Here is a 69830-nt window from a genome sequence, read left to right as displayed (position 1 = left end):
TACTCTATTCCTTAGCGCATCAAGCGTCAACTTTTCGAAAACCCAAAATTTTTGCAAAACAAAGTTTACTTAACATAGTTAAGTACACCAGTAATCACCCCCCTAGTGCAATTAGCTCTGATGCCAGCTGTCACAGGACAGCCCAAATAATACCGATCAAGTGCAATAATTAACGCTTAAACTCAAACTAGAATTACTGCACTCAACCAGTACACTCGGACTGCCTGCTGTAACCAGGATCGATTACACAGGAACTCTCGCCCAAAAGACGAGCACAGATGATTACTGGCAACAAAAACGTTCAAAACCATTCACAAACTGAGTTTAACAGAAGCACCAACTTAAACTACAACAAGCGTTTAAAAGACAGAATTACAAATCAAACCTCAGAGTTCAAACGCAGCGGAAAACAATTTAGAGTTGAAAACAAGCTTTAAAACAATACGATAGATAACGTCGATGTCACAGAAGACGAACTTCACATCTTGCCCACTGATGTGAGGCTCACCTGCCCATACTTCACGGCGAAGACGGGACCCACTCAACCGACCAACCCGGAGGAAGTGGTTGACCGATCCACGAGGCGCAGATCTCTTCGGAGTCCTCCGGAACGCAACCTGCTAAAAGATATGGCAACAACAAGCCTGAGTATTCTAATACTCAGCAAGACTTACCCGTCCATGGGTATACTTAGCCCATTAGCTAGACATGAAAGGCTTTTTGGCTCTGGAGTTATTTTGCTGAAAAGCAGCTAGCACTGAATTCTTACTTTCAATATTTTAGTGCCAATTGAGTTGACCCTTATAACTTAGGTTTGCCTAGTACTCTAGAGCATACATGGTTGATCACATTATCTTTTCAGCTTACCACAACCAACATTCTCAGTTCAGACTCATTCCACTTCTTTACTACGATGTGACAGAGAGATCAAGGTTCTCATATCCGCGAGTCACGGTGAATCGATTCGATTTAACCTTGCAAGGTGGACCTAACCAACACGGCACGTATATGCCCCGTCGGGCTATACACACCAACCCTTCACATATGCACACCGAATAGGCGAACTGCCCTGCGACCCGGGACTGCTAGCCCCACCGATACCAACGAAGGGTCAGCCATGAGTTTGGATACTAGCTCCACTGGTGAAGACAGTATCAAGTCCGCCTACCGGGGCACATATGGTACTGAGCTTACCGGTTTCGACTACCTCCTACTCCCGGCATGCGGTTAGTACTGTTCAATCCTCGATCAGTAGTGCCAACAACGGTACGGTCCTCAATCGACACAGGCGGAGGCTCACTTCCCATAACTTCCATATCCATAACCAATCCATCTCCGCCCGGTCTCCATTTTTCCTTTCTTTTTCTCAAGATTCACACTCCAGAACTTTTTCATAAGTAACAAGACCTATATCTCGCGAGTGACAGGAATCACTCGTCTTCTACCGAACCCTAATTAAGCATTGCAGTACTAACGACCTGTATACTAGTAGAGTGACTGAGGAAACCTAGGGATCATGCATCTAAGGTTCCAATCAACTCCTAGAAACTGAAATGCACAATAATTATATAACAATTATTGAATACTGAAATTAAGGGTTATGCACCGGGGCTTGCCTTGCCAGTCAGCGGGGTTAGCGACTTCTGGATCTGGCTCGACGGCTGCTTCGGCGTGCGGTTCTCCTGCGAAAGGCTTCTGGACCGGCTCGGCAATCAGCTCGTAGACGACTTCGGTTTCTGCGTCTACACAAATAAAATATGCCATGCACGAAACTCATGAAATGATGCAACGCAATACAATGCAAAACTCACAAAAGGCTGCATGGACAAAAATTTACCAACAACCGCTACAACTAGGGTTTAACGGGATGGTGGAAAGCGGCGACAGGGTTTGGTTCTAAGTTTCTTTTTAGCCTGAAGTGTCTCCATCAAAGAAGACGAGAGGGTGCATTGATCAGATCCAGTTCAACTTTAGGTCCGGAAGGAGGTGCTCTCGGTCTCAATTACCATTAAACAAGTGCAATCGAAACCATCTATCAAAAGTGATGAAACTACCCATTTCATGGTTCTATCAAATAGAGCATGAAATTACGAAGCTAAAGCAACTAGTTTTGCCTTTTTAGGATTTTTCTAGGAATTTCTATGAATATTGGAAGATTTCAGCCAACATCAACAAAAAGAATAAATCTACCCACTTGTCATTGGAATAAAGAGAGCAAAGGGGGGGGGGGGTTCTCCCCTGTTCTGCTCTGCCGCCTGCCCCGGCCACGCGCGGCGGCGCGCCCGCGCGAGCGCGGCGGCCATGGGCCGGCCGGCCGGCGGGGCAGCGCGAGCGGCCCACGCGCAGGGCCAGCGCACCCGCAGCCGTGCAGGGACGCGTGTGGGGCAGGGCAGCGGCGCACGCAGTCAGGGCGGCGGTGCACGCGGGGCAGGGCGGCGGCGCGTGTTGGCGGCGGTGTTCCGGCCGCCTGGCCCCGCGGCGAGGGATGCTCGGCGGTCTCGGGGCGCGCAACGGCGGTGAGCAGGCTCGCGCGGGGACGGCGCGCGGCGTGCGCCGGCGGCGAGCAGGGCCTCCGCGGCGGCGCTCCGACGACGGCAAGGCCGGAATCGAAAGGGGAACGGCTCGGGGAGCATGAGTGAGTCGCAAAGAAGCGCACCGGGGGCTCGATTGGAGCGTAGGGAGGCCGGAAGGTGGAGCTCGACGGGAGGGCAGAGCTTCGGCGCGGCAACGATGGCGGGCGCGGTGGTCGTGAGGCCGATTTGGCCGGGGAGCGGGTCGGTCGGCTCGGGGAAGGGGGCGGTGGAGCTTCAGGGCGAGGCTAGGGAGGTCGGGGCGCGGGGAATCGAAGCGGAGCGGCAAGGGGGTGGTCGGAGCGGCGACGGCGACGATCACTGCTCGCTCGGGCTCGGCTTGACGAGGACACGAGGAAGGAGAAAGAGATGAGGACCAGAAGCCTCCAGAGCTCGCGAGCGGATAAGACACGCGCGGAGAGCGAGGTTCGCCGCGACGGCCGACGCTTGGCAGCGCCAACGTCGAGGGCCGGCGGTGCACTGAGCAAAACAGGGGAGTCACCGTTGACCGAGATTGAGTGGTTTTCCGCTGACTTTGACCATCCAAAACTCCAAATTTTACATTGGAACATGAAATTTGGCCAAAATAAAAGTTGTAGAGAACGATAAGAGCTACAACTTTTGTTTTGGGCGAAAGTTGATTTGAAGCTCGGATCAAGGACAAAAACGTGCTCGAACTCGGCTAAAAACAAATTCACTTCACAACTTGATTAGCGCTAATGACCTTGGTTAATCCTGATTAGCGATTTAACCCATGATTAGCACCAGCAATTAACACCGGGGTGTTACAGCCGGTCCCGGCTAACGCCGTTCCAAGAATGACGCCGCCGGGGAACGTATGTTCGGAGGTTCCTGAGGTGAAGTCCAGAGGTAAGGCTAAGGTGGAGGAGGCGGGGAGCTCCGGGGCTACCGGTACTCGGGGGCGCGGTCGTGGTCGGAAACCCTCGAGCACGAAGGTTTCAGTTGCGCGGGCTGAGAGCGCCAAGAGAAAGGCGCAAGATAAGGAGGTTTCTTCGGGCGACAGCGGTACGCCCTCATTTATGGAAGGGCTCATGAGCACGAAGGTTTCCCGAAGGGAGGCTTTTTTAGATCCCGTTATGATCTTAGCGATGAGTACGGGACCATGCTTTTCGGTTTCGGCCGTCGGGTTGAGGTGGTGAAAGCGTTGATTAATCTTCATTGTTCATCCGAAGGTACGACGAAATGCCGGAGGATTCAGAGCCTCATCAAGACTGGGGCCAAGCCTGCGGAGCTTCCGAAGCCGCCCGTGCCGAAGGTTGCTGCCTCGACGGCCGATGTCCTGAAGGACTCGGCTCCGGCGCCGAAGGACGCGCAGCCTGTTCTTGCGGTGAACATCGAGGAGGGGGAGATCTTGGTAGGTGAGACGCTGATGGCGCTCAGAGGTGGAGAGGCTCGTGGAGGTTCCTTTGCTCCACCTTCGGACAAAGAGGTGGAGGTTTTGGAGGGGATGACCTTCGACGAGTCTGGTAAGTTTCACCTACTTGGCTTTTCCTGATTTCCTAGCTCGTTCGCCGCTTCCGAGGGGGTTTTTACTTATGTTACTTTCTGCAGCTGTATCGGCGTCGATGCAGCAGCTCTTGGCCGTGATGCACGGGCCTGGCGCGACTGGGGTTCTCCCTCCCGAGAAAGGTGTGGGGTCTTATTTTATTTTTGTCTCTTGATCAATTTTTAGTGTTCCCGAAAGTGGTTTTGTTTTTGATTCAGGATTTATTGCAGCCGTGGTAGAGGCGTCTACCTCCGACGCTGCTTTCATTGTTGCTGAGCTGAGCAAGAAGCTTGCCCACGCTAGCCGAGCTTTGATGCAGAAGGCCAAAGCGGACGCGGACCTTCGGGTGGCGAGTGCCACCGAGAGACTGGGTTTGGCTGACAAGCTCCGGCAGGCTGAGGCTGAAATTCTCGTTTTGAAGGACGAGAACCAGCAACTGAAAGCCAGGTGTTCAAGGCTAGAGTCTGTTGCTTCAGATAACGAGAAGGTTCTGGAGAGCCTTCGGAGGACCGTGGAGGGGGACGCGAATGAGAAGGCTGACCTTAAGAATAGGATCACCGAGCTGGAGTGGGTTCAGGCTAAAATGACTGAACTCGAGCGGGTCTTACCCGAGGTTGCCAGACGAGCCGAAGGGGTTTACGAAGAGTACAAGAAGGCTCTTTCTGCCCTTGGAGCGGAGCCTTTGCCCTTGCCTGAGCTGGTCGAAGGTCCCCAAGTTTTCTTCCTGCTTTTGGACTGGTTGATGTCCGAGTTTGAAGGCCTCGGAGAGGTGATGAGTATTGCGAATGACAACGCGGCCTCTGTCTCCTTCGAGGGGCTTGTTGGAAATCTTCTTCGTGCCGGCGCAGTTGACCTTGCCCGACTCGATGATTTTCAGTATGTACCCTACGAAGGCTTGGCAGCGGAGGTGGGAAGAATTCAGGATGTGAAGGCTGCATTTTTTTAGCATTTCTGGGAAACTTCTGGCAGAGTTGCCGTTCGGACTCTGGCGGCCGCAGCTGCTGAGGTGGGTTTGGTTCCAGCAACTTTTCATTTTTTTCTTTTGTTTGTTTTTAATTGATTTCGTCTATTTGGTGCAGGAGGCGGCTCCTGATCAACCTTCGGGGATCGACGGGACGCCTGGGGATAGCAGGACTCCTTCGGGACGCGATGGGAACGTTTCGCCGAGGGCTCAGGTCTAAAGATTAGCTTGTGGGGATTTGTTTTGAGGACTTGGAATTTTTTGTAAATATTCCCATACTGCAGGATGCAAACAGTGCTAGGGTATTGATGAGCTGGGAGGCTTTCAGCCTTGCTCATCCTGGATGCAGCTTTGCAGAGTACTTATGCTGGTCCGGTCGTGATTCGTTGTAACTTTTGTTTTGTTGTCCGAACGCTACCTTCGCGAAACTTTTCAAAGTGTATAATATTCTTTCTAGGTATGGGTTGCCTTTCTGTGTGTATCCTTCGATTTTTCCTTCTGGATGCATCCCTCGAGATGCTTTGTTCTCATCCTTCGAGGTGCTCTGATATGTGCATCCTTCGAGATGCTTCGATGTGTGCATCCTTCGAGATGCTTTGATGTGTGCAACCTTTGATGTGTGCATCCTTCGAGATGCTTTGATGTGTGCAACCTTCGAGATACTTTGTTTTACTTGGTAAAAGCGTTTCCTGTATTCTTCGGACCCGAGGAGTTAAGTGCGAGAGGAATTTTAAGAAAAACGTCTCCCCCCTTTCTCGCACTTGGCTCGTTGGTGTCCCTATTTCGAAGGATGCGGGTTTGTGCTTTTTTTGCGTTAGTGCTTTGCTGGTCGTGTCCTTCGGGTAACAAGTTGTTTCCGTAAGAGGCAATGCGCGCAAATTTTGTTCTTGGAAAAACGACTCCCCCCTTACTTGCGCGGCGTTGTCTCATGGGATTGTCGGATGATGGATGCCGAGGGTTCGGAAAGAAAAAACGTCTCCCCCTTTCTAGCATCCGTCTTTCGATTCTTTCGAGTTGCTTTTTTGCCGTAGGTTTTTTTTGGTTCGGACCACTTGTAAGGTCGAAGCCCCTTGGCGTTTCTGCACTTATTGTGCGTTTGTTTTTTTGCCGAAGGTTTTTTGGTTCGGACCATTTGTATGGTCGAAGCCTCTTGGCGTTTCTGCACTTATTGTGCGTTTGCTTTTTTGCAGAAGGTTTTTTGGTTCGGACCATTTGTATGGTCGAAGCCCCTTGGCGTTTCTGCACTTATTGTGCGTTTGCTTTTTTGCCGAAAGTTTTTTAGTTCGGACCAATTGTAAGGTCGAAACCCCTTTGCGTTTCTGCACTTAGTGCGTTTGCTTTTTTGCCGAAGGTTTTTTGGTTCGGACCATTTGTATGGTCGAAGCCCCTTGGCGTTTCTGCACTTATTGTGCGTTTGATTTTTTGCCGAAGGTTTTTTGGTTCGGACCATTTGTAAAGTCGAAGCCCCTTGGCGTTTCTGCACTTATTGTGCGTTTGCTTTTTTGCCGAAGGTTTTTTGGTTCGGACCAATTGAAAGGTCGAAGCCCCTTGGCGCTTTTGCACATATTGTGTGTTTTGATAAGTATGCAAAGTTTGCGGCTTCTGCGTACTTTGCTAACTTACTATTTTTGCGCAGTATGTAGATGCTTGCCGAAGCTTGCCTTTCGGGCTGCTTCGGCGAAAGTGACACTTTGTTTGGGGAAATTCATTGTATTGAGATTGTTTACACTGGGTCCACCTCGTCAAAAACCTCACCTCCTGTGCGGAGTTTCCCCTTGTGAGGAAAAGAGTACGGCCCGTTTGCGATGTAAAAAATAACTGAAAATAAATACGAAGGTTCGCGATCGCTTATAACTTCGCGATGCGTCCTTTTTGCAAGCTTATATGTAGTACTTTTTGAGGCTGTCTGCATTCCAAGGATGTTGCAGCTCATTTCCTTCGGCGTCGGACAGGTGGTATGACCCTGGCCTGTTGCTCTTGATTAAACGGGCCTTCCCACTTGGGTTGAAGTTTGCCGGAGGTTTCAGCATTTGGTTTCCTTTTTAGGACCCAGTCTCCGACTGCTATGTTCTTTTTTACAATCTTCTTGTCTCTCCACTTCGTGGTTTCTTCTTGGTATTTTTCTAGGTTCTACGAAGCTTGTAGAATGTCTAGTTCCATGAGGTCTTTGTCATCCGATGGGATGGCCTCAACTTGGTGAGTCACTCTTAGGCTTCTGTTTTTAAGTTCCTCCGGTGTCATTGCTTCGGCACTATAAAGTAGCCTGAACGGGGTAAACTTGGTGGTTCTTGATTCTGATGTGTTGTGGGACCATATAACCTTCGGTAGTTCATCGGCCCATTTGCCCTTTTTCTGGTCAAATAGGCACTTTTTGATGCTGTCGAAGATGATGCCATTGGCTCTTTCGATGGCCCCGTTGGATTGCGGGTGGTACACTGAGGCAAAGATCACCTTCGTGCCCACACTGTAACAGAATTCTCTGAAGAGCTGTGAGTCGAACTGTTTTCCGTTGTCGACGGTGATTTCCCTTGGGACCCCGAACCTGCAGACGATGTTCTGCCAAAAGAATTTTCTGATTGTTTCCGATGTGATGTTGATGAGTGGCTTGGCTTCGATCCATTTTGTAAAGTACTCAACAGCAACTGCTGCGTACTTGTAATTGCCCTGAGCTGTGGGCAGGGGGCCCACTAGATCAATTCCCCATCTTTGAAGAGGCCAGGTGGGGGGTATCAGCTGAATTGGCTCTGAAGGTTTTGTGGACTTTGGGCCCATCATTTGGCATGCTTGGCATGTTTTCACTATGTGTTGAGCATCCTTCAGGGCTGTTGCCCAGAAGAATCCTTGTCTGAAGGCTTTGGAGACAAGTTGTCTGAAGCCAATGTGAGATCCGCAAGACCCGGAGTGAATTTCATTGAGGAGCTCGATTCCTTCGGTCGTTGAGATGCACTTTAACCATGGGCTAGTTACACCTGACTTGAACAATTCTCCCTCGGAGATAACGTAGCCCCTCGCTCTTTGGAACATTTTCTTTTCCTCTTTCTCATTTGGCAGCTCGATGTTTCCCCGAAGGTACTCCATTATAGATGTTCTCCAATCTTCGGCTGAGATGACTGAGATTTGTTTTTCTTTCTTCGGCTTGACCGACGGTTCTGTGATTTCTTCGAAAAATACATCTGATGGTAACTGCTCTTTTCTTGATGCTACCTTTGCCAGTTTGTCTACTTCGTCGTTCATGTGCCTCGGGATATGAATGATGTTGAAGCCTTTGAAATATTTCTCCATGGATCTAACCGCATCAAGGTACTCGATAAGCACGGGTTTTCTTGCCTCTGAGTCCTTTTTGATGTGATCTCTGAAAACCTTCGAGTCTGTTTTGACTATGAAGTTTTGGTGGCCAAGGGCTTTCATTTTGCGAAGTCCCAGGAGCAAGGCTTCATACTCGGTTGTGTTGTTGGTAGATGATTCTAGGTTGCCGAAGTAAGTCGTGCTGCGTATCTTGTTTTTGCTCTCGAAGGAGACTCTATGATTGCAGCAATTCCCGCTCCGTCGTTACACCAGGCCCCATCGTAGTGCACAATCCAAGGTTCAGTCGAAGGTTCCTCCTTGAATGTTGGGGATGTCCAATCGGCAATGAAATCTGCTAGTAATTGTGATTTAATAGCTGTTCTTCTTTCGTAGTCTATATAGAACTCCGAGAGCTCCGAAGCCCATTTTGCAATTTTGCCTGAGGCCTCTCTGTTGCTGAACAAGTCATGCAAGGGTTGATCTGTGACCACGATTATCTTGTGAGCTTCGAAATAGTGTCGAAGCTTCCGGGCAGACATGACTATTGCATATGCAATTTTTTCTAGCTCTGAGTACAGGAGCTTCGAGCCTGCGAGAGCTTCGGATACGAAATAAACAGGTAGTTGCTTCTTTTTTCCTTCGCTCTCTCTCTCGAGCACGAGCGCTGCGCTGACGGCGGAGTAGGATGCTGCGATGTATAGGAGCAACACATCCTTCGGGTCAGGTGAGGTCATTTTGACCATGTTCTGTAGGTGGTTTTTGAGCGCCTTGAGGGCTTCGCTTTGCTCAGGGCCCCACTCAAATTTGTTTGCGCTGCGAAGGACCTTGAAGAATGGTAGGCTTCGGTCTGCAGAGTGTGGGATGAATCTGTTTAGGGCTGCAATCCACCCTGTAAGTTTCTGTACGTCCCTGATGGACTTTGGCTCCTCCATGTTCCAAAGAGCTTTTACTTTGTCAGGGTTTGCTTCGATGCCTTTGGTGGACACTAGGCATCCTAGCACCTTTCCTTTGTGAACTCCAAAAATGCACTTGTTAGGGTTTAAGGACAGTCCTGCTTTTCTTAAGCTTGCAAAGGTTTCGGCCAGGTCTGCCACGTGGTTGCTTCTTATTGAGCTGGTTACAACAATGTCATCAACGTAAGCCAGGACGTTCCTTCTAAGTTGATGCTCTAAGACTACAGAAGACATTCTTGAAAAAGACTGTCCTGCATTCTTTAGTCCTTCGGGCATCCTCACGAAGCAGTAGGTGCCGAAGGGGGTTATGAAACTTGTTTTTTCTTCGTCCTCTTTCCTCATCCAGATTTGATGGTATCCGGAGAAACAGTCCAGTAGAGACATCAGTTGACTGTTTGCCGCATCATCGACGACTCTGTCGATTCTTGGCAATGGGAAATCATCCTTCAGACAGGCTTTATTGAGGTCAGTGAAGTCAATGCACATGCGCCATTTGCCGTTCTTCTTTTTGACCGGCACAGTATTTGCCAGCCATGTTGGGTACTTGACTTCTCTAATGACATTTGCATCTAGCAGTCTCTGGACTTCGGCCTTGACTGCTGCGACTTTTTCATCTGCCATTTTGCGAAGCTTCTGCTTGTTCGGCTTGATGTTTGGGTTGGTGTCCAGGCGATGCTCGATGATGTCTCTGCTGACTCCCCGAAGGTCGTTGGCGGACCATGCAAAAACATCTTGGTTCTTGCAGAGGAACTCGAGAAGTTCTTTCTCCTCTTCGGGCTCTAGGGTTGCATTGATAGTCACCATTTTGTCGGGGAGGTGTACATCGAGGGGGACCTTCTTGACTTCACAGTCTTCTTCGAAGGTTGCTTTCTCGCTGTCCCCTTGGTGCTTTTCGACGGTAACTGGCTTGGATTCAGTCCGAAGATTGTGCACATTTTTCTGTCCTGGGGTGTACCCCCGTTCAATGTCCCGCGCAAGTTGCTGGTCCCCGCGAACGGTGATGACCCCTGCGGGAGCTGGCATTTTCATGCACAAGTATAGTTGATGGACGATAGCTTCGAACTTGTTAATTGTTCCTCTTCCTAAGATTGCGCGGTATGGGTATGGCATTTCTACCACATCGAAGGTGATGTGCTCTGTTCTTGCGTTGGTCGTATCTCTGAAGGACACGGGGAGTGACAGTTTGCCGATTGCGTTCACTCTCTTTCCTCCGAATCCCATTAAAGGGATTTCCGAAGGCTGAAGCAGGCTTCGGTCGATACCCATCTTATCGAAGGTATCGGAGAAGATGATGTCTGCAGAACTACCGGTGTCAACTAGTATCTTGCCAATCCTCCAGCCCTGAATGTTTGCCTCGATGACAAGAGCGTCTGTGTGTGGGTAGCTGATGAGGTTGACATCTTCTTCAGAGAAGGTGATCGGAGAGTGTGACCATTGGGTTCTCTTGGTTGGACCTTCGGAGACGATGCAATGGACTTGCCTGAAGTAGTCCCTGTGTTGCCTCTTGTTTTCGAAGTCCAGGGTAGAACCTCCGGAGATGGGCATGATCATGCCGAAGGATGGTAGTGCCGCGGGTTGGCTATTTGTGTTTTGGTTTTCTTGTTTTGGTGGGTGAGCTGGGGGTGGTGGTAGCTGCTCCTGAGTGGGTTGAGCTTGGGTTGTGGGTTGAATGGTTTGCGTTGGAGGGTTTGGCTGCGGCTGCCAACTGTGATTGTAGTTGTAGTTAAACATAGGTGGGCGGTATGCTTGTGTAAATGGTTGAGGTGGAACGAACGAAGGCTGTGTGTACTGAATTTGTTGAGGTTGTTGGGTCTGTGGCCATGTAGTGTGCCCAACTAGCTTGGCCTTTTTCTCGGCCTCCATTCTGTCAAGGGTCTTCTTCTTCTCCGGGCACTGGTTTGTTCTGTGGTCGGAGTCAGATCCATGGAAGTGACAGAAGAATTTTTTTGGGATCACGCGAAGGTCCACGACCTCGGCCCCTTCCTCTGCCGCGGCCTCTGCCTCATGCCCCGGACGAAGGCTGCTTGTCGTTTGAGTGTTGGGGCTCTGGCTCTGGTGGTGTCATGAAGGGATCGAAGGTTATCTGATCCTCATCTTCATGCGAAGTTTCCAGAGGTAAGATGAGCTGGTGAGCTGGCTGCTTCTATTGCTGCCATGCTTGCTGGTTGTATTTTTCAGCCTGACGCATGATTCTTCTTTGCTCGACCCTTCTGCGGTGGTCGGCGTCTGACTTCGCGTACTTTTCTGCTTCTGAATAAAGCTCCTCTAGAGTCCTCGGAGGCTCTCTTATGAGGTGGGAGGCAAGCTGACCAGGCAGGAGTCCCTCGATGCATTTTTCTATCGCATTTTTCTCTGGGAAGTTTGGAATTTGAGCCTTCTTTTGGACGAACCTCCGGAAGTAGTCATAGAGAGGCTCATGGTCATGCTGGGGGCACTTGAAATCTTTGACAGTGTTGGTAGTGAGCCTTCTGAAGCCCTTGAAGTCCTGGAGGAGCATTCCTTTCAGTTGATACCAGTTGTTGATTGATTGCGGAGTTAGGTACGAATACCAGTTAGCCACAGAACCTTCGCTGGCCATGACAAAGGACTTGGCCATGGTGGAGTCGTCGCCTCCGGCCGAAGCGATGGTTGCTTCGTAGGCCATGAGGAACTGAGTTGGATCTGTTGTGGCGTTGTACTTGGGGAGCTGAGTTGGCTTGTAGCCGAGTGGCCATGAAGTTCGCTGCAGAGCGACTGAGAGTGGCGAGGTCGGGTTAAATGGGAGGTTGACCGGCGGTGGCCTTTGGTTCTCATTATGAGCGAAGGCTGTCTGTAGGATGACGTGGTTTTCTTGCTGGGAGGAACCTTCGGGCATTTCTTGGTATGCCCTCTGTAAGCTCTCAATTTCTGCCTCCATCTCTGCTAGACTGCGCCTGGCCTCGGCTAGCTTGTTGGCTTGGTCCATTGCCCTATTTTTGGTGGCAAGCTGGGCTTCGATGTTCTTTTTCTTCATTTCGAGGGCTTTGAGCTTGAGTGCTACTTCTGTGAGTTGATGAGCTTCGGTGTTTTCAGTATTATCAAACAGGTCTCCATGAGGGGCAACTTCGTTGTTGATGTCTTCCATTTGTGGGTTGGCTCCTTCGTGCTGTGGTTGGGGGCCGTCGAGGGTGCGGCCAGGCCCAGTGGAGGTTCTTGTGGTGCCGGCGGTGGCTTTCTTCTTCGCTGGGGCCATCGAGGGTTGTCTTACGTGCTGGAATGGTGGGCGCCGCTGTTGGGATCTCTGCTTTGTAGAAACCCAGACAGGGAGCAAGAACAGTAAGAAAGGCTGTAATGAAAGAAGGTGTCGAACTCTCCAATAATGATCAGAAAATTCAACACTTTACACTGTGGAGAGAGGGGGCTATTTATACCCCTGGCCCCCGGCCATGTTTTCCTAAATTGCCCCCTCCCAACTCACTTACAGCTCACCCTCAGCCGGTTCCGGAGTAAAATTACAAGGTGAGAGGTTTACAAATCCGACCTTCTCACGTACTTGGGAGGTGTACAAATCCGACCTTCTTACATATTCACATTTTACTCACATGTCTTCAGCTGACGAAGGTTACAATAACCTTCGGGTACCTCCGGGAGTTTGGGACATGAAGGTTCCATCAACGATCGATCAGCCGTCATCCTCGTTCCTGGCCGCGGGCCCTTTTCCCGAAGGTCTTGATCTTCGAGTTTATGCTTCCGGGTGGCCGTTTGTCACCTTCGGCGCGGTGGAAGCGGTACCCTTCAGACCGAAGGCCTTGGTGTTTGCGCTTGCGCTTCTGGGCAGCCATCCGTTACCTTCGGCCTTCAGAAGGTGTTATCCTTCGGCCCAAAGTCATGGTTTTTGAGTTTACGCTTCTTAGTGTTCATCCGATACCTTCGGGTATGCTTGGCTCCATTTCGTTGTAGCCCTGCAAACAGGTTAGGGAGCATTTCTGAGGGTGAGGGCTTGACCCGAAGGTCCAATCCCCAACAGAAACGAATCTATGAGGTATATTGATTTATAATTAGCAGATAATTACTAATTGCTGTTGTAAATTATAAATTTAATAGATTTATTAGATTTGTTTCGCGTTGCAATTTGTTCTGTGCAAAATTTTCTTTGACGTAAGGGAGTAAAATTTTTGGGAGGGATTGCATCGTCGTTCCCGAGGAGCCTGCTTGGCTTGGCCGCTTCAGCTCTCCTCCACACGGAACGGAACCCATGCAGACATGCACGTTCGTCCGTTCGAAACAAAAAAAATCAAAACCGGCAAATTTCTGCGGCTTCTTTACGGGCTGTCCCTCCTCGGATTTCAAGCTCTTCCCCACTGCCGGCTGCCAGCTCCACAGTGGCCTACCCTATCGGCGGCCATCGCCGGATGTTACGTCCGGTCAAGCCCCTGCCTCCTCCTGTACTTCACACATTGCATTGCCTAGAAGTTTTTTTTTTCTTTTTTAAGCTCCATGCCTCCATCTGCTGCTGCTGCATCGCCATGGATTCGATTCGACAGTCCAGTAGTAGTTCGCCAGAGCACTATTCTAAGAGTGCGTTTAGTTTTAAAAAAAAAATTACGCAATATCCACCACATCAAATTTTCGGACATACATAACATTAAATATAATTGAAAATAATAACTAATTACATAGTCTAACGGATTCATACGAGATGAATCTAATAATGCTAATTAATCTATAATTAAATATTAATTATTAAATAACAATGAAATGTGCTACAGTACCTAAATTTAAATTTTTTCACCAACTAAACACCCCCTAAAACAGTTTTAGGATGTGCTCGACCTTTTTCTTTTTTCAATCTGTTCGCTTGACTGTGGCTGGTGCTGATTTGTTACGAGAGAAAAATACTATTGACTGATTAGTAGCTGGTACTGATTTAATATAAAAGAAAAGCACTGTTGCTGTCAAGCCAAACAAATTCAGCTAATGAATTACAGATGATGTGCTGTGCTCGCAACTTGCAAGTCGCGGCACAGTTTCTTCAGTCAATGAATATTGTTCCCTGTCTCCCCGCAAAAGAATTCAGGCCGTGACACTTGACTTTTGAGTTAGAAGGAGACAGGCAGATAGGTAAAGACGGCCAATTTTACTCCAAAATTGAAAGAACATCTGATTTTTTTAAAAAGAATTCGAACTTATTAAACTTCCCCCTCATGCCCCACCCTACCCTATCCAGCACCAGACCCCATGAACGCTTGCACGCATTGCAGGCCCAAGAAAAAGCCATGAGGAAAGGGGAGGGAGAGAAGGCTCCAAAACCCTGACCCCAACAACAGTTGATTTGAGGAGGAGCTCCCTGCAAAACAATGGAACCACAACACTAATCCACCTTTGTTAGGCCCCGTTTAGTTTCCAAAAAAAATTCAGACAGCACATTAAATCTTCGGACACATGCATAGAGCATCAAATGCAGTTGGAAAAAGTAACTAATTACACAGTCTAACTAATTAGCACGAGATGAATCTAATGATGTTAATTAATTCATGATTGGACATTAATTATCAAATAACAACGAAACGTGCTACAGTACTCAAATCCAAACTTTTTCACCAACTAAACACCCCCTTAATAGGCTCTGCTCCTACTCATAGGACACAAACACAAGGCAAGACCACACCTTTTTTTTCCTCCTCTTCTTGGGTTTGGTAAAGGTAAAGTTATCAGCTCATGTCCTCACCACACACCCCTGCCTGCATCAGTCCACCAAACCCATTTCTGTCTCTTGGGCACTTTGTCCGTGTTTAGTTCCCAAAATTTTCCTTACAGTACCCGTCACATCGAATCTTTGGACACATACATGAAATATTAAATGCAGTTGAAAAAATAATTAATTATACAGTTCAACTGTAAATGATGAGACAAATCTTTTAAGCCTGTAGGTCTCACACACACTGAGGCCCCTGTGCATGGTGTCTTGTCCTGATGTTTCTTGTTAGCCTCACCAATGTGTAGTTTAGCCTCACAGTTGTTTTGATTTAGGTTTTTGAGGTCACATTGTCCAACGCTTGATGTCATCCTTATGCAGATGTCCCTGTAATTTAACACTGATTGTCTGCCTTTGCAGTCCAACTCCAAGGATGATAAGATTCCAGCAGCGTGCATGCTGCCAACTTGGAGTTGTTGATTTGCCAAGGGAATTCCAATTTGTCCATGTCTCAAGGTCATGTGTTGTTAAAAGTTTTTGGCGCCAACTGCACATTTCAAATGGCACTATGGCAGGATGCCACTAGAGTGTGCAAATGTTTCTTCTCCTAGGATGCTAAGCATAGAAAGACCATCAATTATTTACAGGCAGTAGATCTAGGTCTATGATGCCATTGCAATGCTTTTAAGGATGCTACATATGATCATTCCAAAGCTGCCAAGCCCAAATATATGTGTGTCCTTTGATGCTAAGGCTATCCGCAGCGGCGAACGGGATAGCTCCCTCCAGTACGCCATAGAGTAAATATCCTCTGCAGCGGCGTACAGGGCGAGCCCCGGTAAACAAGCGGAGGCCACCGTTTTCGCCAAATCGAGCGGACTCCGCGGAGCACGCAACACCGCTGTAGGATCAAGAACACCGACTAGAGGGGGGTGAATATGCGGTTTAAAATCTAAAACCAATAGCACTAGAGAAATTTAATTAGTAACAAAGGAAAGCCCTATGTCATGCTATTACTATCTCTAGATGAGTTTGCAACCTAGGGTGACAAGACACAAATCAAGCTCTAGTAAAGTAAATTGCTCAAAGTAAAAGCAAGTATTAAAGAGAGCAAGAGAAGTAACCAAGCTTGACACAAGAAATTATCCCGTGGTGTCGATGACTTGCCGGTCACCCCTAATCCACGTTGAGGTGGATTCCAAGAATCAACCGCTCCTCTATCAAGAACCTCTTGATCTTGAGCCGGCTTGAAGAACCGCTCCACACCTCGATTCCACTAGAGTTGCTCTTCACCACTCCGGTGAGGTGAGCACAAAACCTCTCACAACCGAAATCGGGGCTCCTCAACAATCTCCTTGGAGGTGCTCCACGAAATCCACTTCTCCAAGCCGTCTAGGGAGCGGCAACTCCCAAGAGTAACAAGTTGATGACGCTTGCTTAAAGTTTCCCTAATGCCACAAAGCTCAAACTCTTGATGCAATGCACTAGGAAGCTCTCACACTCTCAAAAATGCAATCTCTAAGCAAGTGTGTGTGAGAGAGGGATGCCTTAGCTCTAATGTGTCAAGAATGCTATCCAAATGGCCAAAAGAGTCACCCAATGGCCGGGCATTGGGTATATATAGACACCCTTTCAAAAACTAGCCGTTACACTCTTTTCTGCGAAGTCGCGGACCGTCCGCGGTTCAAAAACCGGACTGTCCGCCGTTATAAACCAGTGAGTCAGAGTGCATTTAATGCGTGTCAGAACTAGCCGTTAAGCCCTGGCGGACCGTCCGCGCCCCAGGGGCGGACCGTCCGCGGTTAAGAGTTCCAACCCACCAGAGACTAACATCGTCTCTGGAACAATTTTGAGATTAGCCTGCGGACCGTCCGCGCCTCAGGAGCGGACTGTCCGCAGTTGAACTTTTGAGCCCAAACCAGAGAAACAACCTCTCTGGTACAAACCTGAGATTAGCCGGCGGACCGTCCGCGCCCCATGGGCGGACTGTCCGCCGTTCAACTTTGAAGCCCACACTGACAGACACCCTTTCTGGTACAAGTTTGAAAAAACAGTAGCGGACCGTCCGCCCAACTGGGCCGGACTGTCCGCCAGCCCACCAGAGCCTCTGCAAGCTCTCTGGAACGGGCGCGGACTGTCCGCCCCTCAGGTGCGGACTGTCCGCCGTTACTCAGTCAGCACTCAAACTTAGTTTATTTCAAATCTTTTCAAAACGCCGTTAGCCCTCATGCATGCAACTAGACATTTTGAGCAAAATGGCACTAAAGACCCATCAAGCATGAGTACACAACCCCTCTTGATAGTACGGCTATCTATCCAACAAATCCGGTCACTTTTCATCCACTAAACGCCTTGTGACCGGTAAAATACAAAGGCCATATTTTATACCTTTGCCTTGAGCCCTAGCTTTGCTCATCATCTCCAAAACTCCATACGTTCACACCCAAATCTCTTTCATCCATGGATCAACCTATACTCATTATCTCAAATGAAATCGTTAATCCACAAACCGTTGTCATTAATTACCAAAACTCGAAATAGGAGCCTAGATGCTTTCAATCTCCCCCTTTTTGGTAATTGATGACAACACTAAATTTTGGAGTGATAAAAGTTTTCAAGTCAACTTTATACACTAGGCATAAGGTGGACTTGGAATTGAACTTTGGAAGAACTTACTCATTTTCTTGAAAATTTCAGAATGTGGTATGAATAAATTCACCAAGTTCGATGAGTAGAGAGAACTCCCCCTTGATATGTGCATATAAATTTTCATGAATTCCAAGTACACATATATATTTGAAACTTTTGACGGAGTTTTCCCTACAAGTGGAAATCGAGGCATACAAGATACAAGATATATATGATATGAACTTTAGCATGGTTAGCACAACCTCACAACCACAAGATGAACATAAATAGATAAGAGTAGCACAAACTAACATAGTTCATCACACATTACAAACCAAAGTTCAAATCCAAACACAAGTCTCAAATAGAGTTCATGCAAGATACAAATAAACATGAGTGGCAGGCGGAAGCCAAAAACGAATGATCTGAAGTCCATGAGCTCCCCCTAGATCCAAGGCACTCCAAAGCTCCTTCTCCCCCTTTGGCATCAATTGCCAAGAAAGTCAAACGGCTGGTGGAGGAGGTGGCGGTGGGTAAAACGGCTGGTGCGGGTAGAACTCTGGAGGCGGCACTAGAGCCGGAAATACCGAGTAGAAGTGATCAGAGAATCCAGTGAAGGCTGTGCTGAAGGCATCAAAGCGCTGCTCTAGCTGCTCCTGTCTCTGCTCAAGCTGCTCAAACTGCTCAGAAGAGGGAAAATCCTCAAAACGTGAGTCAAGAGCTGCTATATCTGAGTGTAGACTCTCATGAAATCCCTGCATCTGAGCCATCATAGGCTGGAACATCTGCTGCTGCATGTTCTGAAAGTTGAGGTTCATCTGAGTCTGCATCTGACTAGCCAACCCCGCAATCTGAGAGGACATGCTCTCCTGCATGGATGCAAAGTATGGATCAAAGTAGCCAGCTGGAGGAGCCCACTGCTGCTGTGCTGGAGGATGCGGTGGTGGCATGGCATGCTGAGCTGCAGCTGCTCCCATGTGAGCATCATCATCACTATCATCTTGCCCCTGTGCTTCAGCATCCATATCATCTCCAGGGAAAGGAGTCAAAGGCCTCAAGAGAAAAGCATTGTCATTCTTAAATGGCCTGAAAGGTGTGTGCTTGCTTTCACATATCCCTCTGAAACTAGTCTTAACCTTGATGATGGACATAATATATGGAGCAAAATATAAGTTCATTTTCATGTTTAGCCTCAAATCTGCGAGCTGATCCATGATAAGAGCAATGACATTTATTCTATTTCCATTCATAATATGAGATATCACATTCCAATAGTGCCATCTAACCTTGTCCTTGTTGCCACTCTTAGGCATGAAAGTGACTCTGACAATTTTATTGATCACTGCAGGATGATGCCTCAGACCCTGAGTACCCCCAAAAGTTCTAGCAATTCCAAGATGTGCAGGCTCATAGAACATGGGGTAGTCATTCTCATCTAGTGAGTTTTCTAACACAACATTCACACTTTGCTCACTAGTGATGAAATTATAATCTAATTGATTTGCCTCAGCAAACTGTGCAAATGTAGCACCATAGGTTCTTTTGCCAGTTGTCCACCTAAATGTTTCCTCAACCATGTTTATCTCGAGAGTGGCATAGAACTGGCGTATTACTGTTTCATTCCAATCACACCTATGCTGCAGAAAATTAGCTATCCCCATTTGCTGAAATCTATCCACTAGATCAGACATGACTTGATGTTGTCTCATATAGCCTAGGTCAATGGTCTGATGTTTGAATACATTTTTCTTAACTAGATGACCAAAGTAAACATCTTTTTGTACCTCGGTTTTGAAGAAGAGAATATTGGTGTCACGAGGCAAGCTGAACTGATCCACTGCTCTTGCATTTGCATAGCTTTCTGCAGTCCACTGTCGGCTAGGTAGATCTAGCCCCATCAAATCTGTAACATCATTGTCAACTCCCTCAGTATCTTACTCTGAGGACTCATCACCAATATCTCCCACTGAAGATGCAGCAGCCATCTCACTAACATTTGGAGCATAGTCCACATCGTCCGAGTCATCACTGTCTCTTTGCCTCTTAGAAGTCATTGCCTTCTTAATTTTTGTAGCAGTGGCCTTGATGATCTTCCGGGGTGGCCTGAGGTCAAGATTTAACCATAAGAATAATTACTAAAGTCACAGAAACAATCCTTAATGATATAACTCAATTCAGCACTGATCTGAAAAATCTGATACTAGCGGACCGTCCGCTCTTATGAACGCGGACCGTCCGCGGTTCAGGAACTACCACGGCGGACCGTCCGCGTCCAGTAGGCGGACTGTCCGCGACCCATCTGTTCTTCGCAGGAACACAAAATCGCCCTCATCTTTGATTCACCCACATTTTGAGTTTCGATTCAAATCCACCAATCAAAATTAAACAATAGCATCTCCTCATCACTAGGAATAAGATCCCCCAAGTATTTTCAAGAATCCATGGTCCAAAAATAGATCGGAGCATCTAACCCTAACTCTTTCCAATAAAGAAAACCAAGAATAAGAGTTAGGGATTCATTGAAATACCGAGAAGACATGATGCACAATCTTGAGAAGAGTCCGGGGATGTGCTCGGACCGTCCGGGAACCACTCCAAAAAGGCTTGACCTTGTCGTCTCCCCCACGTGCTTGAGAGAGAAAGAGAGAGACCTTTTTGATGTTTGTGTGCGGTTTGGTGGAGGGGTGTGAGAGGGACATCCAATATAAGTCAAGTCTGGCCGACCCCACCTTTCTGTCCAGTCGCGGACTGTCCGCGATATCCCGGCGGACCGTCCGCCTTTGAAATATTTACACTGCAAACCAAATAAAACAGCGTCTGGTAAAATCTCCCCAACATGAGCGGACCGTCCGCGGTCCTTTGGCGGACCGTCCGCAGTGTATTTCTGCGGTTGAGAACTTCTCTGCAGAGCCTCTGGTGAACAAGTCCCATGAACTGCGGACTGTCCGCCCCTTACCCGCGGACCGTCCGCGCTACCAAAAATCTGACAAGTCTGAATTCTGCCAATTTTCTCAATTCCAACTCCAATTTGGGATCATTGCTCATATAAAAATCCAAAAATCTCAAATATTGCATGAAAACCTTCAAAAGACTCATATGAGCAAGTTTCAACAAGAATTCGAAAATAAATCGAGTAAAATCATGAAAACTCATAAATGGCTCAAAAAATACCTCAAAAATTCAAAAAGATGAAACAAGGAGTGCATGAAAGAACCATATGCTACATGTGCTAGTTTTCAAGCCACATTTGAGAAGTCAATGATATTTAACTCATTTCTCAACTTGCAAAACCGAGATTCATCCAAAGGCTTTGTAAATATATCGGCTAATTGATCATCCGTGCCAATACCATCAATCTTGATATCACCCTTGTTCACATGATCTCTAAGAAAATGATGGCGGATATCAATATGCTTGGTTCTTCAATGTTGAACCGGATTGGAGGCAATCTTCACGGCACTTTCATTATCACACAACAAGAGAATTTCATCAAATTTCACACCATAATCTAGAAGAGTTTGCTTCATCCATAATAATTGTGCACAACAACTTCCGGCCGAGATATATTCCGCTTCGGCGGTTGAAAGAGCCACGGAATTTTGCTTCTTTGATGACCATGATACAAGAGATCTTCCAAGAAATTGACAACCACCGGAAGTGCTCTTCCTATCAACCTTGCACCCCGCATAATCCGAATCCGAGAATCCAACCAAATCAAAATGAGCACCCTTGGGATACCATAAGCCAATATTAGGAGAATATTTCAAGTATCTCAAGATCCTTTTGACGGCGGTCAAATGACATTCTCTAGGTGCGGCTTGAAATCGTGCACACATGCAAACACTAAACATGATGTCGGGCCTAGATGCGGTCAAATAAAACAAACTACCAATCATAGAATGGTAAAGTTTTTGGTCAACCGGGTTACCTCCCTCATCTAGGTCGAGATGCCCATTGGTGGCCATAGGAGTCTTCATTGGTTTTGCATCTTCCATACCAAATTTCTTCAAGATATCCTTCACATATTTTGATTGACACACAAAGGTGCCTTCCTTGAGTTGCTTGATTTGAAGTCCAAGAAAGAAACTCAATTCACCAATCATGGACATCTCAAATTCCCTAGACATCATTTCACCAAATTCCTCACAAAAACTTGGGTTAGTTGAACCAAAGATAATATCATCAACATAAATTTGACAAACAAACAAATTTTTACCAATATCTTTAGTGAACAAAGTAGTATCAACCTTACCAATTTTGAAGCCCTTAGAGATAAGAAAATCCCTCAATCTTTCATACCAAGCTCGTGGAGCTTGCTTAAGACCATAAAGAGCTTTAGAGAGCTTGTATACATGATTTGGCTTCTTGGGATCTTCAAAACCGGGAGGTTGCTCAACAAAAACAAGTTCACTAATCTTGCCATTCAAGAAAGCACTTTTCACATCCATTTGAAAAAGTTTAATGTTGTGAGAGCAAGCATAAGCTAATAAAATTCTAATAGCTTCTAATCTAGCAACGGGAGCAAAAGTTTCACCGAAATCCAAACCTTCGACTTGAGTGAAGCCTTGAGCTACTAATCTTGCCTTGTTTCTCACAACCATTCCATCTTCATTTTGCTTGTTTCTAAAAACCCATTTAGTGCCAATAACATTATAATTCTTGTGCCTCTCAACTAAATCCCAAACTTGATTCCGGGTGAAATTATTTAATTCTTCATGCATAGCATTCACCCAATCCGGATCTCTCAATGCTTCATCTACACGGTTAGGTTCAAGAAAAGATACAAAAGAATAATGTTCACAAAATGAAGCAATGCGAGATCGAGTTTGGACACCCTTACTAATATCACCCATGATTTGATCCACCGGATGATCCTTTGCAAGAACATGATGAATTCTTTGAGGAACAATGGGTTCTTGAGTTGATGAAGAAGGTGCACTAGATGAACCAACTTGATCTTGTACTTGAGAATCATCATTACTTGAATCTTGTACAATTTGTTGTGCTTGATCATTTGAGATAGAAGTTGAAGGATTAACTCTAATAGAGATAGAAGGACCATCTTCATCTTCATCTTCTTCTCTTGGTCTAACATCACAAATTGACATATTTTTCATTGCATTTCTCAAACCATCACTTCTCACATCATCAAGATTTTTTTGTTCATTATGAGAACCATTGGTTTCATCAAACTCAACATCATATGCTTCTTCAACAATGCCATGAGTTTTGTTGTAGACCCGATAAGCCTTGCTATTAGATGAATATCCAAGAAGAAAACCCTCATCACATTTGCTTTGAAACTTTGATAACCGAGTTCCCTTCTTGAGAATGTAGCATTTGCAACCAAACACTCTAAAATAAGATATATTTGGCTTCCTTCCAATGAGCAACTCATATGGGGTCTTGTTATGAAATCTATGGCAATACAATCTATTTGAGGCATGACAAGCCGTGTTGATTGCTTCGGCCCAAAAACTATCTGAAACATTGTACTCGGAGAGCATTGATCTTGCCATATCAATCAAGGTTCTATTTTTCCTCTCAACAAGACCATTTTGTTCCGGAGTGTACTTGGTTGAGAATTCATGCTTGATTCCTTTCACATCACACCATTCCTCAACTCTTGTGTTTCTAAACTCACTTCCATTGTCACTCCTCATTTTCTTCACCTTGAGCTCAAATTTATTTTCGGCCCTTGTAAAGAATTTCTTGAAAGTGTCATATGTATCGGCCCTGTCATTAAGAAAGAAAACCCATGTATATCTTGAGTAATCATCTACTACCACAAGACAATAACAATTTCCACCAATACTTCTATATGTTGTAGGACCAAATAAATCCATATGCAATAATTCCAATGGTCTCTCGGTTGACATGACACTCTTAGTGGGATGAGCATTTGCAACTTGCTTTCCGGCTTGACATGCACTACAAAGCTTATCTTTATCAAACTTCACATTCTTCAAGCCAACTACTAAATCATGCTTCAAAAGTCGGTTGAGTTGCTTCATGCCAACATGACCAAGCCTTCTATGCCATAACCAACCCAAAGATGATTGAGTGAATAAGCAAGTTGACAAGTTTGCCTCTTTAGTAGCAAAATCCACAAGATATACATCCTCATGTCTAAATCCCGTAAAGATGTGATCTTTTTCATCCAAGCTAGTCACTACAACATCATCTTTAGTGAAACTACACTTATATCCAAAATCACAAAGTTGAGTGACTGCTAAGAGATTAAACTTGAGAGAATCAACCAATAATACATTTGAAAGAGAATGATTGCTTGAGATAGGAATTGTACCAACTCCTTTGACTTTGCCCCGGCTATTGTCACCAAAGATGATGTCACTATAGCCACCCACATTCTCATCTAGAGAGGAAAACATCATATGATCTCCGGTCATGTGTTGAGTGCATCCACTATCAAGCACCCAATGTCTTCCTCCGGACTTGTAATTCACCTACAAAGAGGAAGTAACTCTTTTAGGTACCCAAACTTTCTTGGGTCCTTGAACGTTAGTGACCACATTAGTGACTAAGACTTTTGGCACCCAAATGGCATTCTTTTTAGCACCATTTATAGGTATCCCAACAAATTTTGCACTAACATTGCCATTTGAATTTTTCACAAGCATGTAACTTGAATCAAAGAATATGACTTTCTTGTTGGTGCAATTCTTCTCAACATGGCCAACCTTCTTGCATTTTTCACAATATGGCTTGCCACTACTCTTCACAAAGGTAGTTTTGGTTTGCACAAAAGTCTTATTCCCTTTCTTAGGAATATATCCAAACCCTTGCTTGTTCAAGGTGAACTTTTGGTTTGCCCAATAATGATTAAACTTTGCTCTACTATCATAGCATTTTCTCAAATCATTAGTCAAGCAAGTAACCTCTTTCTTTAACAAATCATTTTCCATAATGAGAGATTTATTGCAAGATGAGTTATCAATTTTAGTGCACAAAGAACTAGTAGAGCTAGAGCCACAAGATTTATCATCAATTAAATCACAACTAACACCAATGCTCAATGTTGCTTTTCTTTCATGACTAAGCAAGGTATTGTGAGCTTCCTCAAGCTTCTCATGAGTTTCTTTGAGATTCTCATGAGAAGTCTTTAGCTCCTCATAGGAATCTTGAAGAGAAGTAAACTTCAACTTCAAGTCCCTCAACTTAGCCTTTTCCTTTGTCATGAATTCATCAGCATCATTAAGCATTTCAACAAGATCATCATATGAAAGTTCATCAAGTTCACCATCTTGTTGTACCTTTGCACCACCCTTTGCCATAAGACAATGTGGTGTAGAGAAGAGTGATGGAGCCTCCTTGATGGCGATCCCGGCAACTCCCTTGGATGGCTTGTCATCATCATCATCATCATCGGAGCTTGCATCGGAATCCCATTCAACAAAATAAGCTTGGCCATTCTTCTTCTTCTTGATGAACTTCTTCTTTTTCTTTTCATCATTTTTCTTGTCCTTTTTCTTGTTTGGACAATTGACAATGATATGACCTACTTCACCATAATTGAAGCAAGTCTTGTCCACAAAAGGATTTTTTCTTGATGATTGACCTCTCTTGCCAAAGCTCTTTTTGCTCATCATTCTATTGAATCTCTTGACAAAGAGAGCCATCTCCTCATCCGATTCTTCTTCTTGGCATCCACTTTCTTCTTCATTTTTGCTATCTTGAGCTTTGAATGCCACACTTTTCTTTTTCATATCAATTTCTCCACCATGAGCTTCATCTTGAGATTTCTTGAACATGTCATGGGTAAGAATTTCTCCCAATATTTGTGTGAGAGTTGCGGTCTTCACATTTGACCTTACAAGTAAGGTCACAATTGTGTCATATCTTTCCGGAAGACATCTAAGAAACTTGTGGTTGAAATCCCCATCCGGTACCTCAAATCCAAGTCCCTTGAGGTCATTTACAATGTCATTTAGCCGGTTGAACATCTCGGCTATGCTCTCATCCTTCTTCATGGTGAATTCACTAAAATTTCCTTTAAGCAAATATAGCTTGGCCTCCTTCACCGTTGATGTACCCTCATGAATTTCCATGAGCTTCTTTCATATATCATTTGCATTTGTGAGGCTCTTGACTCTATTAAATTCATTTACATCAAGAGCACTAAAGAGCACATTAACCCCTTGATCATTTAGTGTCTCATTTTCCTCATCTAGGGGTGTCAAACTCTTTGGGTCCAAAATGACATATCCATCATTTACTACTCTCCATAGCTTTCTACTCATGGCTTTGAGATGAGCCGACATCCTAGTCTTCCAATAATCATAGTTGTTCCCATCAAAGAACGGTGGCTTCCCAACATGAATCCCATGATCACTAGTCATTGTTCTACTCCAAGACCCGCGGACGTGGCGCGGGGCCCGCCTCGGTCGTTGCTGCCCCGCGGTCGGGGCCGCCGCCGGGAAGCCGAGGAAGGGAGCGGGAAGAGGGAAGGCGGAGAGGAAAGGGAGAAGAGGAGAGGGAGGAGGGCCCCAGCGGCCGAGCTCGAGCTCGTGTTGGGAAGGGAGGGAGGAGGGGCGCCGGCGGCCGAAGTCGAGCTCAAGCGCCGATGGAGGGAGCAGGGGCCTCCGGCGAGGGGGAGGGAGAAGCAGCTACCGCTCGAGCAGAGGCAGGTCGGCCTCGGCGACGACCGCGCGGGCAAGCGGGCCTGGCTGCTGCGCGCAGCGGCTCCGCCCAGCAGCGCAGCGCGCGCCGCCGCGTTCCGCCGGTGGCCTCCACCGCCGGAGGGAGGGAGGCCGCCGAGCTTGAGGCGGATGAGCTCGAGGCGGGGCTCCGGCGCGCCGCAGGGCTCGAGGCCGCAACTGCTCCCCGCCGCTACGCTAGCCCAAGACGGCCATGGACACTTGAGGAGCACCGCTGCACGCGCCCACCGCCGGCCACCGCGCTTGCTCCCCGTCCGTCGCTGCGCACCGGCCGCGCGTGAGCCCGCTGGCCGGGCGCGCGCACCCACCCCCCGCCGCCGCGCCGCGCAGGCCGGAGAGGAGGAGGGAGGGGAGGGGCTTCGCCCTTCTACAAGCTAGTGAACGCCGGCGCGACGGTCTACACGGCGAGGATCAGCGCTCTGACACGCGCGTGCCAGCCGCCGCCGAATGCATGCACGGCCCGCGCGCCGCCCGCACTTCGGTGCCCTGCACGCGCCGCCCCCGCTTTCGTGCGGACAGCCCGGCACGCAGCGGGGAGCGCCTGGACGGGGCGGTGCGGGGCCGCCGCCGCGGTCGGCACGTAGGGGCCTGGACGGGGAGGGAGGACCCCCCCCCCCCCCGCCGCGCGCAGGGGCTGGACGCACGCCGCCGCCGCCGCCACGCGCGAGCGAGCTCGAGCTCCGCCGCGGCGGCTGGCCTGGGAGAGAGAGGGCGAAGGGGAGAGGCGGCACGGCCGGGGAGGGGAAAGGCGGCGCGGGCGGAGGGGAGAGCATGGCGGAGAGGAAGAGGGGGGAGCCCGCCGGCCGCGATGGAGGAGGGGCGGCGGCCGCGCGCCGGATCCAAGCCCGCCGGTCGCGAGGAAGGAGGAGGGAGGAGGGGAGCCGCGGGCGGCGAGGTCCCTGAGAGCAGAGGCGGCGGAGATAGCAAAGAGAGTGGGAGGAGAAGAGAGAGAAGGGAAGGGATGGTGCGGGAGTAAAAAAAGATTTGACACGTGGGGTCCGCAGTTGGTAGCAGTGGCGGAGCCAAGGGGGGCTGGCAGGGGCCATGGCCCCCCTAATAATTCATGCACATACAATCTAATTTACTTAATCACTAGTTATTTAAGTTAATCAATGATCATTTAGATCTTATTTTTCTAGTAATTAGGACTTCTCATCGTTTAGATCAAGCTTGATTGATTTAAATATCATATTTACTACACACATAAGTTCTTATTTCTACATATAAGCTATTATCTTCATTCTAATTTATAGGTTGTTTGGCTTTTCTAGAAATATATACAGTTTTTGCTAGGTACTACACATAGTTTATATCTAGGTACATAGCAAATCCTATGTATTTATATTTATGTATTTAAAAGCTAAAATGATCAATAATTTTGAACAGAGGGAAAAATCATTATGCCAAAGTGGAAAAATACTTTTTTATTTTATTTTATTGACCATCTGTTGATATAGGTGAAATATGATTATTCATACTATATTAAAATATAGATATGTATTATTATGCTATATATAACTCTAGGATAATTATTATTTAGCCTATTTGAAACCATGTCACAAGGCCGCGTGTTCTCTATGAGCATGTATGGAAGTGCTCCATTGCTTCTCACATCTAGAGCCCGCATCTTAATCATTATCCAGGGCAGAAAAGTGTGTCATAACATAGTTTTTTACAGGTGTCAATGTCATAATTTTATATATTAGTTTTACTTGATTGGTCCGGCCCCCTCTAAATTTGATTTCCGGCTCCGCCACTGGTTGGTAGTTGGTTTAGAGGAAGATATAAAGAATAGATGGTTGGTTTAGAGGAAGATATAAAGAATAGATGGATGCGGAGAAATTGGAAGTAGAGAAGTGAATTTTGATGATCAAAACAGAATATTCTTTTTAGAGGAAAGATATAGAGTAATATGAGTGCAGATAACCTAATGCTAGTACTAACAAATGTTAGATGTGATCATGACTTTTGGTGCAGCAGCAACGCAGGGGTAGGGTAGCTACCAGCTACTCTTCTTTCTTTGGCTTGCTTGTGTTTAGTTACAAAATTCAAAATTCCATTTTTTTTCCGGCACCTGCATGGAGACTTAAATCTAGACGAAATAAAAAACGCATTTCGACTGCTGTCTATAAATGGCGAGACGAATCTAATGAACCTAATTAGTCTATGTTTAGTACTTTAAATATAGAAAAATGTTTTTTCAAAAATTTTACGGAGCGCAAACCCGAAGCGAAAGGCCTGCAAAAGATGTACCAGCCCCCTCATTGTAGTACAGTACACATGTTGGAAACCCCACTCAATCTAGCTGCAGCGAGTGCAGCATCGTCCAGTGCTGCAGGGTTGCAGCAGCAAATGTGATGTGAGGTGGCGGTGCATACCCTTCTGAAATGTTGCAAACAGAACAGTCGTTTGCCAGGTTTGAATGGAATGGGTTCAATGGTTCATGCTGTAGCTGAAGAAGACACAAGAAAGAAAGGCTGTGTTTAGTTCTGTTGATTTTTTTTTTCAAATGAATCTTACTAATTTGAAGTACTAAATGAAGTCTATTTATAAAACTTTTTGCACAAATGGGTTGTAAATCGCGAGACGGATCTAATGATGCTAATTAATCAATGATTAATCAATAATTAGCAGATGGTTACTGTAGCATCACTGTTGCAAATCATGGATTAAGTAGGCTCATTAGATTCGTCTCGCGATTTACAGCCCATCCATGCAAAAAGTTTTGTAAATAGACTTCATTTAATACTCTATACATGTGTCGAAATATTTGATGTGACGGTTTTTTTTGTGTTTATCGGGTTTACGGGTCGGATCTAAACAGGGCCAAAGTTTGTGTCCATGACTCCGTATGCATGCAGGCAGGAGGCAGCAGGACAGCCAAGAGCTGAATGAAGAGCAAGACCCATGAATGTATACTGGTGGTAGACTAGCAGTGGCTGGCTGATAGCATGAGGAGCAGATGAGCAGTAGAAAGCTATTTGTAAAGGAGAATGAGGAATGTTGAGTATTCTATACTGTCTGTGATGAGTGAATTGTCAACCGTGCGGTATGATCGTTCGCTTGGTCCTTGGATTGCAGGTACACGGGCGTCGAGTGTCGACGGAGAGTTGCTGTGGAAGAGCTCGGGCCGGGCGGCAGCTGTGGCGTTCATTTCTGGATCGAGGGCGCAAGCGGCGACAGAAGGCGGGTTTCATGGTTTGTGCCACAAAACTAAGGAGACGGACGGCGGTTGAAGACGCCAAGTCGTGGAGGCACGGGCGTCAGTCTCGGGACTGACGGAGGCGACAGGCGTCGACGGCGTCTAGGGCCTCGCTGCGGGCGAGGAGGTGACGGGCGTCGGGCGGCGTCTAGGACCGTCAGAAGGCCGAGGTGTGAACGGCGTCTAGGGCCACGGCGTGGAGGCGGGAATCTTTCCGCGCGTGAAGTTTTGGCAGTTTTCTCAAAACCGGCCACTTACCCCGGGTTTCGCGGACCCTCCAAAACTGCAGACCGGAACTTCGTCGACGTGGCGGCATCGCAGCAAAGACTTCGAGTCGAAGAAAGAAATCCCGCCGTCGATTGAGTCTGTACAGCGGGCTGCTGCAGACCCGACTGGTCTGACCGGTCTCATGGACCGGTCTGGCCGCAGCAGCTGGGTATAAATACCCCCACTAGCCCGTGGCTGGGGGAGTCTATTGAGTCTTTTAGTATTCTCTTCGTTTTTTCCTTTTCCCTGCCCCTGCTCCAGGTTAGGGCCAAGAACTCCAACGCAAAAGAGGGTTAGGGTTTAGCTAATCTCTCAATTTTAGTGGGTAGGATGATGAGCGGATGGCTCTAGCTTTGTATAGGTGAATTCCTCTGAAATTTATGAATGAAATTTTGTTGAGATCATCTATGTGTGCTGAGTATTCGTTTTCCCCTTCCTTTCTTGCGTTTTGGGTTTGATTTCTTCTCTTTTGGGATGCTTCGTGTTTAGAGGAATCAAACCCTTGGATTCGTGTTTTGCCGAACTCTTTGTGACGATTCCTATGCATCTAGCCTAGTGCCAAACCCCTGGAATCGTGAGTTCTCACGAATTGGAATTTTTGTGTTCTTGAGAAAACCTCAATCCACTTTGATCTTCCCCCGAATTCTTAAGATCTTTTTATCTTTTGGGAGAGATCTCTTGTGGATATGTTCACGGGTCAGGTGTGAAGGTATCCTCCAAGTTTCGTTGGATTTAGACTTCATTTGTTCGAGATTTGTCATTTGGAGCTTTGGTTGCGGGCTGTCTGGGAGCGACCGGTCTGGAAATTCAAATTCTAGCTTGACCGGTTTGATCGGTCTGTGCTAGCGGTCAGACCGGTCTGACTCAGCAGAGCTGCTGTTTGGTGAGTTTTTCCGCATTGCTTCCGTTTCTCGTCCTAGGGTTTTTGCTTAGAGACTGCTAGTCCATAGCTACTCTCTCACCCTAGATTCGAGGGTTTGTAGTGATTTTTGGGATATAGACCGACGGATCGATTTCGAGAGAAATTTTGATCGGCTCCCATTCACCACCCTCTAGTCGCAAGTTTCGGTCCCTCAGAGAATGGATCAACCGTGGATTGTATGGATCTCTTGTGTGTCTTATATACAATTACAAAGCACACTTGGATCTAACTAACTCAGCTAGATTACAGGCGAACGCGGGAGCGTGGCGAGCGCAAGTCAAGTCGCGCGGGTGCGGGACGAGCGCGAGTCACACCACGGGCGTGGCGCAGAGAGCGCGCGCGGTGAGCGAGCGGCGTGCGCGCGCGAAGCGGACAGCACGCGCAGGCTGGTAGACGAGTTCCAACAGGTAGCTCTCTTTTTTCTTTTTCCTTTTATCAGTGTTAATTCTCAGTTGGGACTGGCGATAATAACATGGTTACTGCATGATGTACTTGCTGATTCAGAACCAGTTCCAAGGTAAACAGACGTCGACAGCAACCATCAGTCATTGTATAGAGACCAGGGGGGCAACAAACAAGTTTTCTTTTCCCTGCCAAAGAACAAGCCCTCTGACGATGCGAACACACTCACGGGCCAAGATGTGTGACTTGAAAACGTGACGCCGGCCCGGTCTTCCTCCGGTCACACCCGGCATCATGAGCTCTGCACTGAAGCGTGCCTCTCCTACAGTCCTCCTGCTTCACAGAAGGCATATGCTGATATGATCCATCCATCCATGGTGACTCGTGAACGTGGATCACACGAGGAGGAAAGGAGGAGATGAGAGCTGAGCAAACTAGAAAAAGGCCATCCAGATGCAAGGGCATGGCTACAGTGGACACAGCAAGTCAAGACATCAGACATAGACATGGGGATGTGTTGAGGTCCTCGTGTACTCCCTTCATCTCAAAATAAATACAATTTTAGGATCAAACACACAAATCAATGCTAGATGTAAAATTACCAAAATATCATTTGTCTTTTATGGTGAGTGAATAAGGTATTAGTTGTCTTTTTGTGAGAACCTTCAGAAAATGGTTTGTCTTTTGTGGTAGGTGAGTCAAAATTATATTTATTATAAAATAAATTTTAAAATTTAAAATTATATTTATTTTGAGACGGAGGAAGTATCCGCATAGGTTAGGCCATCATAGGTTGCTGCAGTGGCACACCTCCTCCGGCCTGGCTCTCGTCTGGCAGGATCTTGACGACCATAGTTGAGATAGAGTGCTGCAGTGCAGTACTAGGCCAGTAGCAGCTCACCAACAAGCTTTGACTTTGACCGGGATCCTTTGAATGGATGGACCAGATTCATCAAAAGTTCAAAGGGTAAAACCGATGATGATCCATGCTCATCATGACCGTTCATCATGAGGTCAGAGTAGCTCCAATCCAATAGCCTCATACAGTATGCTACGGTCGTCATGGCAGACAAACACTGCCACAAATATTTTCGCAAAAGTTTTTTATAAAAGCCTCTGCCGCTCCGCAGCGGGGGACCAGGTCCCGGCCGCCCGGCAGCGGGGTGGCCGGGGTATATTACTGTAAATTTCGAAAACGAAAATATATTTTTATAAAAAACAAAAATAAAAAAACCGCCACACTCTCCTACATGACGACCACGCACGATTCATCCTGGAATGGGCCAGTCGTGTCCTGTGTCGGCCTAGCAGCCTAGTACTAGCTGGGCCTACCCAGTGTAAGATGCAGTTGCAGCCCAAGGCCCGGTTAAACATGTCATCTCCAGTTCAGCACCAACTTGTTCAAGGAAGAAAAAAAGTTCACCACCAACTGCTGCGTGTGCGTCCTCTTTGTACGCTCACCACCTCAACTGCAGCGGCCATTTTAAGCAGAAAGAGAACACATTCTGGGCTCAAAGCGGGCTTGTGTGGCCAGATATGCCAACTTAGAGGCATTTCAAAAGGATCACGAAATCCAACGGGCGCTCAGTTAAGCTCATAAACCATATGCGTGTAGTAGCAACACTATGTCGCACCAGCAGTAGCAAAAATGATTGATACATCAGTGAGCCCAACCCAAAATTTCCATGCCTCAAACTTAGCAGGACGTCCATCATAACAAAACCGGCAACACTGCAACAATCATGTGCCCTCCGCTTTCACCACCGTAGCACCACCCCACCGCCAAACTTCTTCCAACCAGCAAGACGGATAGGTTATTGGCAAGAAAAATGGTTAACTGCTAAATGCAGTAGACTTCTCCCATCTTTGGTGAAGCTAAGCGATCACTCGTCATCCGAATTGTCAAACTTGATCGAGTGGGTTTGTAGGTCGATTTGCCCGCCCCTGTATGTTCCGCGCTTCTTCTTGGTCTTCTCATGCCGAAAGCCCCTGCAGCAAGACAGATAGAATAAACCCGGAATCAGAAAGGAACGTATTTTCCAATAAATGCTCACAAAAGGAAAATCAAAGGGAACAGGAAGTACCAACCTTCCTCTGACTTGACCAAGGATCTCTTGAGCCTTCGCACCATAACCAGTTTCTGCACCACTCTAAAAGATAGATAGGCCAGAAAAAGGTTAGCTGAGGCATGCTAAAATCTCTCAACACCTGAATACATGATCAACAAAAGCAGTAAAGCACCTTAGCCCAATAAGAGTTATCTTGAAATCTCTCATCTGCAAATTTGACATCCTCCAGCTTCACCCGTTGAAAAGCATTCACAGTTTTAGGCTGCAATAAATGAATAAAAAGAAATAATCAGAATTTCGACATTGGTCAGACTAATGAAACCTACTGAACTTGCTCGGAACAAAAAAGACTACTGCTGTTATCACACTAATTACAAAACAACCATATCAAATAGTCAATAGACCAAATAAGATCAATATCAGGAGCATTACAAGCTTGATCAGCAACTGCATCACTGGTGGAATTACCTACACAATTTATATACCCTAATAAATTACAAGAACAGTGTCTGTGGATCCAGTCTCAGGTATGGCTTCTCACATTAGCAAATGTAATGAATTTCTAAACATCCTCATGGTGAATTTACGCTGGCGGACATTACAACACCGACCAGTAATAATCACATATTATCGACACAACGACACATAGTTGAAGCACAATGCAAAAACACATTGCCAAGGAAGCTAGTAGAAAATAATGCATCAAGCATAAACGAGATCTAAAAATTATGGCTAACACCTCCGTAGGTCACTAAACTACAGGAAACGAAGCACAAACAGTAGCAAGCCATGAGGTAATCACAGAGAATTAGAAGGTGCATACCTCAGATGAATGTTTCTGCCTTTTACTTGGTTTTATGTTGCTGTCCTGGTTTGTTTTATCCTCAGCAAAGCCATTGGTTAGACTCTGGTTAGCAGTGTTATCTTCTTTAGCTGTTGAAGGGGGATTGCTTCCATCGACTTCTTCTAGTTTCCGTTTTTTGCCAGTAACAGCATTCTCATCTGACAGCTTTTCATTATCACCTTCTTCAATCTCCATTCCACTCTTGTTCTCATCCTCTGGTTTTGGGGCGGAATCTTTCCCTGCAACCTCTTTATCTTCCACCTGAACATTTTCTTCAGGGTTAGACTTCTTTCGCTTCTTTTTACTTTTTTTCTCATTATCAACCTTCACTATTTCCACCGCATCACTATTTCCCTTGGCCGCATCACCATCAGCAGGTACAGCTCCTGCATCAGTCTTTTCTGAAATCTCGGTGGCTGATTTGTCTTTCTTCTTCTTCTTTTTCTTTCCTACAGCACCATTGTTCTTGTCATCATCATCATTCTGACTTTTCAATTCTTCCTCTTTTGATTTATCACCATCCCCATTAAGTTTCTCAGCTTCCTCAAACTTGTTTTTTATTGCCAATTCCACCTTGTCCAGCCTAGCTTCAACATCATCGTCCATGTCATGCTTCTTGCTTTTCTTCTTCTTGCCATCAGGCTTCTTCTGATCATCATTCTTCACTGTTTCAGTTGCTTCAACGCTACCAGCATTCTCAGCTGAAGAATCATCTTTCTTCTTCTTCTTCTTCTGTTTCTTCGCTTTGGCCTCACCGTCCACATTTTCACTAGGTTTTTCCTGAGCAGAAGGCTCACTCACTTTGTTCTCGGATTCACCCGCCTCTGCAGCAGTTTTCTCCTTCTTCTTTTTCTTGCCACCGTCTTCCACTACACCATTAGTTGGTTTATCTGCACCAGCAAATTCAGGTCGGCACCAATTAAACATAAGCAAGCTGACAATCAATGTCCAGTAGCAACAGTGCATCATGACCAAATATGCTACCTTGCTCATCGCTTCCCACGGAAACAGCCACTGGAGCGAGATTGCTGCACGCGACCATCAAATTTCCATCAATTATCGATCGCATCACACCAAAAATGTATTACCATTCACCAACCGAAGCAATGTGACATGGAGAATAAACACTGGGTTGATGCTTAAAGTACCTCGAGTCCAAGAATTTGGCCACCAACTCCTCCAAGTTCACCGGCGACGCCCTCCAAGCACCTGCCTGGAACCAGCAATTCCCCCAATTCCGCGCCTCAGCAACAGTGCAACAAAACGCTACACCACAAGCGCACAGTGGAGAGAGTAATAATCACAGCTACCTCGAGGTCGGCCTCGGATTGGAGGGCGGCAAGCGTGCGCGGGAACCCGCCGGCCTCGAGGAAGGCGGCGACGGAGGTGACCACCGCGGCCCTCCCATCAGGGGCGGCGGCGGCGGCGGCTGTCTCCTTGGCCGCCGCCTTGCTCTTGGTCTTGCTCTTCTTCTCCTTCTTGCCCTCCTCCTTGGCCATGGCGGCGGCGGCGGCGGCGGCGCGGGGCTGAGAGGAGGTAGAGGCGACGGCGAGTGCGACTTGGCGCGGGACGAAGAGCATCGGGCGGCTAGGGTTTGGGCCGCCGCGGGGTTTATAGTCCTGGACGCTGGACCGAATGTCGCGGGGTCTTTGGCCTCTAGGAGGGGGGGTGCGTGCCTGGAAGCCAGCGGGGTTTGGTGGGGTCGGCTCAATGACATGTGGGCCATAAGAATGTGGGCCAGCGTGGTCAGTGGGTGTAATAGTGTGCGTCGGAGGAGTGTTGGCGGGCGGGCAGGAAGCTTCTAGAATGGGCTCGAAGGTTTTATCCGACAGTAGGGGCCCAGGTGATTTTTAAAAAAAAGTAGAGACCCAGGTTATTCAGTATTTTTTTCCTAGAACTAGTTTGTCACGTAATATAATAAGCTCAGTTAGTTCTCTTTAAAAACCAATCATAATGCATAGTTTAATTGCACACTTATCAAGATTGAGAATTTGATAAAGCCGAAAAAATATACTGGGATGAAACTTCTCTTTATGGAACTTTCTTTCCTCTCTCCTTATAATAACCACTATATCTTTGTGTATCTTTGTATTAAGAAGAAATAGTTGAAAGAGTTACAACACGAGAAAGCTCCTAAGGAAGAAAGCGACCACATGCAGTGGAGAAGACGAGGGGAGGGAAGAGGAGGGGAAGGAGAAGAGCACAAGACGAGAAGGCTCCTAAGGAAGAAAACGACCACATGCAGCGGGGGAGACGAGGGGAGGGAAGAGGAGGGGAAAAGGAGAGCGAGAGAAAGGAAGAGGCTAAGAAAGAAAGTGAACGAAAGCTTTCCGGAAGGGGCTATGACATGGAAAGCATAAAAGTAGGACGAAGGTGCACCTGTGAACGATAGGAAACATGCGTTAGGGCAGTCGATGGGTCTAACCGTTCTCGGCAAGAAACTTCATGGAAGCTGCACTATGAACATCAATGTTGATCGTGAGGTTCCGAGGTGCTTCACCGGTGATAGGGGGAAATAACCGATGCAAGGTCAAGACCAAACACCTACTGTAGAATACCCATTGAACGTTTTTTTTCTTGCTATCGTGGAGCAAGGTTCGGCGGGAGCCGCCAAGCTCTCGGAGGAGGATGAGGCCGCCATGGCTGTCAGCTACCTCCCGGTCCTTGGTGTAGGGGAGGAAGTCGAGGGAGAAGCGGACGAAGTTGATGAGCGGTGTCAGTGGCAAGGGCACGAACGCGGTCGGGTGGCAGCTGCGTATGTGGTAGTGGCCAACGATGGTAGGCGGGTGGAGCGAGCCGGCAAGGCGAAGAAAGGCGCGACCGCCGTCGGTGATGGCGCGGCACCACCGCCTGCAAGCGCATGCCACGCGGACGAGCCAAAGTGAGTGGGGAGTCGAGGCGGAGGAGGATCAGCTAGAGCAGGTCGTTGGGTATGCCGTGAACGCTCCTCGGCTCCTCCTCTTCCGCCGCCGTAATCCTGCGTCGTTGCCCCCTGTGCTCTTGCTCCATGAGAGATAGGAACTCGAAAGCCCTGACGTCTCGCCATCAGGGTGCGCACTTGGATCTGCTTGCGAGTAGGGCTCGATCAATCTGGTCTGTGTCGAATCAGATCTTAATCTGTTTGGTCGCTGCTTTGTTGGGTTGGGCTGTACGGCCCAGCCCATTCGCTTCCGAGCTCGCTAGCATGAGCAAGTATGAGCCCCGGTGCTGCGGTGCAGCCATATGAGGTTTTCTAGACTTTTTTCTAGACAAGGTTTTCTAGACTATAGAGGAGGGAACAAGTGACATGGCTAAGTTGAAGGATGATGGAAAAATTTTCAACACATGCAAAACATACCGTAAAACACATGGTATGAATGTAAAGGGTTAAATTTCTCACTTTGTAGCGTTATTTTTCAAAGCATACAAATTTAACAACGACAACTCATCATCCAACGGTTATATGTGGCCGTACTAGGTTATGGATCTTCCATCATCATCGATCGGCGTCGCCAGCTGGGCCGGCCCAATATACTTAGCATCACAATCGGGCCGGCCTAGGGTAGCATATTGTGAGATCCTTTCCCGCCATCTCTAACCATCTTCTTCCTTGAAACCCTCTGCATGGACGCATGCGCTCCAAACACGCTCCATTGCTGGAATTAGGTATGCGGCGATCCACGCCGCCAACACCAAACAACTAATGATAGCTGCCCCATCTCATCCTACTGATCGGTCCATCAGCCACTACCCCTTCAACTTCAACATCGTCCGATTGTGTTGGTCGCCACCGCCGCCACACCCCCGCCGCCATTGCCATATGCGACGCCGCACCCACCACCATTGCCATACTTGCCCTCCTCCCGGGTATCCATGTAACCCCTTGGAATGACGTTGCCGAACTCCTCACCTTTCCAAACACGATTCCAAGTTCAAACACGCTGGATGCGCGGCGATCGAGGTGGGAAGCGCGCGGGGCCGTCACCATTTCCTCGCGCGCGGTCGGGAGGCGGCCTGGACCAATTTGCCCTCGCCCTGACGTCCTCCTCCTCTACCCCTCGCCTCAGTACATATCCATCCCTCCTCTCTCCAGCCTCCACCTCTCTTCCCCACTCCGCAGCCCCCACCCCCCCGTCGCCCCCCATCGCATCCACCCCTCACCCACCGTGACCCAGCGCCCGGCGGCGGCGGCGGCAGCGACGCCCGGCCTCGGACGGGGCGCCCCACAAGCTCGTCGACATGCCGCATCTCTCCGATCCGGTGAGTCCTCTCTCCCCGTCTCCTCTCTCTGCTCTCCCCCACCGATGCTCCGATGCGGTGAGTCCTCTCCCCTGCCTCCCTCCCTCCCTCCCTCCCTCTCCTCCGATCCGGCGAGTCCTTCGTCGTATGTACGCGCGCGTCGCCTCCCCAGCTCGCGCGCCCGCGGGCGCTTGGGCCGGCGGGCACCTCCGATCCACGTGAGCCAGCAGCAGATCCGACCTGCTCTAGCCTGCTGAGCACGTCTGTTCCTCGATTAGACTATTAGAGTTGCCATCGCAGCGGTCCACGACCTTCTCCGTGTGCTCCCCCAACTCGCTCGACCCTGCCGTCTCCGATGATCGTGTACCTGTAGCTCAATTCCGACGCAGTCTGGCGGCGATTTCTCCCTCCCCGGCTCGTTGGTCCGTGCCCGTTGTGGGATTGAGAGCGATTGTTTAGGGTTGAGGGGTGGATTGGGAGCACGGCAATGATTTTTTTTATCAGCACCTAGAGAGGGGACGAAGGGATGGTTTGTATCCAGGACCATATTTGAGATGTTGCAATGCATTGGTCAGGTGGAATTCTTGCCCACCGTTGAGTTCTAAAAAAAAGAATGGTGATCGATTTCCTGCGCAACAAGGTAGGGTTGTTTCGTGCGATTTGTTTGGGCTTGCTGTTTCGTTTAGTTTATATGCAATCTGCACCCCTTTTCTCAAGGGCCTCGATTGTATCACGGCTTACCTGGTGGGTGCAGCGTGCCTGACTGGTGGCAAACGATTCGGCTGCAAAGCCTTTGTCAAAAATTGCTGTGGCAAGGCTCAGGGCAGATGCCTAGCTGTATGCGGCATGCCAAAGTCTGGTTGTGTAACAAATAAGGGTTCTGTAGGCAGTGGCGGACCACAGTCTGAAATTTAGGTGGGGCCAATGCCCGCGGCAAACTGAACGAATAGTAAAAGTAAGCCATATATGCATGCTCTATTTGTATTGAAATCACACGAAAACAAAGTATAGATGGTAAATAGACAACATGTGTAAAGGTTTAAGTTTGTACCTGTGGTAGAGCAAACAATTATTGCACCAAAAAATTCAACATACATCAAAGTACAAAAAGAGCACCCTGTAAATTCAGAAGATAAATCAATTAGAGTTGCATCTCAAATATGAAAACAATCTCTTCAAGTCTACACGGTAAGCAGAACTTGCTGCTGCATCTCTAAAAAATCGATAAATGTTCTTCAATCTTCAATTTAAGAGCTGCTGAACCATGGCTGTGGCCGTGTCTGCTCAGCAGTAGCGCTGGGCGCCGGCGCTGAGCTGCTGAGCTCTTCTTCCTCTCCCTATATCTCCATGGACTGATGGACAACATGAAATTGGAAGGCACAGGGGAGCTGGATTTCAGTTTGGTTTGGCGCCAGCATGTTCTCTCTCCTGCTAGGGTGTGATGCCACCCTGTCCTGTTGCCAGGCACCTGTGCTTGGCTGCCCCCATGCGATGTGCGTGCGTGGAGCCGTGGGGTCCTTGTTGCAATTTGGGCTTGAACTTGAGGCTACAACCTTCAGGGTCCTATAGCCTTACCTCTTCGTCAATTTGGCTCCCATCCACTTTCTTTCTTGCGGCCCCTGCTGCCTAATGCCCGAAGTGGTGGTGCTGCAGCTCATGTGAACGCACCGATGTGCCTTGGACAGGAGGGGGGGTGCGCCGTCTGGTAGCTGGGGCTGCTGCCCCACCCTGCTGTATGGCGTGATGTGCCTCTGGTGGGTCAGGCAAGTTATTCCCACCAACCAAACACCTCCATTTGTCTCTCAGCCCAAGAGGCCGGGGTTCTATTCCCACCCCGACAACCTTTTGTGCATTAATTCACTTCCTGTGCACATGTCCTTCCCGCGCTCTGCGCCATGTTCATGATACAATAGCTCAGCACCCACTTTTCTAGGTTTTTAAACCAGGTGGCCTAGCTGTTTAAACCGGTTTTTAGGTGGTTTAGTTACAGGGGTGATCTTTCAGCCACAACACACCTGTGAGGGTTCTGGTTTCCTGGTTTTCCGGTTGAACCGCCTCTCCATTCGGTTTTAGTAATAATGCTCCAACTATCGCCCTTGCTTTGCTATATTTCTGGCAGGAAGCTGCACAGTTTTTAAATCAAGAAAAGTAGAAACCAGCATGGTGGAAACTCATTTCAAAAGCAGCCTACTTTCATGAAAATAGTCGGCTTTTGAAAAGAGCTCCTCATAATCAGGCTTTTAACTTTTAAGGTTGATTTTCATTTTCATTGCCAAAGGGCCTCTACCTGAGATGGTTAGAGGAACCCAGCGGCACTCCTCAGGTCCTGGGTTCGACTCCCCGTGGGAGCGAATTTCAGGCTGAGGTTAAAAAAATCCCCTCGCTGGCCCTGTGTGCCAAAGCACTGGTTGTGAGCCGGCCCCAGGTCGGCCTGAGGACCCTTACATGGCCCAGGCAGGTAGTCCCCAGGGGTTACGTCTCCCAGTGTCAGGGCGGGGCCAGGGTTCGGGGATTTTCTCGGTCGGGGAAGCCGAGTCTTCTCTTAGATAATACCGGTGGGGCGGTCTTTCCCCACCCGGCCGAGTTTTTTTTTTTTAAGGTTGATTTTCATTGCTTTAAAAGATGTGGAGAAGCCCGCAGATGCTCTGACAAACTGGGCCTAAGCTGAAGGATACGGTTGATCTGTATATGACACTTGTACCTGTGTCATTGTTCTTGTGATCAGGACCTGGATGTTGGACCAATGTTGTCAGGCTTCCGCTGTTCTTACCCTGTCAGCGGAAGGAAGCGTCTGAAGTTGTTGGTGGCCGAGTCATCGGATAGTGAACCCCTTGTCTGCCCCGTGCCAGCATGTGATGATTCAGGGGAAAACTTGTTTGATCGGTACAAAGCTTCACTGACCATCCCATCATTGATCTTTCCATATAGCTCTGCTAATGCTTTCCTGCATGATTTATCAGGTGCTCGGAGGGTCATCAAGTGGCTTCCGGTAGTGGTGACCAAATACAGAACACTAGTGTGTTTCCTGCAATTCATGAAAATGTCTGTTCCACAGCTAACAATGGTGTGGTTTATCCACAATCTCGGCTCGGCGATTCAGCTGGTCGAAATGGAACACACGGTGCGTACCTCCAACATCAATATTTGGAAGGTTGCATGTATATGAATGAGCATGGGCAGATGTGCGGACCTTACCCACCTGAACAGCTGTATGAGGGGCTCTCTACTGGTTTCTTGCCTCAAAACCTTGCTATCTATGCTGTTTTTGGTGGGAAGACAGCTGATCCTGTTCCCTTAAGCTTTCTGAAACAGTTTCTTTCACAATGGAATTTTGGTGCCACGGTTTCCACTCCAAATGCATCCATGGAGACAAAGAAAGTTACTCCCCATGCTAAAGTGGTTCTTCCAGATGTATGGCTTGCTTTTCTGTCTATATTTCTGTTTCATCCTTAACCTTTCCTGAATCCTTTGGTTTCCTCTTTCTCCCTATTAGGATCTTTCAAGTGAAGAATCATGCTGGATGTTTGAGGATGCGGAAGGCTGCAGACAAGGGCCACATTCTCTTGCTGAACTTTCCTATTGGCATCACAATAGCTATATCCAAGATCTCTCAATGGTAGGAAATCAGCTACTAAAACTATCACTTTCTGGATCATACTAATGCTTTAAGTACGCAAAAGTGGTGTGTACACATTGGTTTTTGATATGATGGTTCTTTCACATTATTTCCATTTTTGGCATGTACAGAGAATCCAGTAGCTCAGCCATGCAAATTTCACACTAACTTTCACATTCTTTCACATTTTGAATCACTCTGATGTCTTTATTGTAGGTTTACCATGTTGATGGTAAATTGGGCCCATTCACACTTGTATCACTAATTGGTTTGTGGAGTGGGGAACACACAGAGTGTTCGGAAGCTACAGCTAATGGTTCTGCACCATTAAATGGCTTAGTGGGTGACATAGTTGGCGATGTCAGCCATCAGCTGCATGAGGGGATAATGAAATCAGCTCGTAGGGTTTTAATTGATGAAATATTCAGCTGTGTGCTTCCAGATTTAATTGCTTCCAAGAAGTCTGAGAAGCAATTGGCTGCAAAACTGAAGAACCAAGCTATTAAGGTTTGTTTCATTTATCAGGGGTTTGTCTAACAAGGGAGCTGTGTTGCACCTTACTATTCCTTTTCAACATTTAATAACCTGCCGCAGCTTTGCTGTTGTTTGCAGCCTGACAGTGTGAGCAACTGGAAGGTTTCCAAACTTAATGCCAAAGTTAACAAACCATATGCTTCTCCAGAAAAAGGCAACTCTGTGTATAATACAGCCCAAGCGGATTCTTCAGTGGCCATTCAATCTACAGCAGCACATGACAAATTTGCCGATATACTGTCAGCAGTTTGGGAAACAATTTATTATGAATCCATGAAGAATATATGGGACGGAATACTGTCTAACCCTGTTATGGACTACTGTGATGTATGGTTACAGAGAAATTGTCGGTTGAATCGTACCACTACGATTAGTTCTGTCACCACTCATATCATAAAAGCCCAAGACAGTCATGCAATGCCATCAAAGGTGTTTTCACTACGGCTAAATGCATTTCTTTCTTGATAGAATGGTTTAGTGTCTTAAACATTTATTTCTTGTTTCACAGCTAATATTTAGTGTCTTAAACATTTATTTCTTGTTTCACAGCTAATGTTTAGTGTCTTAAACATTTATTTCTTGTTTCACAGCTAATATTTAGTGTCTTAAACATTTATTTCTTGTTTCACAGCTAATATTTAGTGTCTTAAACATTTATTTCTTGTTTCACAGCTAATCTCGTGATGCATTCATGATTTTGCAGGACTTTGACGCTACTGAATGCGACATGGAATTTCCACCTGGATTTGAACCACGTGGGAAATCTGCTGGCCCCTTAGCAATAGTCCAGAGGATGCTGGCGAACGAACTATATATCTCTTCAAAGCAATCTTTGTTTCACTATTTTGAGGAGGTCATTGCGGAGGAGATAACGAATTGTTTATGCTATGGACTTGAAAGCGGTATTGATCAGGTGGGTTTATAATTAGGAATTTATCTTGATTTCTTCTAATATCCCTGAATTCACATAATATTTCTGATAAATGTGTATCACAGGAACAAATTGGTACGCCAATTCATGCACCGGAATCACCCGTTTCAGCCGAAGCGTGTGTGCATGAAACACTCAGTCCTGTTGAGATGGTTGTAGGTGGAGAACTGGATATTGTTGAAATGGGTGCGGCCAGAAAAGGTAGTCCAATTGAAACGCATGCAGATGAAGAGCTGAATACCATTGAAGTGGTTGTAGATGAAGAGCAGAATACTGTTGAAATGTCTGCGGCTACTAGGACCAATGCAATTGAAACAACTTCAGATGAACCATCGAGCGCAGCTGAAATGACAACAGATAAAACACTCATTTCTCATGGTAAATCAGCAGCATCCTTTTGTTACATTCTGTTTTGTTACATTCTGTCTTACACTCATAACTGTATTGTGCTTGGTTTCTTATCCCCTTGATTGTGTGCAGGAGAAGAGTGCCTACCCCTTGTGTCTTACGCAAGGATATTTGAAAAGATGGATATGTGTATGACAGCAGAATTGGATGAGAGTTTTGATGAAGTGCCTCCTGGAATGGAGACTGGCTTAGTTTCTTTACCACTTAAGGACAAAAACATGTATCAGCCTTTGAGCTCAATGAACTATATTCCTCCGATTTCTAGATATACGAGCTTGGCTCTCTGCCGGCAAAGACTACACGACAATGTTGTGAGAGAGTGGATGTCTCTCTTCTCAGATACAACTAGCAAGTGCTTGAACTCATGGTACACCAGGCAAAATGCTGTACCTAAAATGGCAGATGGATCATCAAAACTCAAAGAATATACATACTACAGGAAGAGGAAATCCAAGAAAACCTGTCAAACAACGTCATCAAAAGAACCTTTGGAAATTTCTATGGATGAGCAGCTTTCAAAACCTCTATGTCAGCTTGTTGACCATAAGATTTCTGTGAAAAATATCCAGGAATCAAAGAAAGCTTCAACATCAAAGAAAGTTTCATTTGTGGACAAGCCCTCTAAAAAAAGAACCAAGACTCTGGCTATGGCTAATGATGCTCATGATTTGAATATCCAGCAAGATCTGAAACTTGTTTCCTGTGAGGTGCCAAAAAGTAAGTCTTTTAGTTGGCTTCTTCTCCTTCTGATAGATCATACATAGAGTTGTGTAGTTTGTAATACGCCTTTCCTTTCCAGGAACCAGGTCATCTCATCCACCTAAGAAGCAAGTGGTTGCTAATGAAACACCTATGGTGACTAAAAATGTCATGAATACTAGTATGCTCACGAAGCCTGTCAAGAAAAGAAAGGGCAAGAAAATTTCAAGTGAGTCCAGTCGGAAGGTAGAACCGGTGATTCCATGGCCTGAATCAGATGGTTGTGCTAGAGCTTCGATTAATGGATGGGAGTGGCGTAATTGGGTGCGGAATGCTACTCCATCAGAAAGGGCTCGTGTGAGAGGCTATCGTGCCCGTACAATTCTTTCTGCCTCAGATAATAAGGTGTGGAAATTTCAAGTAAAGAGGGATTCATCTGCAAGAACAAATCGGGTTAAGCTGCGGCGGCTATTAAAAGCTTACGAAGGTTCTGAGCTGCTGAAAATTACCCAAATGAAGGTAAACATAACTTGTGTATTTTCTTAAATTTCTGTTTCTATGAGGTTTTGATCATAGCCATAACTCATATATGCCTTTCTTGATGTGTAGGCAAGGAAAAAGCGGTTGCGTTTTCAGAGGAGCAAGATCCATGAATGGGGACTGGTTGCCCTTGAGGTGATCCAAGCAGAAGACTTTGTTATCGAATATGTTGGTGACCTGATTCGCAAGCGGGTAATTATGCATTATTCAATCAACCATTGCTTAATTGATGTGCTAATTTTGAGCAATGTGTTAAGAGATTGATTTGTACCCTATAGGTCTCGGACATACGTGAGTCTCAATATGAGAAGAGTGGGATTGGAAGCAGCTACTTGTTTCGGTTGGATGATGATTATGTGGTATGTGATACAGATCATTCCTTACTTACATGTTACATCCTCTGATTGCAGAGTTGTTTCGGTGTCTTCATTTTTTTTCTTTGCTTACAAGAATAAGAAAGTCATATATTATTCAAAGCGGTACAAAATGAACAAACTGTGAAAATGGTTAGCTAGAGCTTAAAGAAAATCATTAGCTTCTTGGGGGCATGCTATTATTATTTTTGAACAGAAAACTCTGGTGCAGTTCTCAACATAGTGCCTGCTTCTTTTAATGTACAGTAAGGGTAATTGCTCTGCTTTGTAATATCAGGCTTTGATAGAAAAAAAAATTCTCAGTCTTTAACTGCACCTTGTGTTTTTCTTTTTAGCATTCTCTAAATATCTTAAATTATGCAGGTTGATGCTACTAAACGTGGTGGCTTAGCAAGGTTCATAAATCATTCCTGTGAAGTAAGTATTCAAGAAAAAAAAATGAACTTTGATGCTTGTAACATGCTAAGTAGTGGTTTCTTATTTTCCGTGTCAGCCAAATTGCTATACAAAAGTGATAACTGTTGATGGCCAGAAGAAGATTTACATTTATGCAAAGAGGCATATATATGCTGGTGAGGAACTTACATATAATTACAAGTTTCCACTGGAGGAAAAGAAGATCCCATGCTATTGTGGTTCCCGGAGGTAAATCTGCTATCATTAGTTACAGGACATCTTCTTTTCTTAGATGAGGTCTATTGAAGATAATATGTTTTAAATAGTCTTACTGATATTAGGTTTGCCCATCGCCATCATAACTCATATAGTCCTATTCATTGATGTTATAGGCTGACAAACTAGTTGCATACTCCCTCCGTCCCAAAAAAACAAGTCATTCTAAGATTTAAAATTTGTCCCAAAAAACAAGTCACTCTACCCTATTTAGAAAGTGCATGTGCATGTGCATGTACGAATCAATTACTGCCAAGTATAGGTAATAAATAGGGGCAAACATGGTCATTTTACCTTCTTAATCTGTCCTAAATTTCTAGAATGACTTCTATTTTGGGACGGAGGGGGTATAATACTACACAATTAAAAAAATAAGCCAACATAAAAGAAAATGATATCTTACCAAACTACTGGTAATGTGAGATCACAACATTGGTTGATTCCAACTTTTGTTTACCACTGAAGGTAGCTAGTTTCATGCCTTGAAGTTATTAATTAGTACATAACGAGCTCTAGAAAGATTGAAAGAATAACCGAAGCATTCAAATGCTAATATTTCTGCGTCCACGTGAAATCTTTTCTTATAAAAGTTAAATGACTTGTGTTCCTCATGGTCATGATTTTGCTTAACAGTGACATACTGTGTTTCTATTTTTATTAATTAACAGTTGCGTGCTAGGCTGGTAGTGTTCAGATTGCTTCTGTTTCATTACTCTACCTTCTTGTCCTAACTATTCATTCCTTGCTTAGGTGCCGTGGATCAATGAATTAACAATTAAGTAAGGCCATCCTTCGAGGTAATTGCAACACTTAAAGAGTTTTTGGCTATGTTAAATAGATTAGTCTTATGAGTTTTTTCTTCAGTGTGAAACTCATATATTAGTTTTTCATATCATTCTTTCTCATCTTCTGCTGAGCCATCTTTCTTGTTGTGAGTCAACTCAGAATGCTGGATTTTGTTCATTGCCATGCCCTTACTTTGTAATAGCTTATTGAATTTGCAATAAGGTGTGTCTACAACCATTAGATTTTGTCCAAGAACAATGTTACATTCGTACTGATTTATGGGCATTGGAAGCCATCCTCGGTCTTTGTTTTTTCCAAATCAGCATCATAGGAAAATTTTGTTTGGTTTGAAATCCTTTTAAACATTTCTTTAAAAATACTTCAATCCAGAGGTGCCCCATGTTTCACCAAATTGCAATATTTGTGCATCATGTTGAACTGGAAATGGGACATTTAGCTGTCAAACTGCCTTCATTTTGTACCATTGTTAGAGTTAGAACGCCCCACCTAGCCAACCCGACCATAAAATCCAGGTGTTATAGTGGGAGGGGTGGGGGCTTTTATCCTCAGTCCAACATTCCCCCTACTGCGTGCGAGCCGGGCGAGCCGCGGGGCTGTGCCACCTGTCCGGTCTCAGCACTTCGGTCTCAGCGAACGCAGCCAGGGAAATCGCGCAGCGGAAATGCGGTCGGGAGGGATCGAACCCAGGACCTCGGCTCTGATACCAAGTTAGAACGCCCCACCTAGCCAACCCGACTATAAAACCCAGGTGTTATAGTGGGAGGGGTGGAGGCTTTTATCCTCAGTCCAACAGTTAGTTTGTTACTGATAACTTATTTTTTCAGGGATTAAACTAGAATTGTTACATAGGTGTGATTGGTGGATTAAACTGCATTACATTGAAATTTTGGCAGACAAGTGTTGATCTCAGATCTATTTGGAAGGTACCCCTGACCAGGGTTCACCTAACCGGTGGGAACCGGTCCGGTTTGACCGGTTACCGGTCAAACCGGTCCGGCCCGGTTCCGGTTTGGGCCGTTTAAATTCAAAAAAATGAAAAATTCCCAAAAAAATTCCTAAAAATACTTCAAGGTGCGACGAATCTAATGGTGTCAAATTTTCTCAAAAAATCGTTCATTTAGTATAGTTTGCGGGGATTTGAAGCTAAACAAAAAAAACGTGCATACAAAAGTATACAAATACAATGTAAAAGTAGTACAAAAGAGGGTTGGAGGGTTCATTTAGACTAAAATATGTTATACAAACATTTATTTAGTATACTTTGTGGGCATTTGAATTTAAACCAAAAAAGAAAAAAAATTGAATTTGACCGGTTACCAGTCAAACCGACCGGTAAACCGGTCAAACCGGCCGGTATACCGGTACGAACCGGTTGAACTGCGCCATTTGAATTCCACCGGTTCCGACCGGTAACCGGCCAAACCGGACCGGTATACCGGTACCGGAGCCCGGCGGTTACCGGAGACCGGTCGGAAATTAAAACCCTGCCCCTGACCCCCAGTACTCCATTGTTCAAGTGTTACTATTATACGTAAAAAGCTTGCTGTCTTTTTGGATGTTTGTATTGATACCTATCCATGACCTCAACTATGCCTTAATAACTGATTGAAATTAATGGGTGGTTAATAATTATGATACATTCCTCATTTGTTTATGCTTAACTTATAGATGCGCATTGGCTAGGTTACCGCTTAATCTCCTATTTCCTTTTCCATTTTTCATTGTGCTGATATTGCCATATTGGTGCTAAATATTTCTAACATCGTCTGGGTGTAATCATGATTCATGCCACCTATATAACCCAAGAGGACATGTCAGTCACCTGGAAATTTCATCCAGTGTACTTTGCAGTACAGGCTTGCATAGTTGTATGCTATCTGTTGGTATTTCTCTCCTGAGGATTCCAATTGATGAAATCAGTTGTTTTGTACTTCCAAGTTCCAAGAATTTAATGTCCGAGATATTATGTTGGAATCTAAATTGACCATGCATGCAAATTCGGAGGGGGAAGTTAGATCTATTATTATCATGGCTGATGAACCCAAGTCCTTCCCATTGTATTAAAAAAAAATTACCTGTAGTAGACACAATCATCTCTGCTTTGCTGACCTAACCTTGGGACTATTTTGCTTCATAAAATATGCTACAGACAACAGCTTGCAATTTGGACTCGAAAGATATTCTTAGGCTAATTAGAGTCTTCTGTGTCTACTCCACAGGGTTTATATCAGTGCCAAAGTGGGGTTGTGGAACATCTGCACTGCAAGAAGAAACTGCGCATTACACTTATTTAAGTCGGATGAGATTTATTTCAAGGTATCCTGAGGATGGTGCAAAAGGATGATACATGATATGATACATGATCATGTCACCGCTGCCTTCTGGAGGTGGTGGACATGAGAAATTGAGTTGTGGATGAGCTGAGCTAGTGAATGGTTGCTTTCTGACAAGGTTAATACATTGTTCTTTCTCATACCTGGGTAGAGTTGCAAACTCATGTACAGGCGCAGACTTTTACTTAGCACATTGTCTGAATTGAAGATATAGTTTACATGGTGGTGGTTAAATGGTTAAAGTTAAACTGGTTTAAACTCTCCTTCTCTCAAGTATTTAATTAGCAGTTAGAGATGACACAAAAGCCGATACCATAGTGCTTCCGCATCTTCTTTTGAGAAGGATGATATGAGCATCAAGCTGAACTGCGCGGATGCGTCCTGTTCATATGTTTGATCAACTTGACTTGAATGGACGCCTACTATGTTGATGTGGATACATGCATGGCCATGTGAAACTAGCGATTGGATGACCCTTCTCGTTTGCACATGGGAGACATCTCTAATCTTTCATCATGGGCCCTTGATCTGTTTTGCCATGTGCTCTAGAAAAAACAAGGACAGCATCACCCTTGTACTCCCGGGTCTTCACAAGTTGCAACATTTTGGGCTTTCGGTTTTAGCCACTTCATCAATACCTGGCAAATGGTCTGGCCAGGTGGAAATGTGTTATTTCATGTACTCGTTGATGAGTGAAAAGAGATTTTTTACTGCACCCTTAATATTTTATTTTTTTAAATTGTTCAAATCCTGTTCTATGGGTAGTGCACTGGGGTGCAAAAGGTATCTTTTTGTAAAGCGGTGCAGGTGTTTATTCACGGACACACTCCTGTTTTTGCAGGTACAAAGCTGCATAGACCTGTCGAATCATCCATGAGGTACGCATGTAGGCGTGCAAGAATTTTCCAAATGCGTGTGGTATGTGTTCCATCTCTTGATTGGTTGTCCCTACGCTTTCCTTCATGCATTCTGATCTTAACATTAGAGGCACTAACACTCACTTCGGTCGGAAATCCGGGAATTTTGACTATTATATTTATATATGTCTATTTTAAAGACAAAAAAATCACATGTGTCGATTTGTCTTGAAAATATGATTTATAATATGTAAATATATTCAGCTTTATAGATATATCACCATAGAAAAGTTTGGAGACAGCACGTGTAGATGTGTCTTAAAAAGTATACTCTATAATCTCACAAGTTTATTGGGTTTTGTGATATACTGCAATAGAATAAAAAAAATACAAGGTAGTGGTCAAGAGCATACACTTGAGAGCATGTCATGTCATATCACCTAGATGCAGTGACATTTTTCCTATACACATTAAAGCACCAACAGTGCTGCTCTGATTTACACTGTTTCGTGTTAGCCACAGAATTAGGTTCGGCAGCTTGCTTGCTCGGACGCATGCTTGTTTGGTGTGGCATCCGCTGATGGAAACCGCTTGTTTGGTGTGTGCACGAACTAAGCCACGTACCATATGGCCAAGATTTTGGTTGCATACACAACATGGCCAAAAAATGCATGGGTCCTGAGCTTGTGATGGAGGCATCGCAAGTTTTTACCATCGAAATGGAAGTCTTAAGGTTAGCCAAATCTAAACAAGCCTGCACGGGCTGAAGGCGTGAGTAAGAACAGCACAAAAAGAGGCAAGCGAAACAGGGATCGAAAAACGAGGTCGTACGTTTCTCTATAGCAATCGGGAGCAAACGAAAGGGAGATGTTGATTGGATTCGCTCTCTCTCTTGAGAGGGAGATACGTGGATTAGTAAGATCTCAAATTTAAGCTCTTCAAACGTGGTGTAGCTTGCCGGACTCGTTGCCGAAGCTGAAGTCCACCTCGTAGAGAACCCAGGCCCATTTTCACGGTGACGTATGAAGCACACCTCGCACATCGGTAGTGTAGTGGTTTGGTTTTATTTTTCGTTTTTGAGAGGATAGAACATAGAAGTAATTCTTTCTACATCTTTTGGTCGATAGAGTAGTTCTCCGTTGCTTGGAATTGGAGTAAACTTTTGGGCTTGGGTCTGGACTAGGAAAGTAGGAACTATGATTTTCTTTCTGGGCCTAGCTCTTGAACACTAAAAAGAACCCTGAGCCGGTGGTGTACAGTAGCAAAAGTGAGTGCAGTTTGCACATGAAGCTTAAAAAGTTGTCGTCTCCCAGATGTTACCCTCCGGGCCAAAATACTCTGTTTTCTAAATGCGGGTCATACTTTTGTGCCAAGTCAAACTTCTCTAATTTTGACCGGATATATAACAAAATGTATCAACATATGCGGCATCAATTTAGTTTCATTAAATTCACAATAAAATATGTGCTGATATCACATATATTTAGTATTATGGGTGTTAATATATTTTTATTTAAATTTGGTCAAAGTTATAAAAGTGTTAGGACTATATTTTGGACCGGAGCGATTTCTTGATTTGGATATGCAATTGCTTTGATGCGACCGTTGACCACTGTCTTCTAAATACATGGTTTATAAATTTATGCCATTATTGAAGTACTTTTCAAATATGCTCGTATGATTTCATGTTCCTAAGCTAAACATCTTAAAAGTTATTGATAGTCGAAGTTTACACAAGTTTAACTAGCTCTTGTGCAAAACAGCAATTAAGTATTTGTGAGCTGAGTATTACTACTGCTTGGTTTCTATTCGTTTGCTAGCTATGAAATTTCTCTGTTTCAAATGGGCACGAGTTAACAAAATGCCATAAAAATAACTCGCTAGGGGTTGAGATGTACATTTAGCTTTTAGCTGTTGAAGTTGGTAAGAAACTAAGAATCCAACCCAATATTCCTTGTGCCCTAGCTAGCGTTTACTCGGGGACATGTTCAGTTAATTCATTACTACCGGCCACTAACCGTTTGCTTGTGCATCACTATCACCGGCCTTATTCTTTGTTGGAAGAGCATAGGTGAGCATGGGGTCAATATAAAGACTTAAGGTACCCCTATGCTTTCCTTTGATGGTCGGTTCAAATCCGGCAGGTCGGCTCTAGGGCTCGTTAGGATTTAGGAAACTTTGTTTGTGAATCAAATTCTTAAAAATTCATACTTGTTGATAACTTCCAGAGCATTTCAGCTGTTGCGTTTTGTTTTTTCTTTGGTAGATAGTATGAGGTATGACTTTTCTTTTAGTTAGGTTCATCATGCTAATGGTGCTTAGCTCAAATCTGTGTACTAGAAGTAAAGTTTGTGAAGACACTATTTTTCTTTTAATCGTCGAAACAATAATGTAATGTATGTCACCGAGGGTGTACCACCGTGTGTTGACTAATTCTTGTAATAACAGTTTCTCAAAGAAAATTCTTGTAATAACAGTGTAATTCGCCCTGTGCCATACTTTGAATGATGGATAAAAACTGTGAATCCAAATTACAAACTATTCACAATGATAGTTTGGAGAAGTATGAGAAAATGAAAATGGATCTTCAGATTGAGCTTGGTAACCTAAATTCTTGTAATAACGGTCCATTACAAAGAAATTTTCATAGAACTAGGCTGGAAGGCCCCCAGAGGCCAGCCGTTTCCTTTGTACGGGCCCACTACGAAGAAGAGATTTCACTCAGCACGAGCTGCCGCTGCGTCGGCACGAGCAGGCACTGCTGCGGCACGGGTGTGGACTGTGCTGTAGTGTTGACCCGTCACGGTGGGACGGACGACGGACTCTGCCGTGAGTCTGCCCCCCGGTCCATCGGTTGACCTTTCTGGGCCGGCGGATGGGCCTGAGTTGCATGCGCGAGCAGAAAGGCGTTTTTTTATTTTTTTTATTTTTCAAAATCGTTTTTTACATGAATATATTTTTGGTTTCATAATTTACAGATTTATACCCCTATCGCCCGGCTGCGGGGCGGCCGGCCCCCTGCCGCCCTCCTGCCGGGCGGTAGGGACCTTAATGTAAATAAAATTTTTTAATCGCATTTTGGCTCTTGGGGGGAGCCTGCCGCCCGGCAGCCGGGCGGCAGGTACCCGCCGCCCGGTGGCGGGGCGGTAGGCCTACCCGCCGCCCAGCAGGGGGGCGGCAGGCCCCCTCCCGCAGGTTAAACCTTGACCGTCAGTGCGGTATTAGATGTGGTTTTAAATATTTTAGATAGGAATAAAAACCGTTAGTAAAGTAGATGAATATGAAAAGTATAACTTAGCAATTCAAACACATACGCAACTGAGAACGAAATAGGTGATGTATGAGAACAAAATAAGTATAACATGACGACATGTCCATAACAAAAATATAGAAACAACTAGAAGCACCTCCTAACCACCCCGGCCATGTCGACCTCTTTTACGCTGTACGTGGACGTGGTCTGTAGGGTAGGTATGTGTATGAATTTCGTTCTCAGTTTGCGTATGTGTATGAATTGCTAAGTTATATTTTTCATATTCATCTACTTTACTAACGGTTTTTATTTCTATCCAAAATATTTAAAACCACATCTAATGCCGCACTGACGGTCAATGTTTAACCTGCGGGAGGGGGCCTGCCGCCCCCCTGCCGGGTGGCGGGTACTTGCCGCCCGGCTGCCGGGCGGCAGCCGCCCCCCAAGGGCCAAAATGTGATTAAAAATAAATTTTATTTATATTAAGATCCCTATTGCCGGGCAGGAGGGCGGCAGGGGGCCGCAGCCGGGCGGTAGGGGTATAAATCTGTAAATTATGAAACCGAAAATATATTTTTATAAAAAACTATTTTGAAAAATATAAAAATAAAAAAAAAACGCAGCAGAAAGTGCTATAATTTTGGGCTTCTTTTTGGAAGGCGGTCTTGGGCTTATTTTGCTTGAAAGGAAAAGAGGAAATGCACTAGTGGCATTTCCCGAATCACGTCTTGTCGTGTGTGTGGATCATAGTTTGTGGAGAAAATTGCATATTTGCAATTCTAAATATCGTGCTTCGCAGTAATACCATTATTAGTATTTATTGATTTTGTAAAAAAATATTGACATTACAACTTTGTGCTAGCGAGCCTTTCGCTTTACAAACATACTCCGCTCCACAAAGATGGTTCATTTAGCCTTCAAATTTTGTCCTACAAAAATTGTTCGTTTAGATTGTAGTAAAATCCATCTAATTAAAGTAATATCAAATATTAGGAAATAATTGCATTGAGAAGGCATGGCCCCATCAAATGTTTAAGTAGTAGATGTTACTTTTCTGGTTCCAATGCATCTGCATTTATTAAGGATCTAAGAAACCAAATAAATAAATAGTGCAGTCTTCAATCACAACTACTATAGTTAGGCCCTGTTTGGTTCATGGGACTAATGCATTAGTCATCCATGCACTTTAGTCCCTAAGAATTCAAAGAGGAGGGACCAAAAGGCTCTAAAAGTGCATGTTGGGACTAAAATCCATTAGACCCTCTGGGAGGTACTTATTGGGACTAAATGCCTACTAAAAGTCTACTTCTGTAGGGGTAATATGGTCTTTTGTACGTTCATTTAATGACCTTTAGTCCCTGGTTATAAACAGAAAGAGACTTAAATTTTTAGTCAAGGGACTAAAATTTTTCATAGCAATAAAGGAACTAGATATGACTTTAATAACAGGTAATATGGTTATTTTCCACTGCTAGTGATATGTCTAAAATTTTCTAAACGAACGGTCTTTGTGAGACACAATAGTAGATAGAATGGAAGGATAGACCAACACTGTCATCAGCGCTCGTTCACGTTTCCTTCCTGGGATCTTTTTTTGTTTGGATGCGCTAGACAGCCGCAGCTTTTGCATTAGCACGTCCACACGAGATCGCTGAGAGAAAAGATGAATAAGACCAGAGAGAGCGCCAAGCTCGTCGTCATCCTTGGATTCGTATAAGAGGAAAGCAAGCCACGACACAGAGCGGTGGCTCACGACGCTTAGACGCACGCACAACAACCGTGCAATCTATATTTCCTCTCCCGAGGCCTTTTGGGTTCCTTGCTCAGTTGGCAATGGCAATCTACAGGATTACACACTAGTACGTCACCAGGCGCCAAAGGGCCACTAGTTGAGTTAGTTAGGGGAACCCAGCGGCACTCCTCAGGTCCTGAGTTCGACTCCCCTTGGGAGCGAATTTGCGTTACGGCTTTTCTGCCGTCAATGTCACCCACCCTATGCATGCGTGATCAGGCTGTCTGCATGCTCGTGCTACACTGTCTGCATGCGTGATCAGCTAGGATCAGCAGACAGAAGTATGATCAGACATCAGGATATGACAGTGAAGTATCTGTGAGACAAACTGTCGACTGCGGGATGACGCAGGAGGGCGAGAGCAACAAGAAGCCCCTCCGGTGCACGGGTCTTTCAAGTTCCTGATGCCATCAGGATATAATAGAGTTTTTTTATAAGAAAAATGATATACTCACACCTCAAATGTAATTATAATCGTATATATTCATCGTAACTATTACAAGCTTACAGCAAGTTGAGCAGAGTTGCAATTCACTAATAACAAGATACCGACACATAGGATGGAAATTGTGAACTCGGCCAAGTGTGCCACACTGAATTTTAATTGCAGTAACAGGGCCGCATGACAATATGTCATGTAAACTTGTGGCTTAGCTACAGATCATGCTATGGGGACTGTGGCGGTGTGGCCATGCCCATCCTAAGAATTTTGACTCCAGAGTTCTTCGTTGCCATCCTGCAAACGTTTGCCGAAATGACAATCAGCAGTTCTAGAGAAATGACATAGAGCAGATACTAGTACAGCCAGTTAATGTAGTGCCAACTAGTGGTGAATAAGTATCAGATTTGGAAAATCTTATGCAACAGTAGTGACAAACTTATGCCATATGTAATGAGTATGCTGCATACCTCTAATTTAGACTTAGCTTCCCAATCAAATGTCTTGCACAATATCTCATAGCTTTTTTCAAGTCCTATCTGTGAAAAATGAAGAGATCCATGTAACCACCATAAGAGTCGCAATTTTTTTTATGGTTATAAGAAAAAAAATAAGTTATAGGTAAAGTGGTACTCATGCCTGAGGATCCACTCGTGATGGTGAGGTACTGGATATTACATATCTGGACAGGAGAAAGAATGAGACTAAAAGTGAAGTGGTGCCCACAAGATTTGGCAACCGGAAGGTACAAATACAACTTAATGTACAATATATAATCTCACCTCAACTTAGTATAGAAAGCCATAGCTTGAGTATTAGCTTTCTGAACTGTTAGCATCACAGCTCCCATTTGGTTCTGCATACATGTGGTGGAATGTCAGGACTCAGGACAGCTATTGAACTAAAACATGCAACTGACAATCATGAATCATATCCAGAATATTGGGATAATAAATAGCTAGGACTACGAATTGACCATATTACCTTGCAAGCTATCTGTTCAATTAACTGCATCATAAACTTTCCCAGCCTTGCCCTGGGCAGAAGTCTCCATTTGTAGCTCATACACATAGACAACAGGCAGCTCGTCTTCCAAAACAAACCTATAGTGTACAAAACCAACCAAGCGACCTTCATTACATGGTGTGTGGTTATGTTCCACCCCTGCACCTTGATTCATGGAACATTCAGTAGTGAACCCATTTGAATATTGCTTGATAAAGATATATCGCGCTTCTGGGGCCACCATTTCTTGGCGCTTAATTTTCTCTTCTGAAGGCCATTCTGGTCCATAGGGTTCCTCCATGTTAACCTAAATTTATTTGCTAGAATTACATCCAGACTAGGAACATGTAAAAGAAAATTTGAAAAATGCTGCACTAAGAACATAATACAGTGAAAGCAAATGCATATAACCTTTAGAAGATTTTGGATGTACTTCCTCATTGGTAGTGTAAGTTTATCCCCACGTCCAGACTCCAAGTAGACTGAAAGGCCTATAGATCAGGATAGATCCAGGAAAATGAGTTTGATATCTCGGCCCTAGAATAACAGAGCATAACTGACTGAAAAGCAATGGACAAATTTTGCATTCAATTTTGTTTTACTGACTACCTGAAAAAGATAGGTGTTCTAAGTCATACCTTGACATTGGTACTTCTACAGTTCCAAATTTCCTTTTATTATGGTAAACAAGAACAATGTAATTACCATTTCTTTGAAATTTATGGAAGGCAGGGAATTGCGCTAGATGGTCCTTCACAGCTATAGCTTTCCTTACAAGTTCATCGATTGCCTTCTTCCTCTCCAATACCTAGCCAAGAGCATAGAATTACCTTTGTGAGCCCCAAACTCCCTATACATCTAGTAGTTCTCTTCAAAAGCTGATTATGACACCAAGCATCATCAAGTGCTTATTGTGCTGTCAGTGCGAAGAAACAACACTGAATGATGAATGTGACGACACACAAGTTCAGCAGGACAACACCAGGGTTAATTGTTGTGTTAAAAGTTGATCCAGCACGTCCATTCCACACAATGACCAATTGATCTCATGCAGCAAATTTATCCTGCGTAGGAATCCAGGCAATTTCCAGATTTCTTGGGCTTTATCTAACATTGGGTGTGAAGTCTAGCACCCGGATAAAATCTGGCAAGGCCCCTTGGACCTTGGTATAAGGTAACAAATAAAGTTTAGGAACATACACCAAATTTTCACTAGTAGATTGCCCGTGCCCATAGCAAGCGCAACTATGCATCAATGGGTAGGAACAGACAATCGAATAGGCAGGGAAAAAGGAGCTGAGTGATTGCATCCCGACTAATGAGAGAAGGATTTGGGGGAGAGAAAAGAGATGGACCTCCTTTCTACTTGGCCTCCTCCCCGCTCCGCTGCTGATCCGGGGCCTCTTCTTCTCCGCCGTCGCCATTACCGTCGCCTCCAAGCTCCGTGACTCTGTTTGAGAAGGCGACGCGGACGGGAAAGAAGACGGCTGGGCTTTTTTCTGTGAAATCTCTTCTTCGTAGTGGGCCCATACAAAGGAAACGGCTGACCTCTGGGGGCCTTCCAGCCTAGTTCTGTGAAATTTTCTTTGTAATGGGCCATTATTACAAGAATTTAGCCGACAACTTCATCAAAACTAGCATGGGAAAGAGTCAACTAAATTCTTTATCTCTGTAGCTATAGGAGTTGAAATGGTGAATTCTGTATGAAGACGATTGAAACATCAAGGAGCATCATTGTCTGGCCTGATTGATCTAGCAATGTACTGGATTCAAGAGAGTGTAATTAAATCTTTTGGAATCAGCACCTGAAAACCTAGCACGTTCAGAAGGAGCATCATTAGTTTAACTTGTTTGTTTTCCAGCTGCCCTAGATACTCATAGTCATAATTAATGCATTCATGCAGAATTCATATCATCAGCAGTTCTACACGGCATATTTCCTATGCCAGTTCATGTTCGCAGGAGAAAAACATACCAATCTCTGAATCTCTGAACTTTAGGTTCAGCCTGCAACTAGCACAAAGATTCACTTCCTTTTTCAGTCATGAGACATTTACTTCAGCCTTCACAGCCAATGAACTATTCAGTATTCACTGCAACAAGCCTAAATGACATTACAAGGCTAACTTTTCCCCGAGCACAAAGATTGGAATAATGCTGGGCTACTAAGGAAAAAGGAACTGAAAGAAGGCAGCATACCTCTTTTCTTTGTTGTCCTTTGATTTCTTCAGATACTCTGCGTGTACGAACCCACAAGCTAATTACTCCTTGTGCTTGGTCTTGCCGTCGTCTGTAAGCAATCCCGGCCATACAATAAAGCACATTTGCAAATCCAAATAGAAAGATGAACTTCCTGTCCGAGGTAGATTACTCTCCCAATAGAATATCTAAATCCCAGGCTTAACTAACAATGAAGGAATCAAACCAATTCGTAGACCAGTAACTAAAATTGAACTTCTGAAAACAAGTCTATCGGCACCAATAACTCCCAGCAATGCTACATATATACAGTTCACACTAAACAAGCAAAAATAGCAGCTTTAATCAACCTTCTCAGTAAGGAAGTACAACTCACCTGGGAGACTCGGGCGTAGATGCGAGGGCGGCGGAGAAGGGCCGGAGGTCCCACTTGTGCGGCTCCGACGGCACGACGTTGAGGAGTATCGAGGGCAGCGATGGCCGCAGCAGCAGAAAGGGGCTTCCCAGCGGTGACCGAGGCGGCGGCGGCGGGCGTCCCGGTGCTGGCGTGGCCGGAGTTCGCCGGTGGGCGCGGACTACAACGAGGCGCTGGTGGTGGGGCTCCTAGACACAGGCATCGGCATGGGCGCCGAGAGGGGGGTACCTGTGGGGAGGCGAGGCGCTGGGCGGGGTGGTGGTGGGCGCGGAGGCCGCGCCGGAGCGAGTGCGCGGCGCCGGCGCCACGGCGGCTGCGGGCTACGATAATGGGCCAGGCCTCAGAAGCCGGAATCGTTGGGCCGGGCCGGATCCCGGCCCATGTTGAGATTCTCCATGCCCTTGGAAGCGGTCTCTCGCCAGCAACAGATTCTCCCGTCCGCTGATCCGCGGCAGAATCTTGTTACGAGCGGCCGCCTGCCACCTCGGCCCGCCGCCGCAACGGAATCTTGTTCGCGACGGGTGGCTCCCTCCCGGCCGGGATCACCGTCACCTAGCTAGGGCACACGCGCCTCCACTATATATGCGCTGCGCTGCGGGCGCGTCTCCCCACCGTCCCCGCAAAGCCCCCCTCTCCTCCGATCGATCGATCAACCTAACCCCCCGGGCCAGGCCAGGCCAGGTCACAATGGCGGCGGCGGGCGGCGGCGGCGGGGGGCTGTTCCCGGAGGAGTCGTTCCGGAGCTGGTCGGCGTACGGGCGCGCGCTGCTGGAGACGGGGCCCCGGCTGCGGGACCGCGCCACGGCGCGGTCGCTGGACTCGGCGGAGGTGAACGAGGTGCGCGGCCGGAGCGGCGCCGACATGAAGCGCACGCTCACGTGGTGGGACCTCATCTGGTTCGGCATCGGCGCCGTCATCGGAGCGGGGATCTTCGTGCTCACCGGGCAGGAGGCCAAGGAGGCCGCCGGCCCCGCCGTCGTCGTCTCCTACGCCGTCTCCGGCGTCTCCGCCATGCTCTCCGTCTTCTGCTACACCGAGTTCGCCGTCGAGATCCCCGTCGCAGGTACGTCGTCGATCATTTTTCACATGCACATCCGATCCACCATGATGACAGTCTCTCTCGATCTATCTCATCACTTATCACGTACTTGCGCATTCGTGCTGCGTTCATCGATCGGAGATGACGAGATCAATCTAAAAGTTTGAATCATTCATCCATCGATATGCAAATGCAATGCAGGCGGGTCGTTCGCGTACCTCCGCGTGGAGCTGGGCGACTTCATGGCGTTCATCGCGGCGGGCAACATCCTCCTCGAGTACTGCATCGGCGGCGCGGCGGTGGCGCGGTCGTGGACGTCCTACTTCGCGACGCTGCTGGACCACCACCCCAACGACTTCCGCGTCCACGCGCCCGCCCTCTCGGAGGACTACTCGCGCCTCGACCCCATCGCCGTCGCCGTGGTCCTGCTCATCTGCCTCTTCGCCGTGCTGAGCACCAAGGGCTCCTCCCGCTTCAACTACGTGCTCTCCATCGTGCACCTCGCCGTCATCGCCTTCATCGTCGTGGCGGGGCTGACGCGCGCCAAGGCCGCCAACCTCACCGCCCACTTCGCGCCCTTCGGCGCGCGTGGCATCTTCGCGGCCTCCGCCGTGCTCTTCTTCGCCTACATCGGCTTCGACGCCGTCAGCACCATGGCGGAGGAGACGCGGAACCCCGCCCGGGACATCCCCATCGGGCTCGTCGGCGCCATGACGCTCACCACCGCCGTCTACTGCGTGCTCGCCCTCGTGCTCTGCCTGATGCAGCCCTACTCGGAGATCGACCCCGACGCGCCCTTCAGCGTCGCCTTCACCGCCGCCGGCATGGACTGGGCCAAGTACATCGTCGCCTTCGGCGCGCTCAAGGGCATGACCACCGTGCTCCTCGTCAGCGCCGTCGGCCAGGCCAGGTACCTGACCCACATCGCGCGGACGCACATGGTGCCGCCGGGCCTCGCGCAGGTGCACCCCAGGCTCGGCACCCCCGTCAACGCCACCGTCGCCATGGCGGTCGCCACCGCCGTCATCGCCCTCTTCACCGACCTCGGCATCCTCTCCAACCTGCTCTCCATCTCCACGCTCTTCATCTTCATGCTCGTCGCCGTGGCCCTCCTGGTCCGCCGCTACTACGGGGCCGGCGAGACGTCCGCCGCCGACCGGAACAAGTTCGCGGCGTGCCTGGCCGTCATCATGGCGTCGTCGGTGGCCACCTCGGCGTACTGGGGCATGACGAGCGCGGGCGGCGGCGGGTGGGTCCCGTACGCGGCGACGGTCGCCGCGTGGCTCGCCGCGACGCTGTTCCTGCAGTGCGGCGTGCCCAAGGCGCGCGCGCCCAAGACGTGGGGGGTGCCGCTGGTGCCGTGGCTGCCGGCGGCGTCCATCTTCATCAACATCTTCCTGCTCGGGTCCATCGACGCCGCGTCGTTCGTGCGGTTCGGGGTCTGGACGGCGGCGCTGCTCGCCTACTACTTCCTCTTCGGGCTGCACGCGTCCTACGACACGGCCAAGGCGCTCGCCGCCGAGGCCGACGCCGCCCGGGTGGAGGAAGGCGCGCGCAAGGCCGGCGCCGCCGCCGCCGGCACCTGTCGTTAGCTACTGTACGAGTGAGCTGAATGGGGGCGTGGTGGCATTGGATGAATTTGTCTCTCATTTTTTTGGTTACGTTATTATGAGTAATCGTGCCGTGTACAAAAGAAATGTACTAGCTTAATAAGGTCAGAGCTTGAATTTGAATTTAAAATTTGTACATATCCTGTGTCCCTATGAAGATTGGTTCTGGTGATTTTCACATCGTTCTGAAGGAATTTCTTTTTTCAATCTCTTCCTGGGCTTCAGTAACCAGTGCTTCCGAGTGGCCTAGAAATCCGAAATGAAATGAACCTTCTCCGCTAATTCACTTTCTGAATGGGCCGATCTTGTTGATGGAAGAATGGGCCGGGTGCTATAAATAGCCCAAGCCACATATAGGGCCGGGGCTACCGACCCACGGCGAAGGAGTGGGCCGATAGATAGGCTTACTTGCGGTCCAGTTTTCTCGTGGGCCCGATGCGTCGCGGGCGGTGTCGCTGTCAGCCGCGTGGTTAAGCCTAACCGCCGGCCATGACACGTTCCCCCCATTAGGCCCAGTCGGTTGGCATCAGCAAAGCCATCTCGGAGGAAGACGACGAGCCGCGACGGCGGCGGAGGGGGAGGAGACCAGGGTTTATAAAATCGACCGGTCCGGTCAAACCGCCGCTCTTCAGTAGTGGTTTACCGGACTAATTTGATTGGAAATCGATGAAAATTAGTTAAATTCAAATCTAAATTTAAAAGCACATGTGTAACCGGTTCCGACCGGTATACCGACCGGTTTGACAGGTTACCGGTTACCGGTATTTTAACCAAAAAATTCGTTGGTTTAAAAATAGTTTTCTGGTTTGACCGGTTTACCGGCCCCCATATGCGGTGGGTTTTAATGGGCCGGCCCATTTTTTCTTTTTCTTTTTTGATTTAACTTCATATGCCTGCAAACTATACTAAATGGACGAATTTTTAAGAAAATTTGACACCATTGATTCATCGCACCTTGAAGTATTTTAAAAAAATTAATTTTTTTATTTTTAAATTTAAATTTGAATTTAGACTGATTTGGTATGGTCCAAATCGAATCCGGACCGGACCGGTTTGACCGATTCCCACCGATTTGTTTAAGTCTGGAGGAGACTGGGTGGCGATCGGGACGCCTCCTCCCCGCGGCCACACGTCACGCCTGGCCGCGGGGCCCGCCGCGGGCGGCGTGGAGCGCCCGGTGGCCGTCCGCCGCCACCGCGAAACCGACGGCCGCGATCACGTGCCCGTCGAGGTTCTCCCTTTCATGCCCGTCGATCACGCGACCACGTGCATGGTTTGGAACGCACATCACATATCTATTAGACAATACTTGTTTACTACATTGGTAAAAATAAAAAAAAATTGTAAGGATACAATCAACTAAGTTAGGTGATACTTGACGTGCATGTAATTTTTTCAGTAATTCTAGAAGCATGCATTGGTGGAGTGCTACCAAATTCAACTGTCCCTTCACGCCACCTCATGATATGGTTTTGTTTCTAACGCGTGTGCGCAAGGTTAATTTTTTTTTAAAAAAAAATGTAAAGTAAAAAAGAGTCTACCTCGTGATAATAAAAAAAGTGGATAATAAAGTAAAAAAGAAGTCTACCTTGTGGTAATTAATTAATCAAATAAAAAGCGATTAAAATAAGTCAAATTGCCCAGGAGGTTGTGGCTGCGATGCGTCCGGGGTGATGCCGGTCGCGCCCCACCACCACCACAGCCGCCTCCGACCCCTGCTCTCAAATTTGAGGCCCAAACCCTCCCGGCCCCGTCGCCTTGCCGCCGGCCGCGCGCTGCCGCCATCCGACGGGCCCTCCGCCTCCTCCTCCTCCCCAGGCCCGCGGCGCCGCGCGTCCGGTCCGGTGCGGGCGTGAGATCCATCCAACCCGGCTGCGGGTCGGCCGTTCTCCTCCTCGCGTCGGTGAGCAACCCGCAATCACGCCTCGCTCGGTTTCCGCAGGCTCCGTGCGCGGTCCAGTCCGGGCAATTCGCCCTCCTCGTCCGGTTTCCTGTGGATTTTGCGGGCTGCGTTGTGCCCTACCTATCCAATCCGCGCGTAATTCGAGTAGGCTCTTCTAATTCGCCGCGGGGCGCCGCCGGCGCGAGGCCAGTCCGGCCCGTGGTGCGGAGCGGTTTGTGCTGCGGAAATTGAAGGGGTTCTTGTGGTTTATCACCCCCGTTCCTCGCGCCCGTTTGGGAATTCTTGTGGTTTGTCACTTACTGGGCATCTATTGGCTCCTGTTTGGAACGCAGGAATTTCGTATGAGACAGCTAGTTCAAATTGGCACAGGAACCGAGGGCAATTCACTCATTTGCGAACTAGCCCTAAATTTTCTAGGCAACTGCACCAGCCTGTCAACTCTGGTGGCAGGTGGTTGTATAGTACCGTGTATTGCTGTTTGGAAATTAGCCACGGATACAGATACCCGGACCTTTTGTAAAGATTGCTCTGCCTTGGTACTATATAGGGCACTTGGAGTAATTCTGACATGCATGCTTTTGAATTATTCCCGGTCAATTCCCTGCTGCAATGAGGTTTAATACATGTTTCTATGGTTGGGATCAATGATATATGACACACTTGGAGTATTTCTGACATGCATGTGTTTGAATTATTCCCGGTCAATTCCCTGCTGTGATGAGGTTTAGTACCTGTTTCGATGGTTGGGATCAATGATAAATGACGCCTGTTCCATGGTCTTCTTAAAAGCTCGTTTTTATCCAAAAAAATACCACGTGAAGTTTCTGCCTCTCTGGATATGCTTTAAACTTGCATTTAGAATTTTTTTTGGTGTGCTTTATCCACGAAGTGCTAATGAGCTTTGTGCTTGGTTTCAGGAAAGTTTTTGTGTGCTTCATCCATGACAAGCTAAAGATATCGCATGAACAGTGCCAGTTAGTCTGCCTTTGCTCTGTCTTGATCCTGATTGTTTTGTGCTTTGCCTTGCAAAGAAAGGAATCATGACTTCAGTTGTTCATAGTGTTTCAGGTATGCTTGGTCCATCCAATGTTGTGTCATGCTGTTTTACAGTAACACTGTAGTCTAATGCGCTGCTGTGTTTTGATCTGGAACTTTAGTTGTGGTGTACTATTTGTGGAACGCATGCCACATTTTTGTGTGATGTGAATTACTGAGGAGACCCATTCATTATACACGTGTTGCAAATATAGATTATGCAAGCAAAAGTTGCATTTGTGCCACCAATTAATCGGCAACAGACCATCATTCATTATTTCCCTTTTATTTGAGGAAACCTTCCATTCTATGTGACTGAAAGAAAAGTAATTTATGACCTGACAGCTGAGGTTACTGAATTAGAATCAGGATGTAATGCATTCTCACTACGATTGAGCTTTCTAAACAACATAAGCAGTTTTCTGTGAAGGAAGTAGGGAATTTTATGTAGTTTGTATCAGCTGGTGGAAATTGGATCAGTGCCTTCTGCACCCCATATATATCAATTTTACCATATAAAATGTTATATTGTACTGTTGTTACTTGTTAATACATGACAAATGATGGTACATGCAGTGTCGGCTATGTCATTTTTCAACACATAAGGAAATCAAAGTCGCCCGTGCTTTTCTCATTTTCTGTGTACCTTCCTGGGCAGGTGACCACAGAGCTGAGGATCAACATCAACAGCAGAAGCAAGCTGAACCTGAGGACCAGCAAGAAGCCCCAGTTACTAGTTCAGATAGTCAACCAACAGTGGGCACACCATCAGCTGATTATGTGACTCCCTATGCCCCTCATGACATGGCTCATGCAATGGTACCAGATTTTGTTCCTTTCCACTTTTCACTTGCTGATAAGTAGTAGTGCTACTGGGTTCTTATCAGTCGGTCTTCTCCTTTGAGTTATGTCTAAGAAAAGGTTGAGGTTTTTGTCATAGTGAGACGTTTAAGAAAATACAATATGCAGTATTGAATCGTCTTACCTGTTTCAAAAACTACTTCAAAAGTAATATAACAGATTGTACCAAGATCAAAACTCCAATAAAGTGTCGAGGACAATATAATACACCATTTCCTTGTTGAAGTGAAACAAAAAATATTCCCCTTTTTGTTCAGACCTTTTGATGCTAGGAAATTGTTGTCTATCAGATTCAACTGTTAAAATATCAAAGCTTCTTCATTTGAAAATTTTGCACACCTGGGTGGTACCAATTTTTCCTTAATGTATCAGTATCCTACTTAGTCTAAATTGTTACCTCATGTGTGTTTTGCTCGTACATTCTTTTCTTTCTTTGAATGTTCTGTAGTTAGTTATTTTAATCTAATAGTTGCTGCTATAGTTTTGGCATTTTCTTAGACCTTCACTGGAATAAATATGTTGCAGTTACTATTTTTTGTCCTTTTGATTGCCTTGTTGTTACAAATTTTCATCAAGATTCATGTGAACTGTGTTGGATAATTTCATATTTTGTGTCTGGCAGGGTCAATATGCCTACCCAAATATTGATCCATACTATGGAAGCCTATATGCGGCTTACGGTGGACAGCCAATGGTAAGCTTTTATGAATTTACTCTCTGTTAGCAAACACAAAGTATTGTAATCTAATATATCCTTCACAAATGTTAGATTCTGTCCACATTGTGGAACATTTATGATTTACCTGTCCCAACTCATACAAGCTCTTGTATCTATGTTATTCGTGGGTAATGGAATTGGGTTCGAGCCTAATCTCATTTTTTTATCCTTTACTTAATTTGTAAATGATTGAATGGCACTAAGCTCATTTAATTTGACTCCTTAATTCTTATGCCCAATCCTCAAGCCACCCATGGTGGTAGTCAGAGGTAGTACAAAGTAATTGCTTGCTTGCCTCGAGAGGATTGGTCAATAACCAATGCTGCTAGTATTGTATAATCTAATTCACAGTCAATCGGATAAGAATCATTGCATTGTCTTGGACCTTTCTATATGCTATTAACATCCTCCATTTAAACTGATCTTCTGGAGTTAATAAAATTGATGATTTTTCAGATGCATCCACCGTTGGTCGGAATGCATCCGACTGGCTTACCTTTGCCTACTGATGCAATTGAAGAGCCTGTGTATGTAAATGCAAAACAATACAATGCCATTTTAAGGCGACGCCAATCTCGGGCTAAAGCTGAATCAGAAAGGAAGCTTGTCAAGGGCCGTAAGGTAAATCTTTATTACCATCTTCTCTTCTGCCATGCGATATGAACTGCAATTTTTAATTAGCTTTTCTGTCCATCATGCTAGAGCAAATAATCAAGCAAATTTCTCCAATCTACCTTCCCTACTTCTACTTGAAGATCGTCTGCCTCACGTTGTACTATAAACTACTGGTGAACGTTATTTCGATTTCAATCTTCTATGATATCAGAAATTTCAACATACCATGTTTTATAATGCCCTCATGGGTGTTGTTTATCATAAAACAGTAAAGGATTTAGGAATACAAATTGGATGCCACCCATTCACAAAGTTGCAATAGAGTATGGAAGAAAGGTTGAATTGCTGCCTTCCGTTTTCATCTGAAACTTACCTTTTAAGCAGGAGCAAATTTAATTTGTTAGTATCATGATTGTTTCCAAAACTGAAAGGCTGAGATAAACCTGGTTATCAATTCTGAGAATCCTATCAAGTTCCCCCAACAGATGATCTCACTGCAAGTTGCTTACACGTGTTTCTTACTGTTTATTTTGTTCTGAAACAAAAAACAACTTGAAATGTTATTTCCTTTTTTTGGGTAATAAAATGCCTTTTTTTCCTTTTGACCCTGAAGCTCCATGTTTCTAACTCGATACATCTGTGCTGCGCAGCCCTATCTCCATGAGTCACGTCATCAGCATGCCTTGAAAAGGGCCAGGGGAGCTGGAGGCAGGTTTCTCAATTCAAAGCCAGATGACAAGGAAGAGAACTCTGACTCGAGTCACAAAGAGAAACAAAACGGAGTCGCGCCCCACAAGAGTGGCCAACCGTCAACCCCTCCCTCTCCCAACGGTGCATCTTCAGCTAATCAGGCAGACAGTCACCAATGAGGCTTCGAGAACTCACAGCCGAAGAGAGTTAAGCCCCTGACGCTAGATGTGGCAACAGATCTGTACAGCAAGTGCTAGCGGGCAACAGCAAGGATGGTGTCGGTTGGTTGTGGTAGGACATATTCCATAGAAAAACATAGACGAGTCAGACAGGTTTTGCAGTTTGGTTTGTTCCTCTAAGTTTATTCACCTTTGTGTACAATTCTAGTAGCATTGTGTCCTCATGGATAGCTCAGTCAGTTCTTCAGAAAGCCTTTGTAGCATATCAGCCCATTGTTTGTTGCTTGGAGTTGGAGATTTGGGATTGGAGTTCATAACCTGCTGTCCTGCATCATCATCCGCAGCACAGAATAATCGCTGGCTATGTGTATGTTAGATGACAATAAACCCTAATGTAGGACATGTGAGCACCTCATCTGAATCTAGCTTTGTTTCCTCTGCATACACTCATCCATTCACTGGAAATGATACCATCACAATTGGTTGGATTGCAGTTCATGCTTTGGTTTGAGAGCACGCCCACTCTTTGGCCACGTGACATGAAGTTTGCGTTTTCATCTATTGCCCATTGAATTGTTTGATGATTGCCAGATTCTATGAACATGACCTGAAGAACATTGTTCTTGGCAACAACATCATTCCGTCATTGGCCATCACATGAACGTTGTGCATGCTTTCCTCGAGAGCATTGAAATATTGTCAAACTATTACCAAGAAGAATGTACTTTCTCGAGTGTTGCAGATTACACTTTCTCGAGAACTCCCAAGCGTATTTTGCACCCTTTCTTGCACGAGCACATCTCACTTTTTTTTTGGAAAGACCAGAAGGGAAACAAAAAGTATTATGCACGATGCAATAAAGCGCATAAAGTCTGCATCTGCTAGACCTGAACTTGGGACTTTCTTCATGGGTCGTCGCTGACGCTAAACGGCCTTGCATCTCTCTGTACTGACTGACAGCTTTGAGCATTCAGGAACATGGTTTTGCCAAAAGAAAAATTCTGTATCTCCTTTGTAACGGTTTTTTCTTCTGAAAATCACATTTAGATATCTTTTTTTTTGTTTTTAGCAATTCATGTGATCTGAAGACGGCCCCTACAACCTGAAAATGGATCTCCAGTCAAAATGTTTCTGAAAGCTGAATCTCTAGCAAGCCACTCCTGGAAAACCTAAAAGTCCATCATTGAAAGCCCATCATTAGTTAGGTTTCCTTTGAACTGAATCTCTAGGGTATACAACAACAAACAACAACAACTGAATCTCTAGGATATGATTCAATAAAACCTCTGACTAATCGAGTAAGTTCAATTGGGTTCGATTGCAAGAGATGAAACTGTCCATGAATGGTTCTGAAGTTCCAGTGTCACAAGTCCAGAAAACCTCCGGCACAATGTTTCTGAGACTCTCAATACTGTTTATTCAGACATGGATGGCCCATGCGATTATCTTAGACAGCAAGCACTCTGCCGTGATCATATCAGGTTCTTAACAAATTAAGGTCACGCCCGACACCGTACCGTACTTGTAGCTTAAACCACAAGTTACTACTATACTAAGTTACTAACATAGGGTTAGCACACCCATGACACCATGATGCGTAACTGACATGCAAAATGGACCCACTTCTGAATTCTGATTCATGGTGACCACAAATCTGAACATGTTGAGCGAAGCATCTATGCAAAGTTAACTAGAATGGGCACCATCTTTGCCGTATTCACCTGATTGCAAGCTCCAAGTCATGTATGAAGGTGCTTCGCTGAATCTAAAACCGCATTGTTCATTTCTGAACTCTGATGGAATAGTACCATGTGCTTCAGAGTTGAGACAGACAGGCCAAGATCAAGATGTGTCCATGGGCAGACAAACAGACATCCCAAAAGGAAACTAGTATTGAAAAAGAGGCGACAGGTAGAGCTCCCCGTTCGAGAAACAGTGAAAGGCCCTCTTGACATGCTTTGCTTGCACTACAAAACCAGGGCCCATGACCCCAACTCCAAGAGTGCTGCTGCACCATGCTCCATGCAGACTCTCCCTTCGGCTGTGTTTAAATCCGAAAAATGGTGGTAAAAAGATCACATCGGACACTGTAGCACACTGTAATACTTTTCGTTTATTTGTGATAATTGTTGTCCTACTATGACCTA

The 69830-nt window shown here is 46.1% G+C and overlaps 4 protein-coding genes, 1 long non-coding RNA gene and 1 pseudogene across 11 annotated transcripts; 3 read left to right on the top strand and 3 right to left on the bottom strand.

Moving 5' to 3' along the window:
• Positions 1 to 32590: 32590 nt before the first annotated feature.
• On the bottom strand, positions 32591 to 35561 carry LOC120666926 (suppressor protein SRP40-like). Its single transcript, XM_039946916.1, has 7 exons — positions 35252 to 35561; positions 35090 to 35154; positions 34926 to 34969; positions 33921 to 34831; positions 33270 to 33359; positions 33117 to 33178; positions 32591 to 33017 (listed from the first exon to the last, which is right to left on the bottom strand). Exons 1-7 carry the CDS (start codon positions 35519 to 35521, stop codon positions 32912 to 32914), a joined length of 1548 nt encoding a protein of 515 aa, XP_039802850.1. The 5' UTR covers positions 35522 to 35561; the 3' UTR covers positions 32591 to 32911.
• A 2419-nt stretch (positions 35562 to 37980) lies between these two features.
• LOC120666924 (histone-lysine N-methyltransferase ATXR7-like) lies at positions 37981 to 52438 on the top strand. 7 transcript variants are annotated; one of them, XR_005671946.1, is made up of 18 exons: positions 38022 to 38180; positions 40885 to 41042; positions 41120 to 41570; positions 41653 to 41775; positions 41992 to 42282; positions 42370 to 42738; positions 43013 to 43222; positions 43306 to 43618; positions 43721 to 44365; positions 44448 to 44866; positions 44957 to 45079; positions 45166 to 45246; positions 45625 to 45678; positions 45755 to 45906; positions 46684 to 46730; positions 48960 to 49191; positions 49915 to 49991; positions 50447 to 52438. XR_005671946.1 is itself a non-coding variant. In XM_039946915.1 (16 exons), the coding sequence occupies exons 1-15, from the start codon at positions 38160 to 38162 to the stop codon at positions 46703 to 46705; spliced, it is 3414 nt and encodes a 1137-aa protein (XP_039802849.1). In that variant the 5' UTR covers positions 38017 to 38159; the 3' UTR covers positions 46706 to 46730; positions 48960 to 52387. The 7 variants fall into 7 exon arrangements, 2 of the variants coding, with proteins under 2 accessions (XP_039802849.1, XP_039802848.1); XR_005671945.1 differs by adding an exon at positions 47565 to 47663 and having other exon boundaries at positions 49915 to 52426; XR_005671947.1 differs by having other exon boundaries at positions 37981 to 38180; positions 42388 to 42738; positions 49915 to 52419.
• Positions 52439 to 55401: 2963 nt separating this feature from the next.
• Positions 55402 to 58003, bottom strand: LOC120666922 (annotated as a pseudogene).
• Positions 58004 to 58086: 83 nt separating this feature from the next.
• Positions 58087 to 59326, bottom strand: LOC120666923. The gene is made up of 4 exons (XR_005671943.1): positions 58995 to 59326; positions 58619 to 58709; positions 58395 to 58512; positions 58087 to 58232 (listed from the first exon to the last, which is right to left on the bottom strand). It is a non-coding gene; the product is annotated as an uncharacterized LOC120666923 (long non-coding RNA).
• A 337-nt stretch (positions 59327 to 59663) lies between these two features.
• LOC120663883 (cationic amino acid transporter 1-like) lies at positions 59664 to 61770 on the top strand. The gene is made up of 2 exons (XM_039942826.1): positions 59664 to 60096; positions 60274 to 61770. Exons 1-2 carry the CDS (start codon positions 59721 to 59723, stop codon positions 61662 to 61664), a joined length of 1767 nt encoding a protein of 588 aa, XP_039798760.1. The 5' UTR covers positions 59664 to 59720; the 3' UTR covers positions 61665 to 61770.
• A 1567-nt stretch (positions 61771 to 63337) lies between these two features.
• LOC120666921 (nuclear transcription factor Y subunit A-7-like) lies at positions 63338 to 68176 on the top strand. The gene is made up of 6 exons (XM_039946913.1): positions 63338 to 63585; positions 64503 to 64653; positions 65279 to 65439; positions 66104 to 66175; positions 66656 to 66820; positions 67465 to 68176. The coding sequence occupies exons 2-6, from the start codon at positions 64626 to 64628 to the stop codon at positions 67681 to 67683; spliced, it is 645 nt and encodes a 214-aa protein (XP_039802847.1). The 5' UTR covers positions 63338 to 63585; positions 64503 to 64625; the 3' UTR covers positions 67684 to 68176.
• The last annotated feature ends 1654 nt before the right edge of the window (positions 68177 to 69830 follow it).

This window comes from Panicum virgatum, chromosome 3N, assembly GCF_016808335.1.
Source record: "Panicum virgatum strain AP13 chromosome 3N, P.virgatum_v5, whole genome shotgun sequence".
Classification (NCBI taxonomy): Eukaryota; Viridiplantae; Streptophyta; class Magnoliopsida; order Poales; family Poaceae; genus Panicum; species Panicum virgatum.
This window is presented reverse-complemented; position numbering and strand designations above follow the sequence as displayed.

Coding starts and splice junctions, on each gene's coding strand:
- LOC120666926 (XM_039946916.1), bottom strand. CDS start 35,521: ATGCTCTTCGTCCCGCGCCAAGTCGCACTCGCCGTCGCCTCTACCTCC. Junction 34,832..34,925: donor CGTGGGAAGCGATGAGCAAG/GTAGCATATTTG, acceptor TTGCTGGTGCAG/ATAAACCAACTAATGGTGTA. Junction 33,018..33,116: donor CTTGGTCAAGTCAGAGGAAG/GTTGGTACTTCC, acceptor GTCTTGCTGCAG/GGGCTTTCGGCATGAGAAGA.
- LOC120666924 (XM_039946914.1), top strand. CDS start 38,160: ATGCCGCATCTCTCCGATCCG. Junction 42,739..43,012: donor GTCATGCAATGCCATCAAAG/GTGTTTTCACTA, acceptor ATGATTTTGCAG/GACTTTGACGCTACTGAATG. Junction 45,679..45,754: donor TCATAAATCATTCCTGTGAA/GTAAGTATTCAA, acceptor TTTCCGTGTCAG/CCAAATTGCTATACAAAAGT.
- LOC120663883 (XM_039942826.1), top strand. CDS start 59,721: ATGGCGGCGGCGGGCGGCGGCGGCGGGGGGCTGTTCCCGGAGGAGTCG. Junction 60,097..60,273: donor CGTCGAGATCCCCGTCGCAG/GTACGTCGTCGA, acceptor AATGCAATGCAG/GCGGGTCGTTCGCGTACCTC.
- LOC120666921 (XM_039946913.1), top strand. CDS start 64,626: ATGACTTCAGTTGTTCATAGTGTTTCAG. Junction 64,654..65,278: donor AGTTGTTCATAGTGTTTCAG/GTATGCTTGGTC, acceptor CTTCCTGGGCAG/GTGACCACAGAGCTGAGGAT. Junction 65,440..66,103: donor ATGACATGGCTCATGCAATG/GTACCAGATTTT, acceptor TGTGTCTGGCAG/GGTCAATATGCCTACCCAAA.